Source organism: Nyctereutes procyonoides, unplaced genomic scaffold (assembly GCF_905146905.1).
Source record: "Nyctereutes procyonoides isolate TBG_1078 unplaced genomic scaffold, NYPRO_anot_genome, whole genome shotgun sequence".
NCBI lineage: Eukaryota > Metazoa > Chordata > Mammalia > Carnivora > Canidae > Nyctereutes > Nyctereutes procyonoides.
The window spans coordinates 36,231,342-36,301,997 of record NW_026575024.1 but is presented as its reverse complement, the minus strand read 5'-3'; the positions used below and the strand labels follow the sequence as shown (position 1 = coordinate 36,301,997).

Sequence of the window (70,656 nt, the reverse complement as noted above, 5' to 3'; positions counted from 1 at the left end):
TTAGAGTTTGGAAACGACTAGTGTAGTCAGGTCTAGTCGGGCATGAGATATGACACCAGTGACTGAAGAGAAGAGTAGAGAAGATTGTTAGCTAAGCATAAAGTTTTAATCAGGTAACTGAAAAAGCAAAAAGGGAACCCTAAGGTCTCAGGGAGACCATGAGGAGAAAGCAGCTGGCATTTGGAGGGCTAGGGAAACAAAGAAAAGGGACTAGAATTATGAAAAAGATGCCAGGAGAGGAGGGTTCCATCGAGAGGGACCCTTGGCTTAGCCAGTTCTGTTCTTCAGACTCAGTCACTCCAGGGCTTTCTAAGGAAGGGCCCTGACAGCTGGTACCTTAGTGCCTGTGGAAGCACCACAAAGCTGGTTCTGTGAGTGGTGAATAAACTGCAAGGCAACTAACTGCTGCCACCCCAGAAAACAAAGGATGTTCAGGTGACACCCACCTGCCCAGGAAGCCCCTTCTCCCTCCTGTAGCCTTGCCTTCTCAACCTAGCATCCCCTGTCAGCAGCAGCTGGCCAAGCTGAACTGGGAAGAATGGGGTCTTTGCCCCAGCACCGCAGAGTTCAGAGACAATGGCTTACACTGACAAGGTTATTTGGAGCTATTCTTTCCAAAGAATCTTATGTGGTCTCAGAACAAATATCCCCTTTGGGGCAGGCTGCCCCTTGTCTAGAAGTCTGACAGCCACAGTACCTTGAGTGGCTTCCTGACAGTGGCCCACTGACTTGTGTGTGTCTGTCTGTTTGGGACTCCATCTGATAGCAGGATGTACTTTCCTTGGCCTCTTCTCATGGTGAGAAATAGCCAGGGATTCTTTTGCCCACTGCAGAGGAGGAAAGCTAGAAAATAAAGAACGGAAGAGGACAGCCGAAGGAGCAGGGATTCTAGGTAAAGAGAAAGAACTGAAAGCTCCTGGCGGTGCATGGCCTTTTGTTGCTTTCGAGAATGAAACGTGCATTAGAGCTGTCTGCTTTTGTCTTCCTCGGACATCAACACCCCAGAAAAGGAAAGTTCCTTGGATTTCTGTGGAGCTGGGATGGGCCTGGCACGCATACCCTTTGGCTACTTCAGAGAGTGTTCCCTGAGCTTTAAAAAAGATAAAATCACACACCCTTGAGGTCCCCTCTGACAGCTGGCACCAACACCTCCACTCCAGGCCCTGTCAGCTCCTCACGCTCAGCCTGCCCATTACTTTCAAGGCAGCCCTGCCAATGATGCTGAGATGCATCTCTCTCCCACACTCTAGCTCTTTCGGGTAACAGAATACATGATGCTTAATAGAGAAAAGAACATGCAAAACTTTCAGTGAAATTGAAAAGAAATTTTGAGGGGCAAGACAATAAAGCACTTGGGCAGTGGAGAATAAGTTTTTCATGAAGGTCACAGATCCCAAGAGATAGCTTCTGATGGCTCAGTCAGCTCCAGCCCATCCCTCCACCATGTCTCAGGAAACCCCAAGAAGAATACACTGGGAAATCCCCACAATGAAACACTCTTTAGAAAAGAAGGAAAATCAAGAGGATACATTTTGTGTGGACCTTGGGCCTCCCTTCTTTGGCTATTCTTTGAACTATAGCTTTTCTTAATGTTTGAGATTAATGTGACTCTAAAACTTGCTTTAATGCATTTGACTTCATGTAGAATAAGGATTTTATCTCAATTCACACCCAGCTCTGAACTAAAATGAACTTATAATATTCATCACAAGCCTATTTCTCCTGCCCAACTTGCCTCTTTGTAGAAAAGGAAGAGTCAGACTATCATGGTACAACATATCATCAACTATGGAGGAGAAGCTGAAACCCAAACTCCTGGCATTCAAGGCTGTCCAGAGTCTGGCCACAGTTTTCTCTCTCCCTATCTTCAATCCTCTGTCATCTAAACATGTGTTTATGTTCATAGATTTTCTTTAAACATGCATTTCATCTCTTTATCAAAATGCAACTGGACCTTTTGGCTCCTCTTTTCTGAGGCCCTTCTCCAACTAAACCAGTTCACCTATGGCCTCATCCTCCTTCCTCCTTCTCTACTACATAGCATCAGCTAAATCTGACAATGATTGGCACCTCATCTGTCTTTGCTCTTCAGTAAGAATGTGAGGTAAAGAGGCAAGAACTGTATTCTATACAGCCCTGTGAGCAGCCAATACATTTTAAACTTGCAGCATAAATAAATGTGTATGTCTGAGTTCTTGGTGCAAACTGACAGAAACAAAAAATGAAAGGTACCTAAAGAACCTAACAAAAGATATGCAAGGATTTTATAGATAAATTCTTCATTAAGGGGCATTAATACCTTTAATAAACAAAGCACATTCAGAGGTGGGATGACAAAATTGTAAATACATCAGTCTGCAAATTAAAACATATTTTTTTAATTTTTTTATTGGAGCTCTATTTGCCAACATATAGCATAACACCCAGTACTCTTCCTGCCAAGTGCCCCCCTCAGTGCCCATCACTCAGTCACCCCAACCCCTCGCCCACCTCCCTTTCCACTACCCCTTGTTCATTTCCCAGAGTTAGGTGTCTCTCATGTTTTGTCACCCTCACTGATATTTTCACTCATTTTCTCTCCTTTCCCCTTTATTCCCTTTCACTAATTTTTATATTCCCCAAATGAATGAGACCATATAATGTTTGTCCTTCTCCGATTGACTTATTTCACTCAGCATAATACCCTCCAGTTCTAAATGCAATTCCAATGAAAATGTCCACACAGTTTTTCATGGACCTTCACAATCAAATTATTGGGAAAAGGCCCAAGAACAGCCAAGCCAATTCTGACAAAGAATGAGGATGAATGGAGAAATTCATTTACCAAAATCTAGTATTTTGTAATGTATAGTGATAGTGATGAATGCAGTGTGGTATTGGCACAAAGATAAACGGAAGTCAATAGGACAAAATAGAGATCCTTGAAATGGTCCCATTCATACAGAAAGTGACATGTAACAGAAGAGGCACTATAGATTACTGAGGAAACAATGGACCATGTATTAATGGTGCTGGGAAGATAGCTCATTACACATGTAATTAGATCCCTGCACTACACAACACACAAGAATCCATCCCAGGTGGTCTAAAGGCCTAACGGTGGCAACACGGGAGAACCTGCTTATGATTTTAAGGTAAGGAGGATTTTCCTAACAACATACAAAAACCTGCCACAAGTCACAAAAAATAGAGATTAATAAATTCAACTCCATTAAAATTTAACATTTCTGCCTATCAAATGACTCCATCAAAAAAATGAAAAAGACAGGTCACAGACTGGAAAAGGATATTTCCTATTTCCAGTACTTGTAACAATAAAGAATTACTATCCAGAATACATATCTCACTCCTACAAATCTTCAAGAAAAAGACAAGCAACTCAGAAAGAAAAAGAGTAAGGCAAAGGATTTATACTGAAAAGGAATCTAAACGTCAAAAATCATCTATAAAGGTAATTGATTTCACAAATAAACAGGAAAGTACAAATTGAAAGAAAATACCATTTCCCATCAAAAATTGGTAAAAATGCTTTTTTTAGGTATGACCACATATCGGGAAGAATATGAAACAGGAAACAGAGTTATTGGATGGAGGTAGGAGTGTAAATTGATGCAACCACTGGGAGGAGTAATTTGTCAGGCACCCAGTATATTTGAAGATAAGTAGATGCAGTGACCCAAAAATTCTGAAAAACTCTGAAGAAGGTACCCCCAGGTAAAGCTCCCAGGTGATACCAATACTGCTTTGAGGGGCAAGTTACTAAAAATTACCTAAAAGTGACAGCCAACTCCCCTTTCCAAACAGAGGTAGTATATGAGCTAGAAGCTCAACTAAATGTGCACTTAGCACCTCAAGGTCTTTCAAGAGGACTCTAACACTACTGAGCATTCATTCCAATGGTTCTTAAAAAGTATAAGATACTTAACACTGACAGTAATCTTGGTTTTTAAATAATAATAGCGTCCAATAGCATTTCGTGTCTTCAGTGGCCACTTAGCACCTCATTATCAGAACACAGATATGATTTAATGAGCTTCATTCCCAAGGATAAAGTGTCCTAAGAGTGGTTTTGTGCCTTGCTAACCGTGATCCAACTGAGAGTTTAACACAAATAAACTTTAACACCAGGGAAAAGGACAGCCTCTGAATGAAAAACGTCATCATGTCAACAATTTAAAATCTGTCACCTGAGAACACATTTTAAACAGAACCAGGTTTGCAAAAGTGAAAAAGGCTCAGCTTTTGACATGGAATGCACGGAAACCACGGTAATGCGGGTTCCACCTTTACAGCCAGAGTGGACTAATTATTCTGTCCACTGTATACCAAGAAAGAGAAAGGCAAAGGTGACCGCAAAAGGTAAACTAGGCAAGATTTCCAACAAGAGGCCTATCTTTTGTCCGTTGCTTTTAGTGGCTTCCAATCTGACCTATTAAAGGTATACCCTCGGCTCCAAAAAAGGGGGAAGAAACTATAGCTTTGTATTCCCAACTCATGTATCTTTGCTTGCGATCTTGCATTCAATTTCAGTGTAATATGAAGAGGCCTATTCTTTTACAAAAAGTTCCCTCTTCCCACCAGGCTTGTTTGTTATTTTATGTGTTTCTGCATCATTTGTAGACTCTGCTTTGATCTGCATTCCTCCTGGATGTGGGGTTTCCTTTTCAGCTACCAAAAGGAAAGCTGGTTTGTTTGAAAAATCTGTTTATTTGGATTTTTTGCTAGCCTAAAGTCCCTATCTTTATCAGGATGCGCAGAGCTCCGTGTCTGCCAGTCTCAGACATCACTCGTTTTCCCTAAGGAAAAAGGCAAGTTGGAAATAATACAACTTGCCCATTTGTATTTGGAATATTCTGGGAAAGAGGTTTCAGTTTAAAGCTGAGGAGAAGTGATTCTTTCCCAGATATATTTAATCAGCGGTGGATCTTTCATGTTCAGACTGAGAAAAAAAAAAGAGTTTCCTCTCATTATTTCTCAATTAGGTATTTTCTCAGCAAGTATGAGCTTACTTGTGTACACAACCAATGACATCTGCATTTACTGGTGAGAACCTGTATTCCCCACAGAGCGAAGACATCTAGGACAGTGCAGCATTCCTCTCCCTGTCTAAACCAGCCTGTGGATGTAGGAAGAAAAGAGTCCAAATCACACCAACCTGGCAATATCACTGCGTCACCATATCCAGAAAGTCTTCCTTTTGAAAGAAAAGTCAGTGTTTGACTCAGGGACAGATAGTAGGTTGCCACTACCATCTCAGCTCTGATTAATTAGCACTGGATTCATGAAGAACATGGGGCACATCACGGCTCCTTGGGAAAAGGCACCCATGGTCATGTGACTAGGGATGCTGGCCATGGCTCGGAAGGATGTGGCACACATAGAACATCATCAGCGGATGCATCCACAGGTACCCTGTGAATCTCAGATCATGGTCTCTGATGAGTATGTGAAGCGGATGGGGGAAGGGAACACTTGTTGAGGGCAGGGTCATGGGTTTCTTAAACCAATCCCATAATTTACTAGTTATTACCTGTAAGCGATATTGGCTCCTGAACAGTGTTTTTTCTTAGGAGGCCTGGAATAGTCTATAGACAAAACAGAGAAAGGAAATAAAGGCTCCCTAAATGGGGAAGACAGGAGTCATTCTCCCACATCCTTCAAATGCCTCTTTGACGGAGAAACAGGATGTGTTCCCCAAGGAGCTTATGAGACCATCACCTCACGGGATGGCAGTGGCCAGGACCCTCTCTCTGGAGGGTTAACCAGCAGGATTCAATCTGGAAATCCAAACAAACTTAGGAAAACAATAGGCAGGACCAGGAAGGAATGGGAATTATTTGTCTGTTTTTAATAGAATCCTGCCTTCAAATTGCAGCTTTGCTCTAGGAAAAAAAAAAAATCACAGTTTTCTTTAAAGTCACACATGAACAGTTTCTGGCTTCAAAAGATAGAGATCAAAATAAACTCCAGTTGTCGCCTAAGAACCACCTCTTTTTGCGGGGACACCAGGCCTCACTCCGTTTAGGCTGCCTTGGGACAGGTGGCAAGTCTACAAAATAAAACTAGTTAGGTAAAATGACTCCACGCTGAGTTTCTCAGCTATTCAAGCAGTTACAAACCCCAAATAGGAATTAAGATGGACTTGTTTACACCAAACCGTGGGCTGATCTGATTTCTCCATGTGGCCCTCTGTAGTAAGATTTTGAGTCTCTGAGAACTAACAGAACTTTACACCCCCTTGGATGATCAAACCTCACAAATCTACACGTTTGAAGTAACCAGAGGGCTTTGTTTTGGCAAAGCATTTAGATTAGACTTTGCTCCTAAAAAAAGATGACATCAATTCACTGTAGAACTGCCCAATCCAGAAAGGGAATAATGTGGGGTCAAACTGAATTGAGGATTTCATCCTGGCAGATGAAGGAGAAACAATAGGATCCCTTCTGGAAAGTTTTGGGTTTGGGGCTCAAACTACAATGTAAGTTCAGCAGAGTAGACGAGACTGTCCAAAAGTTCACTAAGAAGGAAAGAGTGTCTTCCTCTTCAACACCCCCTCCCCAGGTGCAAAAATGTATGACAGACAGATTAAATTTACAAAATTGTATAGATACATTCCCTCCCCCCGCCCACTCACACACACACACACACACACACACACTCCCACCACCACCACCACTCACCTTAGACTTCTGAATCTCACATACTTAGATGGGACACAATAAGGAATGGTGACTCTCCTTGGAAAAGCTTGGATATCACACACAAAAGCTACTCTAAAAGGCCTAACATTTGAGTCCTATTAATAAACTTCCACTGAGAAGACCCATTTGAGGCCAGAGTTCCAACTAACATCCCCTAGAGAATTTACTGAAGTCTAATCCCCGCACCCCCCCCCCAGCAGATAAGCAAAGGCATACACTCAAGACTCCTGAGGGCGGCTAGAGTAGGCTTCTTGAAGTATAAACCGACCAGCAGCTGCAGCTGGAAGCTCATTAAAAGCAGGTTCCCAGCACAGCACCCCCTCTACCCTGCACTTCCAGAATCGGGAGGGAGAGGGGAGCAAATCGCTTCATAATTTTTCAAAAACGATTCTTATGTATACCTAATTGTGAGATCTTAGGAAATGGTCCAGCAGCTGGCTAAGAGGTCCACCCCTGAAGGACTTTGTAAATGCAGGAAGGACCCAGAAGACAGACAGGTAGGAGAGAGTGGGTACCCAGAACTCCAGAGTAAAAAGGGAGCTTGATGATTACTACCTGGGCCTTAGCGTGAGGCCATAAAACCAACAAGGATACACTAACTTTGATCCTTGGTGGAACACTGGACATTTCCTGCCACCCTTCTCATTTTTCCTGTGGCAGTGCAAAGGAAGAGCAGGTTCAAGGGCCAGAAAACTAAACAAACCCTCTCTAATATGAGTGGACTCTTCACCAGCCTCCTCTGTTTGGGCTCCATCTTAACTTCACCTTCCAGCTGCTCTTTCCATTCTATTGCTTATGACCTACTAACAACCTCTCAAACCCACACACCAGTATCTTCTCCACACTCATCTTGCTCCTCTTCCCTGGGTACACTCATTCAACCCCAGGACTCATCGCCACTGATTAGGGCCTCGTCGCCAACTCACTCTGCTGTGCTGTCATGTAGGGTCAAGCACCATTCAAAAGTTGGTATCACTGCCACCTTAGCTGCCTCCATTTCAACTCAAATCAACTCAGCAAGTTTTTCATTGGGTGATATAACCTGCCTCACTCCCTGGTTACATGCTACCTCTGTTCCTTCTGAAGATATCAAACACAGACTTCTTCAGAGATATAAGAAGCCTCTCAGAGCTCAAATGTATCAATTATGATGTCTTTTTCAAAGCGCACCTTTAACCTTAGCTTCTGGAATTTTTTTAGTTTCTACTCTATTTGGAAAAAAAATCTACTCATTTCTCCCTCTCCTATATTCTTTGATGGAGGCTGACCTTAGATCTCCACCTCACAGCCCATTTCATGGTGACCATAATGATCACAGTGATGATAATGGTAATGGCCAATAAAACCTATAGAGAGCTACCATCTGCCAGGCGTTGAATCAAGCATTTAACACAATGTTATTTAATTTACCTAGCCAGCCTGTGAGGAAAGTGCTATTATTATTTCCATCCTACAGATGGGAAAACTGAGGCTTAGAGGGGTTAAGGAACTTGCCCAAGATTACAGAAATAATCCCAGAGCTGGGATTCGAACCCCAGTCTATCTCATATTCTTTATGCTTTATTGCCTCTGTAGGCTTAAGAGAAAATACACGCGAAAGTAATTTTACCTTCTGAAGCACTATCTTCAAGAAACACATTCTTCTAAAGGCTCTCCCCTTCTTTTTGGCTCCTTCCTTAGCTGATTCCATTCCCCTCTTGACAACATGGCATTCTCTCAGTTTCTCTTTCATCACAATTCCAGATCCCAGTCCTGTTATGTATCCTAAAGCTTTTCCTGATCCAACTTTCCTGTCCTGTTGTGGCCATGAGACCCCCCTCTGATTGGCCTTCTATGGAAGAGAATGTCATTGGTCTGTCATTGATTTGTCCCCTTCTTAGTACACGGTTTGTGAAGCCAGAGCTAAGTTTCAGCCTTGGCCACATGTTGGAAGATTTCAATTATTCCTAGTGCCTAAGCTGCCAAGTAGACCAATTAAAGCAGACTTTCTGGGGGTGGGGCCCAGCAGCAATCTTTTTTAAGGCTCCCCAGGTGATTCTAATGTGCAGTGAAGATTGTGAACACTGTCTCTCTGCTACTCTTCTAATTTTTTTTTTCAAGTACCTTATGACTACAAAAGCCTCCAGGCAGCCTTACATCTGTGTTTCTCTGGTAAGCCTTCTGGACCATCCTACATTTAGGAGAAGCTTAATAAATGATCCTTCTGGGGTCCTGAAACAAGCCAGAAGGAATTTATTGTTTGATGGATGGGTGAAATTCCCTTTGTCCTTTTGCTTTCCTTGTAACTGTATGAACTATGGGACTCTTATGAGGGGACTTCTCTAAGCCTGGAAAGACCTGAGAAGTTCAGGGAGCATGTTTCTCATAAGTATCAGTGAGTTCTGGAATAAAAAGAGGTTTGATGCTCATTCTGAATATATCAGTATCTTATGACCAAGTTTCTTAAAATTAAAGGACTTGGCTATAAGATCTCATATTCCTTGGTGGCAGGGGAGAGACCCAAGATACATGGCTGTGGGGTGCCTGGCTGCCTCAGTCAGTAAAGCATACAACTCCTCATCATGAGTTTGAGTCTCACGTTGGGTGCAGAGATTACTTAAAAAAAAAAAAAACCTGTGGCTGTGCTTGGCAGTTGAGTAAAATTATCTTAGTTTTCTTCAGTCATGTCTAAAATAGAGTATAAAAAACTTAGTAAAGATCCTTAACAATCCATAGGTGAAAGTCTACTCAAACTCCCCTCAAACATCTCTACTTCACCTGGGTTCTTTTGCTATCTTTTCAGAAGTGAATGCATGGTTAAAAAAAAAAAATCCAAATGTTACTTTTCCTTGAAGACGTTATTTTAACCACTCTCGAACAGGGGTTATGAATAGAAGCTTCTAGGTTAGGGAAGAATCAGCTTCCTGAATAGGATGTCAAATCATGTGACATCTTTCATCTCCTTTCCAGCATAAGAATTAAGCCCAGGTTTACCTCCAGCCAGCCGCACCTCAGTGAGAGAGCGAAGAGGATTTTCAACAGGATTAAATGATATGAATAGCTTGCAGGTTTCCACTGGGGGCAGAGCCAGGGAGGGGTGGTAGTGCTACAGCAGCTGCTCCAAGTAGAGAATAAAGGATTTGCTGGAGCTTTGTGTGACTCGGTATATCTGCTGAGGATTGATCTGAGAGCCTTTCTTAGCCTCCTTTTGACAGGAGGGGGAAGGACTTCTTTTCAAAGTCACATTAGCTGGCAACAAAGCCTGGCCCAGGAGGGTGGTGTTTAGGGGACTGCACACTTGCAGGGGAGAGAGGTGGGCTCAAAGCCTCCCTCAAGGAGGTGGCACGCAGGCCTCAGCAGATGGGTCTGGAAGCTGGGAGGAGCTGGGGGAGGCGAGCCACCTTCCCTCACTGTCCCAAAGCCTCTGACCTCAGCCTTTTCTCAGGCGGCTCAGGCTACTGGCAGCTTCCTCCATAAGATCCTAAAGTGAACACTGCACTGTGTCTGGAGACTAGGGGCAGTTTGTGGTGTGAAGCTCAGAAAGATTACTCACTGGGATGCCTGGGTGGCCCAGTGGTTGAGTATCAGCCTTCGGCTTAGGGCGTGCTGCCCAGCTCCCGGGATCGAGTTCCACATCAGGCTCCCTATGAGGAGCCTGCTTCTCCCTCTGCCTAGGCCTCTGCCTTTCTCTCTGTATCTCTCATGAACAAATAAATGATCTTTAAAAGAGAAAGATTACTCATCTATTGCAAGGGGCCAGTGCAAAATGGTGCAGTCACTCTGGAAAACAATTTCTTATAAACATATCCTTTCCAAATGACCCAGTAAACTCACTCCTAGGTCTTCACCTACGAGAAATGAAAAGTTATGTTCACACAGAAACCTGTATGCAAATGTTTATAGCAGCTCTCTCCATTCATAATCACCAAGAACTGAAAAAACCCAAAGATCTCTCACCTGGGAACAGATAAATACACTGTGGTACATCCCTACAATGGAATATCATGCAGGAAAAAAAAAAAAAAGGATAGAACTGTTGCTACACAAGACAGCATGAATGAATCCCAAGTCCTTTTTAAGTGAAAGAAGCCAGACTCAAAAGGCTGAATACTGTATGGCTCCATCTATAACATTCTAGCAAAGGCAAAGCTCTAGGACATATAGGGAGGAGATGAGTACAAAGGGGCAGCATGAGGGGGTGTGCAGGTGTTGGAATATTTATATCTTGGTAGTGGTGATTACATGACTGTCTGCATTTGCCAAAACTCACAGAAGTGAGCCACCCAGGCATCCCAATAAATAAAATCTAAAAAAAAAAAAAAATTAAAGCCAGAGGTATGCAGCAAAAGGAGTGAATTTTACTATACGTAAGTCAAGAAAATAAATCAGGAACAGTTATTTTTTTTAATTTTTTATTTATTTATGATAGTCACACACAGAGGGGGGGGGGGGCAGAGACACAAGCAGGCTCCACGCACCGGGAACCCGATGTGGGATTCGATCCTGGGTCTCCAGGATCGCGCCCCGGGCCAAAGGCAGGCGCCAAACCGCTGCGCCACCCAGGGATCCCAGGAACAGTTATGTCATGAGAAGTGTGAAAAGAGATGTGAAGAGACCCTCTTAGATTCTTTCACTATAATTCACATTCCCTTTTCCTGTTGATAGTAACCAGGAGGGCAGAATGGATTGTTCTAGATTTCCATCATATGCTTCTGCAGTTGGTGAACAGCTGACCCAATGCCCTTGCTGCTCCCAGAGGAGATCGTGATGGGGCACAAGCAGTGGATATTCTTGTTATGAACCCAATTCCCTCCCCTCAGCGAAATACATTCTCAAGAAGAATGTATGGCCTTGGCATTCCTCCTTGAGCTCATTCTTTTAACACAGATTCCCCTTTTGATCCCAAATTCTTCATTGACAAAATAAGAGGCAAATTGTATTGTGTGTCTGACATGATTAAAGGACCATTCGGGATCTCCAGTTCCTGCTAAGAGACATCTCAGACTCTGCACTGATGCCAATGGGGTTCAGAGCCTCACTTCTCCAAATGTGTTCAGGGAAGACCACAGCCTTGGCATCACCTGGGAGCTTATGAGAAATAAAGGCTCTCAGGCCTGTCCTAGACAGAATAAGGATCTGCCTTTCAACAAGATGCTCAGGGATTCACATACATGTAAGTAGCCCTGCTTTAGATTCAAGTGTTCATCCTAATGACATAATTTAGGTCCCCATTAGCTGTTATGGAAAGAATGGGGCCTTTGGTTTTGACCAATCCTGACTTTTTACTGATTTCTAGCTGTGTCCCCCAGTTGAGTGAGTAATTACAAAAGTATATAACCTTTTTGAACCTCAATTTTCTCATCTGTAAAATGGAGATATTAATGCCAACTTTATAGTGCTGCTGTGGGGATTAAATTATGTAATACACAAAGGCAACGCTACGGTGCATTTAGCACAGGTTATATAACTTGGTTGCCCCACCCCACTTCTCAATTTCTTGGCCAATTTAGTAATTATTGAAGGAATTAAATGGGCTGGGGAGGGTAGATAGATGGGGGAGGGGCAGATTGCCTTGGTAATTGATCACTTTCAGGCTATGCTAGGTCAGTAATTAATAGTTTGGTCCCTGTATAGCATCACCTGGGAGCTCGTTAGAAATATAAATTCTAGGGGTGCCTGGGTGGTACAGTTGGTTAAGCATCTGACTCCTAGTTTTGGCTCAGGTCATGATCTCAGGGTCATGAGATCGAGCCCCGCATTGGCCTCTGCACTCCGCGTAGAATTTCCTTGAGATTCTCTCTCTCTCTCTCTGATGAATAAATAAAATCTTTTAAAAAAGGAACCTGGGCACCGAGGCTCCTTCCACAGTTTGGCTATTGTGGCCATTGCTGCTATAAACATCGGGGTGCAGGTGTTCTGGCGTTTCATTGTATTTGTATCTTTGGGGTAAGTCCCCAACAGTACAATTGCTGGGTCGTAGGGCAGGTCTATTTTTAACTCTTTGAGGAACCTCCACACAGTTTTCCAGAGTGGCTGCACCAGTTCACATTCCCACCAACAGTGTAAGAGGGTTCCCTTTTCTCCTAACTCCGGGAAACCAACTAGGAGTGGTGGAAGGGGAGGAGGGCAGGGGGTGGGGGTGAATGGGTGACGGGCACTGGGGGGGGCACTTGACAGGATGAGCACTGGGTGTTATTCTGTATGTTGTTAAATCGAACACCAGGGATCCCTGGGTGGCGCAGCGGTTTGGCGCCTGCCTTTGGCCCAGGGCGCGATCCCGGAGACCCTGGATCGAATCCCACATCGGGCTTCCGGTGCATGGAGCCTGCTTCTCCCTCTGCCTGTGTCTCTGCCTCTCTCTCTCTCTCTCTGTGACTATCATAAATAAATAAAAAATTAAAAAAAAAGTTTAAAAAAAAATTGAACACCAATAAAAAATTTAAAAAAAAAAAAGGAACCTGGGTCACTCAATTAGTTAAGCATCTACCTTCAGCTCAGGTCATGATCCCAGGGTCCTGGGATTGAACCCCAAATGGGGTTCCCGGCTCAGCAGTGTCTGCTTCTCCCTCTGCCCTTCCCTCCTGCTTGTTCTCTCTCTAACTAAATCTTAAAAAAATAAAAAAATTTTAAAAATAAAGAAATATAAATTCTAGGGTCTTACACCAGATTTACTAATTGGCAACTGTGGTAGACCCTAGCAATCTGTGATTTAACAAGTCCTCCAGGTGATTATGATACATGCTAATGAGACCTCAGGTAACACCAAAACCCCAGTTTTAGCCTTTTTCAATGACCTGGGATAAAAGAATTGATATTTAAAGAGGTTTGCTGGAAAGCTAAGCCATTCCTTCAGCTTCTAGAGTACTGATTTTCACACTCAATATTGAAATACATTGGTGTGTGGAGACATGTCTGGTTTGGTTGTGATGAATATTGTCGGCAATTTGCAACTAATTCATTCAACAAATTCATTCATCAACTAGTTCCCGTGCTCCCGTTATATGTTAGGCATTCCTCCAAGTTCTACTAATAGAATAAACCCTTAAGTGATGCAATCATGACCAATTATTGGTTAATCAAGAATATCACTTAAAGATGGAATCATAAAGCATGACACGCACAGATCATACAAATGGTTATTTCTCAGCTTTTGGTCTAAGACAAAGCTTTTTAAGTGGCTGGCGTTGCATCCTATTTCATCTGTAGCACCTCATTTATAATTTACAGTTTTGGTTTTCTTTAAATTGGAATGAAAGTTAAAAGACACTTGGGAATCAAGTTGTCTTTTTCACATTCATTCAACAAGAATATATTTTTAGCTGCTCACATTTATTCTCATCAAGTTCTACTCAGTTTGCAAAGAAGTGACTTTTTTTTAAGCACTCCTATCACCCGTGTAAGGAATAGTGGATTAAATGATGTAGTCCAATGACAAGTATGATGGGCGTATACAGGTTTGGGAACCATCCAGATGGACTATTACAGAGTATAACATCCCACCCCTCCTTGGGACAGGAATCAGTCTATTACGTGCAAGAGTTCTCTGTGCTGTGGGTAGCAGTCAAGAGGGAAGGAGGACATCCCGTGATTATATTTAAGTACTTTACGGTTACAAGAGTCTTGCCATGATCATCTTACAGGACTGCAAATAACTTATTTTTTAAGATAATTTGAGCAGAGCCAAGATTATTCCTATAATAATGCGACTTGAACTCACATGTCAGCTTCCTTTCTCAAGTGGAGACTGAAGATTTGTCGCCCCAGGCTAGGCTTAGCTAGTGGCAATTATCACTCATTTCAGGCTTGCAAACGATTTTTGTGTTTCTGTTTTCTTTAACTTTTCACCCGCAGAGAGGCCATATCCGTTATCTATTGCCACAATAGTGCTGCATAACAAACCAACCCCACATGTACGGACTTAAAAGGCAAGTTGTTATTTCTCACTAGTCTATGAGCTGGCTGGGAGGCTCTGCTCAAATGGGCCGAGTAGGTGGATCTCACCTGGGCTTCCTGGTGTGTGTGCGCAGTCAACTGATGGGTGCTGACTGGTTAAGGAAGACCTCTGCTGGGATCACTCAGTTTTCCTCTACATTATCTCTAGTTCTCCAGCAGGTTAGCCCAGCTTGTCCGACGGCAATAGCAGTCTTGAAGTAAAGAGAATATAGAAATGCGCAGGACCTCTGGGGGCCTAGGCTCTCAGCCTGCACTTGGGCACCTGTGCTTCCTTCCCTAAAGCGAGTGAGGGCCAGCGCGGATTCCTGGGGTGGGGAAATAGGCCACACCTCCTAGGGGGAGGAGCCATAAAAATCACATCCCAAAGGGGGTGTATGGATATGGGGTTTGGTGGGTGATTTTTGCAATTAATCAAAGATGCATCTGTAATTATGAGAGCAGGAAAGGACAGATGAAGAAAGCTTGAAAAGTAAATTTAAACTGAAGCTAAGCTTATAAGTTTATTACCTGTGGAGTACAGGTGTGGAGTACAGGTGTACCTGTGGCGTACAGAAATCAAGACATTGAAAAACCAAGTGTAGTACTTTTTGATATCAGATTAGCCATATTACCATTCTTGTAAAATTTACATTTTTGAGGAAGCTAAATGGCTTATTTCACTCTTTCGGTGCTCATAAAAGGCTTTTTTTTTTTTTTTGCAAACATAATGCTTATTTTTTTTGTTGTTTTTTTTAATAATAAATTTATTTTTTATTGGTGTTAAATTTGCCAACATACAGAATAACACCCAGTGCTTATCCTGTCAAGTGCCCACCTCAGTGCCCATCACCCAGTCACCCCCACCCCCGCCCACCTCCCCTTCCACCACCCCTAGTTCTTTTCCCAGAGTTAGGAGTCTTCCATGTTCTGTCTTCCTTTCTGATATTTCCCACATAAAAGGCTTTTTATAAGTACCCTACAAAGAAGAAAGAAAAGAAAGGAAGAAGAAAGGAGAAAGGAAGAAAGAAAGAAGAAGAAAGAAGAAGAAAGAAAGAAAGAAAGAAAGAAAGAACAAAAAGAGAGAGAGGGCTTATATCCCAATAGCTTTACTTCCCAGAAAAAACTACTGAGTTTCATTAAATCTACACATCTATATAAGAGGGCAATTTACATAATTGTGGGGGAAAAAACCTTACTGTGTTACCACCCCTCATAATCAGGACCATGTAAACTGGAAGATTAGTTAGCTCAGAAAAGCTGTGCTAAAAAGGCCCATCTTGGGTTGATCTTTGGACAGGGCAATTTGTGAATGTTTTTAGAATATGAACACTTAAATTGTTAGGAATTCATCTGTAATCATTTCTTACACATGAGAATTTACTCAGTGACTCGATAAATAGTTGCTAAGCAGTATTTTAAAAAAAACAATACCAAAGCCACCATACTAGTTAGGAATCATGTTTGGATTAAGCAAACTTTCGGAAAGATGTATTCTTCCCTTACCCCCACCCCCACCCCACCCTGCTTTCCCTGAGCAGTGCTTTGGTGTCATGCCCTCAAATTTCCAGTATACATCGTTCTCAGAAAATAGTTGTATTTCTCAGCATTCCATATATATAAGGCCCAGGCCTCCAAATATCTGTAACAATATACCCACGCATATGTGGATATTTTTCATAACAAAACGCCAAGAAAAGCTTTGCTTCACCTGAGGGACTAGCTTGTGGGCGCACGAGTAAAGTTAATCTTGTAACTGTTTTCTTGGTCAGCTTGGCTGTCAGTGAGCTCAGCATCCAATTCTCAACTCAAATAGTTAATGCTCAACCTGCTTGTCTCCGTTTATTATTTTTCCTCCCTGATCTTGTTCTTCTTCTTTTAGCTCTATTTTCCTTGGTCCTGATATTTATTTACATACATATTTTACCTGAAAGCCTCCTGATTTTCTTTTAAGAATATGCCAGTATAGAGGCGCTCGGGAGGCTTAGTCTGCCTTGGGCCCAGGTCAAGATCCAGAGGTCCTGCAATTGAGCCCCACGTTGGGCTTCCCAGTCAGTAGGGAGCTAGCTTCTCCCTCGGCCCCCTTCCTCCCCCAGCTTGTGCTCACTTTCTCTCTCTTTCAAATACGTAATTAAATCTTTTTTTTAAAAAAGTATATGTATATAAACATATACTTGGATAAATAACTGTGAGGAATTCCCATTATGACACTGAGCCGGTGATGGAACAACACTCCTCCCCAGTGATACAGTATTGCAACCATTTCTGGAAAGAACATTTGATAGCTTCTGCCTAACTACATACAGATTGTTTCTATATTAGACGTAGATTAAACCTTATCGTGTATATGAGTTGTCTGGGGATCCTGTGAAATTGCAGATTCTGATTCACAAGGTCTGGGGCAAGCTGAGAATCCAAATTTCTATCAAGCTCCCCGGTGATGTCAACACTGCTGGTCCTCTGAATTCATCAAAATGGCAAGGGACAGGATAATAAGGAGCCAGGGGCATGATGATCAACTCCGCGACATTTAGGCTTAACTGATTTGCCATAACCATTTGGTAAATATGTGTGTGATTGATACTGGAGAAGTCAGTTCAGAAAGCAGATGCGTCCATGCCGTTCTCACTCTCGCACACCAGGCTCTGCTAATCCTCAGTCAGTGGCATCAACATCACATTGGTCGAAAATTGACTCCTAGATATTTATTTATTTATTTATTTATTTATTTATTTATTTATTCATTCATTCATTCATTCATTCATTCATTCATTCATTCATTCATTTATACTCCTAGATTCTCTCTGCAGTGTAGACCTGAATCGCCATACTACTCATCAGTCCTGGCATGGCCTCATAGAGATGAGGCTCCTAGGAAATCACCTGGTTCAGGCTCCCACGCAGGATGGGGATGTCCCTGTCTGCTGCCCCTGTCCTATGGTCTCAACAGGCTCTGTTTGATTACCTTCACTGGCAGGGACTCACGATCCCCAAGGCAGCCTACGACATTAAGGAATAGCTCTTATGAAAACAAAGCTTGTCTTTCTGCTGAGTCAAAATCAACTTTCTGGTAACCTCCACCCACTGAGCCTTGTCTGCTGCTTGCAGCATTTCAATTCGGCTCCTACCCATGTCAGACTTTCCAGTACTGCAGACAGCTGCTATGCCTCCTGTCCACGCTCCTCCAAATAGACGCTCCCAAGTCCTCCAATTGCTGGGCTGAAAGATCCAAAATGCAAATCTTCTTCTGAGCATGGCCCAGCTGTCAATACGGTTCTTAAAAACAGTGCTCAGCATGTATCCAAAATAATTGAAAGCAGGGTCTTAAAGAGATCTTTGTAGATCCACGTTCACAGCAAAATTGTTCACAATAGTCAAAAGATGGAAACAGCCCAAGTGTCCACCAGCGGATGGAGAAGCAAAATGTGGTGTGCACATACAATGGAATATTATTTAGTCTTACAAAGGAAGGAGATTCTAACACATGCTATGATATGAACATTGAGGACACTATGCTAAATGAAATGACAGTCACAAAAAGATAATTGCTGGGGTTCCTGGGTGGCTCAGTCAGTTAAGCATCTGACTCTTGATTTCAGCTCAGGTCATGATCTCAGGGTCCTGGGATGGAGCCCCGCATCAGGCTCTGTGCTCAGCAGATTCTCTCTCCTTCTGCCCCTCTTCAACCTAGTCTGCCGTCCCCTCCTCCTCCCCCCGCCAAATAAATAAATCTTAAAAAAAGAAAAAAGTCATGCTGTATGATTCTACTTATGTGAGGTAGCTAGAGTAGTCAAATTCATAGAAAGCAGGATGATGAATGATGATTGCCAGGGGTTGGGGGAAGGAAGGAATGGAGAGTTGTTTAATGGGTACAGAGTTTCAGTTTGGGAAGACGAAAAAGTTCTGGAGATCGGTTTCACAACACCATGAATGTACTTTTATTGAACTGTACACTTAAAAAATGGTTAAGATGGCAAATTTTTTGTTATCTCGATTTACCCCAATTTTAAAAACAGTGGTGCCCAGACCTGGTCAAAACACCCCAGTTGTGTTAAGGCTAATGTAGAATATGCTAGAGCTATGATTTTTCCTTGACTGCTAATCTACATTTCTAGTAATGCAGCCTCAGAATGCGGCCTTAGTATTTTTAGTAGGCATGTTGCACCATTAAGGCATATTACACATGTGGTCTATTAAAACCCCCAGTCCTCTTCACATGAATTACTGCCAAACTATCCTAAGATAATGTAAAATTGACTTCTCTAGTTGTTTCCTGCCTTTGAAAAAAAGATTGCCACTTCCATAGATGCAATAGCCATCTTTTGGAAATGAAACTTTCTCCTTTACAGTCATTTTAAGTTTTCTATGCCTTAAGTTTATTTCCAAAAGAGGAAAGAATCTTTGGCATGTTCTGAAATCATTTTTAAATGATGCTTATAAAAATCTGTGTATGTTATGACTAATATCTAAGGATCTAGAAGTTTATAGGTAGTACTTGTGCCATATTTCTGTGCCCAAGTGAATGCTTCTTTAGCCATCCTTGAGCACTCTTGGCATAAAGACAATAATAAAAACAACTATTTACATTCCAAATGAAAAACCTAAGGATTGCAAACACCCACTTTTCATGTTCTTCATAACTTCTAATTTAGAGGAGGGCATCAGGAAAGGCACCATTGGCTTGAGAACAAAAGTGTCAAACACAGACATAGTCTTGTAATTTATTGAGAACCATTAACCCAAACATGAAATACTGTGATTGGAAAGCCCGTGGCTTTCATGCCATTGGCAGGTGTAATCACCTTCCTTTGACTCTCACATTTATGTATGTTTTGAAATTTTCTCAGATAACTAAATATATTTAGCTTTCCTTTTCCCAAGTTCCAACAACTACTTTGATTCTTACAAATCTTTTTTTTTAGATCTGGAGGTAGATTTGGGTTTGTTCGTATTTGCAAAAGCTGAATGCAAACAAGATGAAAAGGTGCTCACAGAGTGAATTGTATTTTGGTAGTTTCCACATGCTACCTGCTTCTGAGAGTATAATTTCCAGAGCCTTTTAGGAGATAAAAAGGTTTGTAAGAGCTCAGTCACACTTTGCAATTACAGAAAATTGTTAGTTGCATTTAGATCAGTCAACTGTACAAATGGACCAATTTGGTTTTCTGCCTTTTGTTTTTTTAAATGCTATCCCAGAATATCTATGGGTCAAGTTGTTCAGGTGTCATTCACAGAATAGAAAAACTCACTACATCATCATCACAAAAAGGAGGGCGAGTGAATCATTTATAATTGTTTTGAGAAGGCCAATCTAACAGCAATTTACACCCAAGATTTTTTCATTTTCAAAAAGGCTCTTAGCTGTAGAAGAGGGTACATTTTACAAGTAGAACTTTTTTTCCCCAGTAAACTATGAAATTATAAAACTGTATAAAACTATGACAGGTCATACCGAATCATTGGTTTTAATTCAAGGAGTAAAATGAGGAAATCAGTTCCACGGTTCCTGGATTTTGCATCTTGGATTTTTTGTGACTTTCAATGATTGGCTTGTTAAAGGGGCCGTGGACACATAACTAACTCTGTCCTGATAGCTTTCCACCTAATGTCTGTGAGACAGCATTGGGGCGGGACAGGCAATATTGTAATACCTGAGCTCATGGGCAAACCAAAACAATGTTTTAAATGAAAGCTCATACATAATTACTGTTAATAAGGCCAGAAATTCATAGTTCTTGTTTCCAAAGAAAATTAATTCATCTCTCTTGTGTATGTAAGATGAAGCTTTGAAAAAAAAAGATGCCTGGATCTACTCACTCTATGCTTAAATGTATAAACCTGTGGCCTGGTTATGGTTGCTGTGGGAGCAATAACTTTATCCTGAATTTTTAACGTCTTATTTGCTGCCCATAGGTTTGTTTTGCTCAGAATTTCTTGTGATGTGGAAGCATGAGAATAACCCATGAAGGTGATTGTATTTTCAGATGCTATGCTTCCTTGGAGAGCCTGCTGGGCAGAATTTACAGGGGCTTACATTTTCTGAGGCGGTAAGGTGGTAGAAGGAAAGAAGAGCTCATAGGACACTGAAGCATCCCTTGGTTCTGCTGCAAAGGAACAGAAAGATATCCCATCTGCTTTTCTATGGAGGAGGGCTCCTGAATTTGCCTTAACTTCTCTGCAATGTGCAAACAAACAAAAAGGGAATATATTAAAAGATTGTTTACGTGGCCCTTCATATTTGGACCTTCCTCTCTTATTTATTGGAAAGAAGAAAGGTATTAAGGAGACAAGGGGGGAAAATAAGTATCTTCCTTTTGCTACTACAGTCTCCACTATCATCATCCCTTACAGGAATGCCCTTGACTCTCTAATGTTTAAGTCCAATGCTTTTGTGTTGCCTACTATACTCTTGGCACCCTACAGAGTACCTGGCATATCGATGACTATTTTCCCGAACATCCTGCAGTGAAAAATTTCAGGCGGAGAAATTTGAAAGAATTTTATGTGAACACCAGCATGTCTCCATCTAGATCCCATCATTAATTTTTTTTAAAGATTTCATTTATTTATTCATGAGACACACAGAGAAAGGCAGAGACATAGGCAGAGGGAGAAGCAGGCTCCCTATGGGGAGCCTGGTGTGGAATTTGATCCCAGGACCCCAGGTTCACAACCTGAGCTGAAGGCAGATGCTCAACCACTGAGCCACCCAGGTGCCACATAGATCCTATCATTAATTAACCCTTCACTATTTTGCTTCAGCATATATCCAGCCAGCCATCCTCTCCCCATCTATAATCTCATTTTAAAAACGCATTTCCAAGCTGCAAATATCATTTCACTTCCCTCTATATACTTCAGCACCCATATAATTAGGTTGAGTATCACAATTTTGTTTCTTTTGAACACACGAGATGCACCAGTCTTAAGTGCACTGATGTATTTTGACAAATGCACACACCTGTGTAACACAAACGCTTATCACAAAACAGAACATTATCCCTCTTCTGGAAGAAGACTCAAGACCATCCCACTTCATCTCCATCCTTCCGTGGACATTTTACCACAAATTAGTTTTGCCTGCCCTAGAACTCTCTATATAAACAGTTTCATACAGTATGTAGTCTTCTGTGTCAGGCTTCTTTTCATTAGTAGGACATATTTTGAGATCATCCATGTTGCCAGGTGTAGTTCTCAATAAATATTGATTTGCTGATTTTTATCACAGTGCTGAGGCATTTAAGTTGACCAAATGTATTTACATACAGTTGCTATAGCTTAAATGTCTCTTATTAAGCCTTTGGTGAGGAGGTGTTCAGGACTGCTGTTTGTTGATGAGTCAGTACAATAGGGCAAGTTCTGTGGAATAAGTGAAACAAGGCATCTTTTTAAAACTAAGGAAAGTGGGGTGCCTTGGTGGCTCAGTTGGTTGATCATCTGATTCTTGATTTTGGCTCAGGTCATGCGTGATCTCAGAGTTGTGAGATGGGGCCCCACATGGGGCTCTGTGCTCAGTGGTAGGTCTGCTTGAGATTCTCTTTCTCATTCTGCCCCTCCCCCTGCTCTCTCTCTCTCACTAATAAATACATGTTTAACATTAAAAATACCTAAGGATGGTTATGGTTTGAACACATTAGGCAGTCCAGACGGTAACTGACCACAAACTTCTCCCCTTGGCACAGGTGTAGGTGTGATGGCTAAACATGGCCCTTTCCATAGAAACGTTATCTCTGGAATGTTCATTTGCTATATCCAAAGGCAGGATGTGACTTGGCCAAGGGGGAATCTGTGTGCTTGAGTTCTTTCCGCAGTAGTTCCCCATTCTCTAGAGAAAGAGACTAAGAGCTGCCTGCAAGGAAGTGGAGACCAGAGCTTCCATTTAACGTCTGTTGCGGTAAACGTGACCGGCTTTTTGGGGGAGTACCAATTAGTTGGAAGAGTCCCAAGTGAAAATTCTCGAAAGAATCCCCTCTAGCCCACAACTGTCTTCTCTAAAAGTGGGTTCCCAAGTTCAGGAAGGGTGAGGGACGCTGTGCTCTCTGGCAAGAGAATTTTGTGTTTAACCCTAACAGGAATAGTGAAGTCACTAATAATCAGATAGTTTCAAACCCCCCCCCCCAAAAAAAAAATCTTTGTTCTCTTTCTTAAGAAAAAAGAGCCATGCGGGCTAAACTCAACTGTGGCCTGGAACTGACCCCAGCTTACATGCCCACCGGATTACTACCTGCAGGCACCTGAAATCTCAGGTGGCCCTTTCAGGTTTAGCCCAGGTGGCTGGATCTAAACTCTTCAACTAAAGGGCTCAGCCTCCTTCCTGAGCAGTGTGGTGGGGGACCAGCCACGGGGCACAGAATTAAAACAGGTTCAGACATGGGGAACTCCAAGGAGTGTGTAATTTAAGACCTCACCAGCCTCCATGAATTGTCTGTCTTCCCCTGCACCACAAGCATTTTGCTTTTAGACCATTACTTAGCACCCCGATGGACATTTGGGAGTACAAGGGAGAAGGAGATAGACAGGAGGTAGAGGACGTATGGTTTGAAAACTTTGGTGAGAAAGTCTGTCTAGATGCAGTTACGGTTGACAACTGGATGCCTTGCATTTAGGATAATTGGATGGACCGGGGCACATGAAAATGCTCAGGTTGCTACTGCCTATGCTAGCTGCAGATGTGCTCTGCTCTTGGATAGGTCCCTTCCAAAATATGGATCATCTCACCAATGATCAAGATGGGGCACATTACACACTGAGAAGTTACCTTTCTTAAGGAGTATTTCCTGGGCTGTTAAAACGCCAAGATTTCTAAACCACCCTGGGTGACTTGGAACCAATGTAAGGAGGTCAGCTGGCTGCCTCATTCCCTGGCGTGATGAGACCTAGCGCTGAAAATGTTGTCCATCTGAGCCACCCATTAAATGCGGGAAATAACCACGATTTACCCAACCTTTTATGCACTCATAACTCAGTATATTGGAAATTATTTTCCCTTGACCCATTGCTGCCCATCATGCCCGATAGTCCCAGGGGGCTCACTGTTCCCGCAGGACACCAAAGCTCTGTCTCCTTTATTTCAGTGGAAATGAAGAAGTCTGCTGCGAGAGGGGTTGGCAGAGGGTCTGGCCAGCCCGCAGGTTTCCTTTGACCTTGGTTATGCCCAGGAGTGTCGCCGTTAGCTGCGAGGCCCGCCTCAAGGTGGAAGATAGCAGCGGGCTCCACTGCCACCCTGGAAAGCCAAGATCTGCGGCAGGGCGACGGCGGCGAGACGGTCCCTTCCAGGCTGGTCTCTTGCCACCCAGAAAGCTGCTCGGAGGCCGCCTACAGGTGCAGCCCCGGCACTGCGGCCTGGGCAGCGGGACCAGGACCGCGCGGGCTCCGGGCCGTCAGCATCTCGCTCGGCCCCTCCCCAAACCTGAGCGGACCCCGGTGCGCCCGCCCGCCCTCCCCCAGCCTCCGCCCGGGCACGGTTTGGGAAAGGAGCTGGGAACCCTCGTCCGAGACTCGGCCGACTCGGATCCGGGAGGGGGTGGGGCGCGGCCGAGGCTTCCCCTCGAATCGGCCGCAAGACTGGCTCCGGGAAAGTCTTTCAAAGTTCCCAGCAGCGCCTGCCCAGGTCGCCTCGGCCGGGCGAGCCGACGGCTGCAAGCCCGCCAGCCTCGCCGCCGCCGCCTGCCGCCTCTGCCGCCTCTGCAGCCGCGCGCCTCTGCTCGCTCGCTCGCTCGCGGGAAGCGGCCCGGGCCCCCGGCGGGCAGGCCTCCTCCCGGGGCGAGAGCCGCAGCTGACGCAGGCGGCTCGCAAGGCGGAAGCGGCCCCGCTCCGACCGCTCCGGCAGCGCCGCGGCGCCTACACCTGGGGCCGCGACCCGCCGGCGCAGGCGCCCGGCCCGAGGAGCCCGAGGGGCCCGAGGGGCCCGAGGGGACTCCTGGCATCTACAGGGCGCCGCGCGTCCCTGAGCAGCGGGCCCTGGCGAGGTCCTCGCCGCACCCTGCCCGCCTTCCCGCCCGGCCCGGAGCTCCCGAACGCGGGGGTCCGCGCTGGGCCCCGGGACGCCCACGCCCACGCCCACGCCCACGCCGTCCCGCGGGTCCCCGAGCCCCCGGCCCCTTCCAAGTTCCTCCCAGAACCCCCCTCCCCAGCAACCAGAGGGGAGGGGCGTGTCTTCGCCTGGCACGCCCCCTCATGAATATTAATAGGCGCGCATGCGCCCGTCCGGCGCGCTGGGTAGAGGTGGCCAGCCCGGGCCGCGGCTCCCAGACGGGCTCTCCGAGTCCCTCTCCGAGAGCCGAGCGGGCACGCGTCATTGTGTTACCTGCGGCCGGCCCGCGAACTGGGCTCGGGCTTTTTTTTTTTTTTTTTTCCTCCCTCCCCTCCCTCTCTTCTTTCTAAGCAGCTGATCTGAAAGGGAATAAAAGGCTGCACATAATCATAATAATAAAAGAAGGGGAGCGCGAGAGAAGGAAAGAAAGCCGGGAGGTGGAAGAGGAGGGGGAGCGCCTCAAAGAAGCGATCAGAATAATAAAAGGAGGCCGGGCCCTTTGCCTTCTGGAACGCGCCGCTCTTGAAAGGGCTTTTGAAAAGTGGTGTTGTTTTCCAGTCGTGCATGCTCCAATCGGCGGAGTATATTAGAGCCGGGACGCGGCGGCCGCAGGGGCAGCGGCGGCGGCAGCGCAGCACCGGCGGCAGCACCGGCCGGAGCACCAGCGAGAGCAGCAGCAGCAGCAGCAGCCGCGGCAGCGGCGTCCCGAGTGCCCGCGGCGCGCGGCGCAGCGATGCGGTCCCCACGGACGCGCGACCGGCCCGGGCGCCCCCTGAGCCTCCTGCTCGCCCTGCTCTGCGCCCTGCGAGCCAAGGTAGGAGCCTGCCGGGCCTCGCTCCCGGCCCGCCCTCTGCTTTCCCTCGCAGCTCCCTGGACGCCTGCGGTTGAGCGCCTCGAGCGGGCGCGGGAGCCCTCGGGCGCCCCGCTCCCCGGCCGGGTCCCCCGCGCCCGAGAGGCTGCACCCGGGCTGGGAAGTCCCAGACCTCCTACGTGTCCCCCCCCCCACCCTCCGGGCGGGGCAGGGGGCTGCGTTCTCTCCGCTCTTGTCCCCCGGGAGCTCTCGTCGGATTTCTCCGGCACTCGTGCATTTTATGCTCGGGAATCTCGTTGAGTCCTTGCACTCGGTTTTGCAGAATTATTTTCACTTGGCGCCGGGGGCCCGCCGGGGCGGGCGGGGAGGGAGTCGCCACTTCCACCCTCGGAGAAAGCCACTTTCCCCCGCGCTGACCTCCCTCCCCCCCTCCCCCCCTCCCCCCTCGCCGGCAGGTGTGCGGCGCCTCGGGCCAGTTCGAGCTGGAGATCCTGTCCATGCAGAACGTGAACGGGGAGCTGCAGAACGGGCACTGCTGCGGCGGCGTCCGGAGCCCGGGGGACCGCAAGTGCTCTCACGACGAGTGTGACACGTACTTCAAAGTGTGCCTCAAGGAGTACCAGTTCCGCGTCACGGCCGGGGGGCCCTGCAGCTTCGGGTCGGGTTCCACTCCAGTCCTCGGGGGCAACACCTTCAACCTCAAGGCCAGTCGTGGCAGCGAACGCAACCGCATCGTGCTGCCTTTCAGTTTCGCCTGGCCGGTGAGTGCGCGCCGCGGGGAGGGCGGCCCGCCGGGGTCCGAGCCCGCGCCGGCGGAGCCCCCCGGCCTTGGCGGGGGCACCCGAAGGGTCTGGGCTGGAGCCTCCGCGCTAGCTGGGAAAGCCTTGCCGGGTGCGGCGTGAGGCAGCTGCGACTCCGGTTACGGTCTCCGCGGGCCCCGTCTCGGCGGCCTCTTGCCGAGCGCACGGCAGTGGGGAGCCCACGGGGGCTCGTGGGGCGAAGCTCCCAGGGAGGCGGGCTTAGGAAACCTGCATCTAGAAGGCCCCAGAGCGACCCTCCCGCCCCACCCCCGCCCCACCCCCACCCCACCCGAGCTGGGCGTCTTTATGGACGGTCTCTTTGCTTAACGAATTAAACCTGATGCGCCGTGGAAGGCGACGCGCAGTTCTGGCCTTCGAAGCCGTCCAAATGGTCACTCCCCCCTTTCTCGTGAGCTGCCGCGAGGGCGGGGGTGCCCTTCCTGGAGGGCGTGGGGCAGCCGGTTTCCCGCTGCTCCCCGGGAGACTTTGGGGCGTGCGGGGACGCGCTCCGGGCTGGACGTGAGGGTGCGGGGGCGGCCGCCGCCGGGAGGTGGGGTGGGGGTTGTCTCCGGGCCGTGGCTGGAGCCCGGAGCCCGAGAGCCCCCGCCCCCTGCCGGCCCCTTCCTGCCCTCGCCCCCGCGCGGCGTGGCCCTTGTGGCCTCACTTCCAGCGGTTCCCGGGCTCTGGAACCAGCTGTGTTTGCAAACTTCCCCGGGAAGGGCGGGGGTGCGCCCTCGTCCGGCGGGCTCCGGCCCCCGCTAGCCTCCGGGGGCGTGTCAAGGCCTGGAAGGGGCGGCCCGCGGGAGGCGGCTGCGGAGAGCGCAAGCGCTCGGACCCCTGCCCCGGGCGCCGCTCGAGGCCCCGGGCCCGGCCGGCCCGCCCTGCCACCAGGCCCTTGCAACATCCCAAACTGGGTAGAAGGAAGATGGGTGTGATTGCAGAAGCGGAGGAAAGGGGAAAATGCTGGTGCCCTCTGCTCCGCTCCTGCCGTCCAGGAGGCGTGGCTCATCGCCAGGACTGGGGCTTGGCCGGGCCTGTGCGGCGACGGTGGGCGGTGAGGGGGGAGGGGGGCTCCGTGCCCGGGGGAATACTCTCCGCCACGTGCTCTGATGGGGCGCGCTCTGCTGCCTCCTATCCGCGGGCTGGGGCTGTGATTCGCAGGGCCGGGAGGAGGGGGGGGGGGAGAGTGCCTCGGTGTGGGCGGGGGAGGGGGGGGCACGTGTGAGTGTGTGTGTGTGTCTTGGGGTAGCTCTCGAGCCTCGCATTGACTGGAGCTGGCGTTATAAAGTGCCCTCTGCCATGGGTGAGATAAGACAGTTATCGGAAACATGCCATTAAAAGGGACTTATAAAAACCCATGGTATGTAGAGTTCTGAGAATGGAGGGCTGCGTCTGTTGTGAGATTTCCATTTTACAAAGACTGTTTATCTTGTTTGTTAATCCCCTACTAGGGAGAACTTTAAAGAGGCTGGCCACTTTGTAATCTGCCTGTGCCCAAGTTAACTGTGAACACTGCCCGCCCTTGAACTTGTGTTTAGAGTTTAGGGGGGAAGGGGCCTGCAGGTGGTTCCACCCTCCTGAGGATCAGTCCGGAGCCCCTTGCTTTTCACAAGACCATAAAAGGAATCTTATTAGTGATGTGGAAAAGCTGCAGGCCTGGCTGAGGCTCACTTTGGAGAGTAGGGTCAGAGGATGGCTTGGATGAGAACAGGGAGCCTTGCTCACCAGACTGGCCCCGGAAAAGTGACCCAGAAGGTGTGTCCGTCCCTATCTAGGACTCTGCCAAATGTCAAATGGGGAATGGGCAGAAGCGGTGTGTGGGGCAGGGAGACGATTGATTGCTGGTGCTCTTCTGTGGTTTCAGGGCCCACGGGTCACCAACCATGAAATAGACTCTCGGCTTTTCTAGAATAGGGAGGACTGCTGGGGCTACACAGAGTGTAGTTCTTTTGAAGTTGGGCCAAATGCATGTATCACTCATAAATGAGTCTCCACCCTGCCCCCCTAAAAGACCTGCTGTGAAACATAAGCTTTGCTTCCCAAGAGAAAGTGAAGTTTAGGTGTATTATTGTTTTAGTTTATTTTCCCGAGTGTGGTTAGAGAAACACCACAGTCTGTAACTTTAAAGAATGATTCCAGGGTGAATGTTAACCTGAAGTGAAAGCACTTACTTAGGTAGGTATTGAAGAACATAGAACAGTCTCATTCAGTTTGGCAATAAAATATTAATAAGCATGTCTATTTAAAACTGACTTTCTTAAATAGGTAATGACTGAACTTGGTAACAGAATTCAAGATGGGAAGGTGATACATTTTTTTTTTTTTTAAATCAAACCACTTGGGACTTCCATTGGAGGCCCTGGCCCTTAAGCAGTCACAATTACCCTTAGCATGGGTCTTCCCAAATGTGCTGACAGTGGAAGAGCTGTGGTTCAGAGGGCACGGTAGAAGGTCAGTTTAGAAGGTGGTGTAATTCATGTCTTTTGTTTGGAATTATGACTGTAGTCAAACAACTGTTCGTGTTATAGAGAGGAAGAAGAGGAAATGAGTGGTCACATTTGAAATCTAGTCCACATTCCAGTGTCCATGTGGGGAGCTCTGTAGAGGTGGGTCTGCCTGTTGGATTGTATCTGATCAATGTGCCACTGGTTGTCTGCTGCCCCTGTTCCGGGCTTGTGGTTCTCATTGGTGGCTTCTAATCCCCAAACCAGGGCTGTTCACAGGGTCTTAACTGGAAGTAACTGGCCTGATTGATGACCCTCCAATCAGACGCACCCAGTGATAAGAACATATGTTATGCGAGGTAATTGAGCTCAACGGGAAGTGATTTGAGAATAACCATTTATAAATCATTGAAATGGTTAAGTTGTACCTCTCAAAATTAGTGCTAACTCCCCATAGTACGTGCTTATTGAAAATCCATTCATGCAGTTACCACTACCCAGCCCCCAAAGCTTTTTAGGAACTCCAGGACCCCAGTTCCTGAACTGATGCTTTGCGGACGCTGCAGTGAAATGAATCTAGAGAAACTTGGGGTGGGGTGGAGGTAGTTGACTATCAGGTCTTTTGGCATCCTATTTAAAGGCCATTGACAGTGATAAAAGGCTTGCTGGGAGCAGCTGATTTTTTTTTTTCCCAGGAAAATCCAATGAAGTGTCTTTCTTACAGAGGGATGCCAACTTTGGCCCCTTTCACACTTAGGGCCTGATTGAGCAACTGCGCGGGGGGGGGGGGGGGGGGGGGAATTTGAGGAAATCCGATGCCACTAGGTTCATCACAGAATATAATTGACATGTCCTTGCCTTTATGCCCTCTGCTGTGTTTCTGGGTCCCTGTGCTTCTGTTAGGTGCGGTGTGGACACATGGATGGGGTTCCCCTCTGAACTGGCTCCTTTCTGCAGCCAGTATGTACAACCCATGTGGTCATCATGCATGCAGACAACCGCACACAGGAGTTTAAGTGCTTAGAGCACAGGCCTTTTCTCATGTGGAGAAAACCTCTTCTGCTCTCAGACCCCTGTGTCAAATGAAAGTGATGAAATGACACATCTGCGTTGCAAAAACCAGGCTTGGGGGGAAAGGGGACCTGTGCTTACTTGGTGCTAAGTGTCTGTAGGATGGCTGCTCCCCACATGAAATCCCTGTTCAGATTACTTGGTTTCTAATTTTTTCTTCTCCTCAAGGTGTAAACCTGTGCTTTCTTCCTCCTTGTCTTGTTTCTTAGCAACTTAACCCTCCAGTACTTACATGAGTTTGTAACCCACCAACTCCACACCCATAATTCTTCAGGAACTTCAGACATTTGTAGACAACGGTGAAGCTTTTGGCATCGAGGCAGTAGGGGTAAGAAGGAGTGGCAGCCACTTAAACAGGCATGTCACTTCCCTGAAAACCAATGATCTGAATACTGCCTACAACCTTTACATCAAGGAGCAGGAAGGGGTCCCTTGGTAGAAGGCATGTGGAAAGTTTCGCATGGATGAAAAGTGTTGTTCCTGAAAAACATGCAGCCAAGGCAACAAAGGAGTCTTCGTGTTCCTGATCTGAAAGCAGGAAAGCAAGCAGAGGTCTTGGCTGGATTCATAGCAACCACCAGTCCATTCTAAAGGCCCAGAACTTGGTTCCAGTGTCAGGCTTGCCATGTAGGAATGCGTCCTCTCTGGAGGTGCACACAGTTAGCATGGTGGTCCTTAAGGCAAATATTCCCAAGAGTTCCCCCTTGGTTAACTTCTATAAGTGTGTTCCTTCTGAGAGAAGTGGCACATGGCTCGAGCTTTTAAATACACTTAAAAAAAAAATAGAACAAAATAAACGTAACCTACTTTTCAACTTCAGGAAGATGTATTAGGATGCATGAGAAGTGATGACTCTTGGGTTTCCTAGAACGGTGGCAGAGGTAGAACCGGGTTCTGCATTCAGAAGTGTTCCACCTTTATCTTGGCTCGCGGTGCTGGGTGGCCGTGTGGTGATTTCCTTGCTGGTTTCTGGTCACTGCGTGGACTGCCCTGCCCTGTGGTGACGTTTGTCACTGGTGCAGCGCATGTTCAGGGAAGAAATTCTGCGATGTGGCTCCCAGTGGCTAAAGTGGTACATAAATAGTCAAACATTCAGAGTCCTCCACCAGCTCAGCCCAGTTTTTCTACACTTTTGGTAAATAAGTAGAAAGGCTTCTTGTTCAGGCTTGCTCTGTGTGAACCGGACGGTTGTGCTTGGCTGGCTTCTCGGTATTCTATCTATTAACCTCGCCACCCTTTTGTAACTGGTGCATTTAATTATCAGTGGGATGCTTTTCAAACAGGTAAGGGTAATGATGGGAAAGGCGGTGGGGGCATCTCATTGAGAGTCTCCAATCTGGATGTGAGCTTTGGGGCCCACTTGGTGAGTCTTTGAGGTGGGCTTTCATGAGAAAATCACCCTTTGTAACCAGATCGGACTCTATTGATGTCAGCCTGAGACTAAATTGCAGTCCACGGCCGAAGTCCTGTCAGCTCGGATGCCGTGGGGCAGTTGTCCTTTCTTCAGGCCTCCCCTGGCCACGACCTGGTGACACGTGAATTGTTCGTGCGAGCGTGCGTGTGCCCACACATGCGATCGCTGAAGCCTTTCATATGTTTGTGACTGGAATATTTTATACCGTGGCCACCCAGACGCAGGCAGGACAATAGTGTGGCCGAATTGACTGAAATGAGGATTACAGCGAATAATGCCGCCTCTCCAAAAATACTGCCAATACAGGGCCCGCGACAGGAAGCGACAGTTGAGTCAGCAGAGCACAGGGCCCCGGACAAACCCCGGGCCGACCGCCTCGCACAGTGGCCCCCTGGGCACGTCGGGCATCCCCGGGGTCTGTGCTCCTCGGCCGCCCCGTCGCGGCGGCCTGGGGTTTCGGACGCCGCACGTGTGCCGCTTGGATGGCGGTTTGTTTGGGTCCGTCAGCTTGGCAGGCGTGGAAGCGGCCTCTTCTCCGGGCTTGGTTTGGCTGCCACTGTTGCCAGGAAAAGGAAGCTCCCAGCTGCCAACACAATTACCTTTGTTTCTTACATCCCCCTTCTTAATGTGGCAATTAAGTGCTTACCACTGCGCGCGGTGCCAAGGTAACCACGGTGGAGTCGCCTGGGCGCAGGACGCGGCCGCCCGCAGCCTCCGCGCCCGGGGTGCTGGGAGGCCCCGGGCGCCCCGGGGGCCTTGGGGTTTGGAGGCCGGACCCTCCTCCCCGGAGCTCCTTCCGAGAGCTGCCCGTTCCTCTTTCCTGCTGCGCGGGAATGGGAACCAGCTGCTGTGGCCAGATCTCCCTGGGCCTGGAGGTGGGAAGGGAGGCCCAAACCCACACTGAAGTAGCTTCCCATCTACCCATCCCTCCTGCTCTGCCCCCAGGCTATCATTCTGGGAGAGATTTAAGAAAAGAAAAAAAAAATAGGTGACTCTTCTTCTAGTCTTACTTTTGTAGTCTGAGACCAAGAAAGATCCAGGTATTTGCTGGTTCTGTTGCACGTGGGTGGTATTTTTGTATGAACTTGTTAAGTTGGACACTTGCCCATCATCTGGCCGGGCACCCCCTTTCCAAGCCCTTAAGAGGGTGCCCAGGGACTTGGCCTCCGCTGGGGGACAGATTGGCAGTGACAAATTGGGGGTGACGTGATCAGAGCAGATTGCGTCCAATTTTTGGCCTGATACTGGCCTAACATGATGACACAAAGTGTGCGGTCTGGACCTCCGAGTATGGATATATATTCTGGGATGTACAGAGGTCAAGCGTGGGCCTGGGAAAAATTAAAGTTCCTAGCAACTAATAATCATTACCAAATTATCTTGATTGTTGATCTATAGTGTGGGGATGGAGTGGGAGGGAAGAGGGCCTCCTAATAGGGGCCTTGGAGGGAATCCTTTCTTCTGAAGGCTGGGTGGGAGGAATCCTCCTGCCCCAGGAGGTGAGGCCCAGAACCATCAGCACTTCTCAGAAACCAGGGCCAGAGACGATCCAGGGCTTTTTATTTCTTTTGTTTATTTTTTTTGACAAGGCCTTGTTGTCAGCACTGTAGCCCCAGCCCTCACCCCGTGTCCGTCTCTGAGAAGGCAGTTCACGGAAGATTAGGACACTTGGCGTCCCGAGCTCTGTGCTGCTGTGTCCCTCTCTTCCCTCGAGGTTGGGCAGTGTTGGCCAGCACCTCCTGAGGTCTTCCCGGCAATGGTGGAGATGAACCTGGTACACAGCTTGCTCTTCCTGGTTCTTTTGCAAGAACTGAGGGATGCCACCTTCTCTGAGCATCAAGCAGAGTTAATACTGTCATGCCAGCTCAGTCCAGGCACGCCTTCTCCTCCTGTGGGGTTTGTGGGTATTACGTGTTTAGTGCTTGTGCAAGTCTGTCAGAACCGCGGGTATCGATGCATTTAATCAGAGGATTAATTACAATACGTGAATGTATAGAACGTGGGTCTCGACGTGGCCAGCCAGCGATGGGCTTCATTATACAGAATCAGCCCCGCATCTGGCCTCATTTGGACTTGGTTCTCACCTCCAATCCGTAGAGAAATGTAATTTCTTGCTGCTCTCAGGGAAGAGTCCTATAATTTGTTGTTAAGTCCCGGGAAATTTAGTGGCTGTAAACAAGGTGTAACTTTTACTAATAAAATATTAACGATGACAACAATGACTTGGGACCCATGGCCACCAAACAGGAGAGGGCTGGGTATGTGCCCTGGCTTGCCTGGTTTTGCTTGCTCTTCTGAGCATTTTCCCACAGTTATCAGTGAACGAAATGGAATCCTACTCTGCTTTGAGTATGAAACATATTTCGGCTGAATTCCAAGGCAGGGCCTATCACAAGATATTTTTATATTCAGAGACAACATGCTGTGTCTCTGTGTGAGCCATAAGCTTGCCTGGAGTTATGAATGAAGCTCCTTTTTCTTTCTTTTGCTCCATGTTTGCCTTCACCTTGTAGGTCTGCCTCTTCTTGGTGACTGTGCTTCTGGCCACACGGTGTTCTTTGAGCTCCGTGCGCCACTGTGTCCAGTGCGTTGGTATCTGACAGCGACCATGCAGGGATACAGAGGAGGAAGGCCTCATGGGCCTTTTCTCCCCACCCCCCTCAGATATATTTCTCCAGCACCAAGATAGCAGGTTTATTTAAACTGTGTTTTGTGAGACTGACCTCATTCTAAATTACAAGTGAAGATTTGAGTAAAAGCGGGAATTTGCTAATGGCTTGGATCTGGGGGGGGGGGTGTGGAATTCTGAGATAAGCCTGGAAGATAAAAGGTGCCTTCAGTATAATAGCTGGCATCCTGCCAGTGTCCAGGGAATTTGTTTAGTTGGTGGACTCTGATTATTCCTGGAATGTTAGATCTTATTGACAGATAAGTCCATCAATAGCTATAACCCGTGGGGGTGTGGTGGTTTCTCCCTTTTTGTGCTTTCACCCCCAGAGTCTGGCCCCCAAGCACCCCAAGTTAGGTCGCAGCCTTTGTCCTGGTCTCTTTGCACCTACCCCCCCTCCTGCTTCCTAGAGTCACCTGATACTTGTGGGAGCCGAGATGGTCTCACAGACAGGGCTTTCAAAGGGGTTCTGGAAAGGAAAGGGGGCCTCCCCAGGGGCTGCCCCACCAGGGCCCAAAGTGGAACCTTAGCAATACTCAGCCCTCCTCACTGGATGCCCTCCCCCCGTCCCCATGCAAATACCTGGTTAGGTTAGCTTAGAAGAAATTCTTTGTGTGTATTTCTCATGCACTAGAGTTAAGGTCTGGAAAGTTTTGGAAAACTGTACTGTGTTCACATATAGGGAGGTGGTACTTCCTGATGATGACTTTGGGCAGTTTGCACAGCTGACAGTGACCAATCGTGGTGGGCCCCTGCCAGGGGGAAGGAGTCAACCTGGGGATGGGCACCAAGGAGGGGCGTTGGGGGATCTCTGCTCCACAGCAAACAAGAGTTTTCATTTTGGCTTTATGGTTCTGTTCGGTGGAGTATGTGAGGGAGCGCGAGCAAGTGTGACATGTGGGAGCTGACTCTTATTTCTGAATACTAAGTGGTGGTTTTTCTCTGTTGCAGAGGTCCTACACTTTGCTGGTGGAAGCGTGGGATTCCAGTAATGACACTCTCCGTAAGTATCACAGCAACGGGCTTTCCTCCAGGTGTGCCTTTCTGGGTGCTTGGGGCACAGTAGTGTTGGGCTGGATCTGTCCCCCGAGTGCTGCAGAGGGCTTGTCCTACACTCCCTGCTGTCTGCCCCCATCCTGTGCCCACCCCACCATCCCCAGGGTGAACTCCCTGGAGTCTCTTCCATAACTTCCCCTAGAATGTGTCCACTTGGAACATTAAGTGGCCAGGACAGATTCCCAGTTACCTCAGTCCCTGAATATGAGACCTAGATTACTTGGTGAGATCTTAATGGTTTTACAACTTTATTTTTTTTTAAGATTTTATTTATTTATGAGAGAGAGAGAGCGAGAGAGAGGCAGAGACATAGGCAGAGGGAGAAGCAGGCTGCATGCAGGAGCCCGACATGGGACTCGATCCCAGATCCCAGGATCGTGCCCTGAGCTGAAGGCAGAACCGCTGAGCCACCAGGCGTCCCAGTTTTACAACTTTAAAACTGTGCAGACGGCTAAAGGATCAAAGTAGTGACTTTTTAAAAGTCCATTTAAACTTTAAGTTGAGCGTTTAATCTCTCATCAGAAAGATAAAGCCTGCAAAGGTGGCGCTGAGCTCTAAGTCTGAAGACCTTGACTTTCACTTGGTGGGCAGGTGAGCCTCTAGCGGCTCAGGGTTTCTTTCCCACACTGTGCGTGACAGACCTTTCACTGAAGCGGAATCCCAGAGCCTCACCGGCACCGCAGCTGCCTGTCCCCTTCTGAAAGATGACGGCTTCAAGGGCAGGTTGCTTTTCAGAGCTGCGAGGTGGGGAGGTCACAGGGGTTGTGTCTGGAAGTGGCAGCAGCCTGGCTTCTATGGTGTAGTCTTGCTCTTTAACTTAAAAATGTTTTCCCTCCCTCGCTGAAACTCTGCACTTCCTTTTTTGCTAGCAAGATCTGGAGGGTTGTCCTGGGAAAACTTGATTCATGCTGAAATCCCTTGGTCTGCATAGGGGGAGGGTGATCCAACTCTGTCTTTGCCCTCCACCCTCTGAATGTCTCCTCCCTTTTTCCGTACCTCACTGACCCTTTCTGGTTTTGGCTACTGATAACATCTCCCCTCATTTCCTCACCACGCCATTTTCTTTTAGGCACATCTGAGGACGCTGAATGCCCAGAGTGGACGTGGTGAGGGCTTGGCACTGGTGAGGAAGGCTAATTTGGGCTGTGTCTGGCTCATCGGCTCTGCCCCCCAGCCCCCCACCTCCCTACCCTCCGCCCGGGGCCGCATAATTACTGCTAAGCCCTGTAGTGTTGAAGGTTCCAGGCAATTTGGGTCACTCCTCTTGCTCTGATATCCGATGCCCAGATCTGTGGACTCTCTGAGGGCCACCCCGTCCTGCTGTGGTGTGGTGGCAGAGGAGGGTGGTAACCAGCCTCAGTTGTGGCCCATGCCTGTCAGGGTCATTAGACACCTTTTCCTTCTCCTCCCTCATGGGCCACAAACATTGGGGATTGTGTGAGAGTTGTGTCACTGTGAACTGGTTACCATGGTAACTAAGCTTTGGGAAGATGGGGAGGGGGCAGTTAGACACTTCAGATATTCTGGTGCAGATGTGATCTTCTCCTTCCCTTCCCTGTTAGATGTTAAAACAATCTGGTAGAGTGAAGATCCTCCAGATTGATTCTGACTCATGGCAGGAGCTGGTTCAGGACACCTATTAGGGTGTGCAGCACAGTTAGTGTCTGTAGGGCCCTTCTTGGGCCTTCCGTCACCCCACAGGTCAGCTAGCTGCGCCCCTGGGAAGCTGGTGACCATCCAGAGCTGCCCGCGGTTGTTTCCATTTCAGAGTAACCCTGTTTTGGGGTTCTGAGGCCCCTCCTCGCTGAGGAGGGGGTAAAGAAATCCCCGGAAGGGCACAAGGAAGACTTGAGGTAGGGAGAAAGAGCTTTCAGACCTCTACTCTTGAAGACAGGAGTTGCCACAAAGCCCTGAAATGCCTACTGCAGGTCGCTGAAACTCACCGTGTGAGCCCCAAAGAGGAGGAAGTGGTTTATACACTTGTTTATTCAGCCTCTCTCTTTACAGCACTTCCAAGGGATCTTGAATTCACGTTCAGAACCATATTTGGCATCTTCTCTCTCCAAATTAGATCCTGCCTAGGGCCCTTCATGGATGACTGGCACCAGCATTTCAACACCTAGTACCATGAGCCAGAAATCTGGAAGACACCCTGTAGTACTTCCCTTTCTCTTTGCATCCATATCTAATCCACCTCCAGGTTCTGAAAATCTTATCTCTAATGCTTCACTGGAATCCTGCCGCCTCCCGCATGTCCCCTGCTGGTTGGTCCAAGTCACCATCTGCTAACACCTGAACCCCTATGGTAGTGGCTGAATTGGCCCATCCATATGTACTCTGGTCCACCACCAGTGCTTTGTCCATCCTCTTGCCATCCTGGTCTTTCCAGAGCATTTCCCTTTTTTCATTTAAAATGATTGACCTACAATATCCTCTGTTTCTGGTTTACATCTTGATTCGATTTGATTGTCCTCTTCACTAAGAGCCACTTGGTGGCTTCCTGTTGCTCTTGGGATAGCTCTCTGGCCCTAAAGGCCTTGTACAGCTGTTTTGTTTCCTTGCTAGCTCCTAACTCCATCCTACATGCTGCATTGTCCTCTACCACATCCAAATCCTCATCCTGTTCCACCAGTCCCCATTCTGTCCTCAAATGCATCATCACCTTCTGTCCTGCTGCAGGGCCCTTGCACATGCTATTTGCACTGCCTGGAATGTTTTGCTTATTACTCTTTACCCTCTGCCCCTCCCATGGGGCAGTACTCCATGAGGACAAAACCTAAGGATGTGTAGCAACCCAGATGGAGTTGGCTGCTCTTTGGGGGCCAAACAAGTTGCCAAAATTCTGGCTTCATATGAGAGGCAGAACCCTGAGTTTTAGGACAGAGGGTTCCGTCTCACCTAGGCTCTGTAGAGAGATTGGACCCGACGAAGCCCAGGTACTGTTTGAGTGTTAGACTGTTGCTTAAAGCCTGGCCCTCCTGGCATTAGTCCTCTTGAGACCATTTCTCTTCTCTTTCAGAACTATATAAGACCCACATTTTTCTTTTCTCCCCCAGTGCAAACGGTTTCAGTTTATGGCACTGCTCAGTAGATCAAATAAGCGTTAGTCCAGGTTTTCCTTCTAGCTTAGGCACCTTGACTAAGCTCCTGTCCTAGGTTTGTGGGTGGGCGTGGCCTCAAGGTTATGCTCAGACTCTGCCTTATTACCTCTGCCTTGGCCTGCGAGGCTGTTGTGGGGGCTACGTGCTCCATCTTCACACAGCTGAAGATCACAGGAGGGTCTGCTAACATCCTCTTCCGGTCATAGAGCTGGACCCCCAGGTGAAATACCCCCTGGATACACCTCTATGCCCCAAGCTGAGAGGAAGTGCAATTCAGGTGGCGGCAGCTTGGAAGAAGCTGGTAGCAGAGTTGATGTCTACAACCAGATACCAGAAAGTCTGTCCTGCACCCATGACGACTCCCCCCCACCCCACCCCACCCCCCCACCCCCAGCTGCTAGGAGGAACCTGCCACACAGGTGTGAGGCTGGTTCTATGGATCTGTTAGCCATGGTGAGGATTCCAGAATAATAGTTTTCACATTTTCTAGACCTAGGTGGAAAGCCAACTGAACTGTTGAAAATGACCTGTCAGCCTGTGCCTTTAGGATTACCCTAGACTCTTGTCTGAACTGTTTGTTGTTACCTGCCCAAGAGATGCTGGAGGCCTTTTGAGCCGTGTGTTTAAATAAATCCCGTATTAAGATCTCATAATCACATGGTAATAGCTCGCTACACTTTTTAATTGAACCAGCAGAGCAAACACACAGTTAATGGAGGGACGTTTTTGTCATTCCTTGACCTGTGTTATTTGTAAGACTTCATGTTAGTAAAGCGTTATCTGCAGGTGGTTCTGTGTGTGCTGGGGTGTAAGTCTACAGCTATGTGGGCTTGTTCGACGCTTGTCCTGCCCACACGACAGTTAAACCCAGAGGGTGAATGCTGGGGCGAAGCTGGAACTCGTGTGGATGGAGCCCCTCAGGAGCTCCTCCTCCCCTGGTCACTTGTTGGCTTTGCATAATCTTGTAGATGAGCACAGGCCCTGGTCCTAGAAAAACAGGGGTGTGGGTGGGTAAGGATCACAGACATTGTGAGTAGGTCCTAACACAGTCTCCCGAAGGTGGCCTTGCCCTTGACAAGGCAGCGAAGGCTTGGTGCTGGCAGGTTTGAGAAAACAAACACCACATCAGGCTGTGGTGCTGACTTACTGCCTTGTTTCCCTTTCCCGTCCCTCCCCTGGACTCCTGGCACCTGGCGGTTGGATTTATTTTTGAACCTGTCTCTTCTCTCAGACTAGATTATAAGTGACCTCAGGGCAGGGACCACTTCTTACTCCTCTTGAGTGAGAGCTGGCTGCTTGAGCTCTGGGCGTGTTCATTTTCAATAGGCACCTTTTAAAGAGCATGACTTGGCTCTGAAAACCCCTAGTCTACCTGTCCCTAAACTGGGGTGTGTTACTTTCCCCTCTGCCTTCTGGGCAAAGGTGAAAGGTGAGTCACATCAAGTTCGTGGTACAAGTGCCAGCTGAAAAGGTGGCAAAGTTTATAAATTTTTAAAAAACTAAAACTCCACCCTTGGCTTCCAGGGAGGAGTTTAGAAGTAGACCAAGTCTTTCTAGAGCAAGACCCAAAACTCTAAAACCAGAAGAGGAGGATTGCTAACCTTTACCTGGAATGAGGTGCTTTCTCTAATATGTAAAGAGCTTTTGCAAATTGGTGTGGCCAGCAACGCACTAGAGCACTTGGCAAAGGAGAGAAACAGGTTACAGTTCACAGGAACAGATGCAGATGGCTTTGTAACCACGTGGAAGGCTGCTCACCATCACTTAATTAAATGCTAATTAAAGTAAGAGATACGTCTTTACCTATCAGGCAAAGATCAGAAAGTTTGGTAACCTATACTGTGCTGGCATCGCCGTCGGGAAAGCCAGTTTCCTGGGCGGGTGGCAGGACAGGCTGACAGGCCTTTGTTCGCGGTCGTCTGTGGATGGATGTGGGTTGGGTGCACTGTCCCAGCGCTTCCCTTTCTAGGAGGTCTCTTTTTTTTTTTTAATTTTTTAAATTTATTTATGATAGAGAGAGAGAGAGAGATGAGAGAGAGAGAGAGAGAGAGAGAGGCAGAGAGACATAGGCAGATGGAGAAGCAGGCTCCATGCACCGGGAACCCGACGTGGGATTCGATCCCGGGTCTCCAGGATCGCGCCCTGGGCCAAAGGCAGGCGCTAAACCGCTGCGCCACCCAGGGATCCCTCTAGGAGGTCTCTTACACTAGAACCACGCACATGGGCAGTCGGTTCAAGGATGTTCATTATGGCTTTGCTCACTTGTAAAAGGTCAAAATAGCCTAAGTGCACATATGTCAGGAACTAGGTGAACGCGTTTCACTGTATTCCCAGACAGGGAAATACTACACAGCCATTTAAAAGGGTAACTAGGGCAGCCCCCGGTGGCTCAGCGGTTTAGCGCCACCTGCAGCCCAGGGCCTGATCCTGGAGACCCGGGATCGAGTCCCACGTCGGGTTCCCCGCATGGAGCCTGCTTCTCCTTCTGCCTGTGTCTCTGCCTCCCTCTCCCTCTCTGTGCCTCTCATGAATGAATAAATAAAACATTTAAAAAAATAAAAGGGTAAGTAAACGTAAAGGTGGCTGCCTCTGGGGAGGGGGACAGACTTTTCACTTTTCTGCCTGTTTGTAGTGTTTGAATTTTGTACTATGTGCGTTTGTTTTCATTGTTAAAAATAGGCAAAATGGTCAGGGGGAGAAGCTTCTGGTGCAAATGTTAATGCAAATCAATACTTTTTTTTTTTCTTTTTTTGTTTTGTCTCTAGAGCCTGACAGCATTATTGAAAAGGCCTCTCACTCAGGCATGATCAACCCCAGCAGGCAGTGGCAGACACTGAAGCAGAACACAGGGGTTGCCCACTTTGAGTATCAGATCCGTGTCACCTGTGATGACTATTACTATGGCTTTGGCTGCAACAAGTTCTGCCGACCCAGAGATGACTTCTTTGGACACTATGCCTGTGACCAGAATGGCAACAAAACTTGCATGGAGGGCTGGATGGGCCCAGAATGTAACAAAGGTGTGTGGGCAGGCGTGTCCTGGGTGGGTTAACCAGCTCTGAGTGGCTGACACTGTTGGTGTCAGGTTCTCTCCCCACCCCCACCCAGTCAAGTGGCTATCTCACATGGGGGGATATTTGGGCTGTTTTCTAGGCCTGAAGCACAAAGATGCTGAAGATGCTGTTGGTACTCCCCTTTCCCCCAGCTGCTGAGTGTTGGCTGCTAACGGCTCACAGCTGTTCCTTCTCTAGAGCCTTGTCCTTGGCCAAACAGCCACTCCATGCCTCTTCCCTCCAGCTCACAGTCTGAAAATGACTAGATGGGGGTACAAAGGCCAGCCACCACCCCCACCACTCCCCACCCCCCACCCCCCGTTGGCCTTGCACTCTGTGCTACAGTTCACACGCCAGGGCTTCCCCTGGGATCACGTTAAAGCCAGATTCCAGCTGAGACCTCTGCTTGGCTCCTTCCCCACCCCATCTGCTGCCTTCAACTCCTTTCTCCTGTACCCAAACCCCTGTCTCAGGCTCTGCTTCTAAGGAACCTGACCTAAAGCAGATGCCAAATGGGACAGGGTTAGCTCAGTGCCTGAATATGTGATCCTGCAGCAAATGACAGCCCCTAGTTCACGGCCATCTGCTGGCAAGCTTTTACGAGGTGTTTTCGGGGGCTGTGGTGTTGAGGGGGATGGGGTGAGTGGTGAACCAGAGCTTTAACACTTGCATAGAGTCGAACCCATCACCGCAGCATAAGCTCTCAGATGTGCTGTCTGTTGTCCCAGCCTTCTCCTGGGATTCAGGGAGTTAACTGCATAGTCACAGATGTTCACAGAATTATCTGTGCTTTGTACCTTTACAAAGCTTCTAATTCATAGCAAGTGGGTAATTCTAGTTGACCAGTGTAGGCCCTCACGAACATTAGTGTACTCTGCTTATTTCACCTAATTTGGTAAATTCTTTCAAGATACACTCAAATTTAGAAAGGGAGGTTTTGAATTGACTGAAGGGCAAGACACAGAGGAATTTGCAGGTCTCCTGAGCTTTTCTTAAATCACTAGAGTTTTAAAGGGATGGCATTTCCGGGATCCAAATGAAAGAATTGGCAAACGTACTTAAAGTAGTTGGTGTTCTGAAAATAAGTAATGATTACTGGGATACCATGTTGAGTATTTTTTTTTTTATTATCTGTTAGTTTTTTTTTTTTTTTTTTTTTTTTTTTTTTATGAAAGGAAAAAGAATTCCTTTGCAAGGATACTTTGCAAAAGTACCACCAGATCTGGCCTCTGGATTAGCCTGCCAAATGAGGCCTGCCTCATTGGCTTTGTTAGTCCCATGGGATTTTTGAGACATTGGGCTTTATAGGGGGTGGGGATGAGGGGGTTAAGGATGCTGGGGCTCATCTTGAATGTGCCCTCATGGGACAGGGTGGTGAGATGAGGAAGGATCACAGCTTCTGTTCTTTTGGAGAGGGTGGGAATTGACAGGGAGCTTGCTAGCTATTGTGGAGAGCCTCAGGATGAAGATCCCCCTCCCCCATTTAGTCCCTGAGTAATATCATGTTTTGAAGAGCTGCTAGCATGGCCTTGAAGTTTAAAGCTGGATTTGCTATTTGGGCACCTCCCATCTTCCTTCCCTTACAGTGGACTTGACATGAGATCTCTTAAAGTCATGGCTTTTGTAGGCTTAATGTACTGGGCCATTCTCGTGGTGGTGGTGGTGGTGGTGGTGGTGCAAGAAACCGTGTGCTTGACTCATCTTTGTGTGTGTTTTGTTGTTGTTGTTTTTATAGCTATTTGCCGACAGGGCTGTAGTCCCAAGCATGGATCTTGCAAACTCCCAGGTGACTGCAGGTAAATGACTAAACTTTTTTTTTTTTTAATCCTTTAATGCAAGAGGGGGGCTGAATTTATTGTGAACATGCCTCTTTTCCTTTGGAGGACAAGAAAGCTAAAAAAAAAAATCCAAATAGGCACATCCGAAGCTTATTAAATTATACCAGCTGTCTGGTGGAATGTGCACACTTCTCTCTTGGAAGGAAAAAAAAAAAACTCTTATGGGCATAGTCGGTGACTTCATGTATTAACTGTTCTGTAAATTGATAACACGTTTTTATAATCTTCCCCTTAGAGTGCTAATGGATGAGATGGAGGGATGTGGGTTTCTTTGAGTCTGTCTCCTCCCCCAACCTGGTTTTCGGTCTCCCAACCCTCCCCCACTTTTCCCATCACTAGGGGACAGCCGAGCATTCTTTAGAATGGGATTAGTACAATCTCCTGGCCCCTTTGCAGGCGGGAGCCGGGCCCGGTGCTGAGAGGTTAATGGCTGCGCTGGAATCTTGTCAGTTGAGCCTGATGAATGTAGACTTTTGCTGCTGGCCTTTGAAGTCTGTTCTTTTATGGTCCCGGACAATGCAGAAGCCAAACAGAGACCCACCCCAACTGCTTCATGATTACAGTTTTTGGAACCTTCTTGAAATGTACATTATGCCAATTTGGGAAGGACTTGTTTCAGGAAATGGTGTTGGTGCCTGTGACATTCTGACACAGTCTCACTTGCCTCCCCCTCCTCTCAGATCTGAAGGATTAGCAGATTTAGTGACACTGAGCGGATCCTTGGGGCCCAGCAGTTTTCCCCCAGGAGCTACCCTGGGTTGAGCCCAGGGAGGCAAACGAAACACACTAAACCAGCACATCTCAAGTGGACTCTCTCTCTTCCACCGCTCTCGTTACCATGCGGGGTCTGATCCCATAGGTCTGGGGGGACCTGAATGTGCATTTCCAATAAGTGGCCCGTCCCCCCGCCTGGTGATGCCCATGTCGCTGGCAGGACCATACTTTGAGAATCACTGCCCCAAACCTCAGTGTTCACGTCAGCAGTTCCCCGAATGAACTGGGGACTTGGACATGCAGATTCCCGGGTGCTGCACCGCACCCACTGAATCCCAGGCCAGGGTTCGGCCCAGGAATCTGCATCTTGACGAAGCCCACCGAGCGATCTTGCTGTTCTCTGTGTTTGGGGGACTGCCACTTTGCAGGGAATTCTCTGGTCTTTACTTTGCGGCCCGGCCGGCGCACGTCTCTTCCCCTCCTCTGCAGCGGGGAGCACTGCTCTGAGGCTTGATGCCAAAGTGAGAACTGAGGCAGCTGGAAGCAAACTCAGACCAGGTTGACCCGGCATTGTCTCTTCCTCCATGTCAGAGAGGTTTATTTTTCTGGAAGGCCATGGGTGTTGGCATGCTAAGCCCCGTTGGTGGCAGCTGAGCATTGGAGTTGACAGCATTGCTGTCAAAGTGTGAGCAGGGATCCACCTACCTTCGCCCCTCTTAAGGGTGTTCTAGAGAAAGTCAGATGAGCAGCGCTGCTCGCGACTCTGGGCCTGCTCTGCTCAGATGAGTGTCGGGAGGCCTGCCGCTGCGATTTCGGATTTTTGCTACTGTCATCAGAACGCTGCGCAGGGGAGGGCCCTCCCAGCCAGAACAACAGGCTTTGTTTCCAGAACGGAGCCCTTTCTCTTTCGAAGTCTCCCCTCCCACTCCCTGCCCAGACATGCACCGGTGCCTTTATTTACTTAAGGTGTGACTTTCCCACACGTCATTTGCATAGTCTCCCAGCCTGTCCTGTTCTGCCTACCTTGAAAGAAAATCAAAACAGAACCTTCTAGCGAGGAAGCTCAGGTTGTGTCCTGCTCCAGAAATAGTTGAATGGCCAGTTACCTGTAAGTTGTCCTATGGATTATGTATTACAGAGGTGGTGTTTTTTTGTTGTTTGGTTTGTTTTTGCTGCTTTTTTTTTTTTTTGTTTTTAATCCCCACATGAGAAAACTTCACTGGTTTTGTTGTTCCCAAGTAGACTCAGATTCCTTTTCCTGGGTGCACATGCTTGCTTTATTGCAAGCCTGCCAATAATATCAAACTTAATGATGAATCATTGTAGGAGGAAAGTCACTTCAAATTCTCATGAGAACCTTAATCATGTATTATTAAACTGGGATAACTTTGTAGATGCCTCTTTTAGGGTCAGTATTTTTATTTGTTTTCTTTTGAAGTCATCCATGGCCTCTTGTGGTTTCTTCTTTATGCTTGGGGATCCAGCTCTCGTTAATTAAGAGGTGAGGTCGGGTCCTCAGCTGCCTCTTCTTGCTTTTATTAGGCAAAGTGAAGAGGTGTCGCCATCCATATTTTGGAAGGAAGAGAAGACAGTAAGAATACTGCTATTTCCGAATCAGTTTCCTCTTAATAGCTTTCAAGCTAAGATGATCTTTTACTGAATGAAACGCCCTCCCCCAACTCCCACTAACTTGAGTGTCCCACTTTAAAAAAAAAAAATTCTACCAGATTTATTTATTTTTTTTCTTACTGCTCTGAATGGTCACGGTCATTTAGACTGCTGTTCTGTTATACACAAAGCCAAACCCTCTGATTAATTTTAAACCACGCATTCTGGTGGTTCTTTGAATTGGGGTGTGGATGGCTTGTTTGTGGAAGTTAGGAAGTGGTTAGTCAGTGTTCTCAGGGGTTAAGTTGACTCTTGGCCGTGGGTGATTAGCTATTAGCTGGATCCCTATAATTTTCCCATGATAAGGATTTGCTAGCCTGCCTCCGGCTCTCTGGAAACGGAAAGCCTTTCCTTCTTGGGGGTGCTTGTTTTCCAGAGTTACAGCTGAGTGGCTGGGGGTGGGGGAGGGCGCTGGTCCTTCTTACTGTGGCTTTTCCCAGGTCCAGTTCCATGCTCGCCCCACCTTCTCTGGGCTTTCTCCTGTTTACTAAAGCTTGAGTTTTAAGAGGGCAGTTAAAGTTTCTGAGGGCTTAAAACTTGAGGGGAGAGTGACTGAGACCCTGCCCTCTCTCCCACCCCAGGTGAAGGTTTATGTTGGTGTTTCTGTTTGGGGATCAAAGGCACCGTTTGGCCTCTAAAGAGTCCGATTAATGAGACGCTTATGAAGGAAACTTGACTCTGTTTCCCAATACTAGATAAACTGAGTTGACCTCTTCCTCCCTCCCCCCCCAAGTGAGAAATCACTATAAAATGAATTAGCTTAAGCAGCCCCGGTAGTGGGCCATAAATTATCTATGGGATTGGTTCCAAGTGCTGCGGCTCCGCTAGCTCCCCTGCAGAAGTGGGTTCCGAGCTCTTTGCCTCCTCTTGGCCAGAGGAGGGTGCCCCCCCCCCCTTTGATTTCCTAAAGCCTCACAGGGAGGTGGCTTCCTGCCTCACTGGGTGTCTTGTTGCGTTTTTGTGCACTGGTGACTTGCTGTTTAGACAAAGAACCAGGCCTCCGTGGCAAAGTGGCCGGCAGTGCCATGCTTGCGACGACTTTCCCATGGCTATTGTCACCCGAGAGTCCTTCCTGTGCCTCTGTAGCCGCTCGCTGGGGCCCTGAGCTGACTTATTCCACGCCCCCACCCTCGCGCAGCCCTGTGAGCCTGAGAAGAGAGTGGCTTTGTGAGGCCAGCCCCCGCCGGCCTCTCCCCAGACAGCCCTGCCTTTGTCGGCAGCCGCCTGGGAGGGGACTGGGAGGGGACCTCGGCCCAAGTACCGAAAATGTTTGTTTAGACGGAGCCCCCGCACAAGCCTTCCGTGCAAGTCCACTGTCCTGTCACCAAAAATGAAGCAAGACAGGAAAGGCCTGGACTTCTTAGCCTTGCACTTAAATGGTGCAGATCGCCCCGAATGTTCTGAGGACTAAAGGGGGGGTGTGTGTGCTGTCCGTCCCCAGGTGCCAGTATGGCTGGCAAGGCCTGTACTGCGACAAGTGCATCCCGCACCCCGGGTGTGTCCATGGCACCTGTAACGAGCCCTGGCAGTGCCTCTGCGAGACCAACTGGGGCGGCCAGCTCTGCGACAAAGGTAGGCTCCTCGGGGATGGGCCCCTGGGGCGGGGCGGGGGCCTCGGGGTTCACGGGAGGAGTTAAGGAGTGTGCGGCCGCTGTCGCAGGGTCTTTACTTTTATTTATTTTATTTTTATTTCTAGGGACTTAATTCTGAATGTGTTCGAATTTGCCTTTAAGGCCGTGGCTTGGGGTCTTTTTTTCTGGTTTTAGTTTTTAAAGAGGAGCGGTGGGGGTTGGGGCCGCCGCTAGAAACGTGGCGGCTGAGCAGCGCGGACGCCGCCTGCGGGCCGCTGACCCGTGCGGTCTCTCTGGCAGATCTCAACTACTGCGGGACTCACCAGCCCTGCCTCAACGGGGGGACCTGCAGCAACACGGGCCCCGACAAGTACCAGTGCTCCTGCCCCGAGGGCTACTCGGGACCCAACTGTGAGATCGGTAAGCGGTCCGGGTGGAACGAGAGCCCTCGGCTTAAATTTTTTTTTTTTTTTTTTGTACTCTGAGTTTACCAGAAAAATAACAATACCCTTAAGGCCTCCTAAAAAGACGAAAATATCCTCCAAAGTGAAGACCTGTTACCCCAGCGGTTCTGTGGGTCCCCCCTAAACTTCCTTCAGGCGGCGCGAGCGTCCCCGGTGATGCTGCCCCCACGGGGGGCGTGACCCCGGCTCTGAGCCGCCCTGGAGTGTGGCCGGGGACGCTTAGGGCGAAAGCCGGCTTCCTGCCTTCCCTGGACACAGCGGGCCTATAGCCCGGGCTTGCTTTCGCTTGTCCGAGGCGAGCTTGAGCTGCGGCCCAGGCGTGGGACTGGCTGCGGGGGGAGAGGACGTAGGTCGAAACAAGCGGGTGCCCCTTGCTCACTGCCCTCCGGGTTTCGCAGCGGAGCACGCCTGCCTGTCCGACCCCTGCCACAACAGAGGCAGCTGCAGGGAGACCTCGCTGGGCTTCGAGTGTGAGTGCTCTCCGGGCTGGACGGGCCCCACGTGTTCCACAAGTAAGTCTGGGGTTGGGCCCGTGTCTCTTCCAGAGGATCACTGCATTGAGGTGGGGCTTGGGGGCAGGTACCTGGGCCTGGTTTGGGGGTCAGGTCTCAGTGAGGAGTCTTGTCTCGGTGGGAGGGGGGAGGTGCCATCAGCAGTCTGATGAGGAGTCTGGCTTGGGCTTCCAGCCCTTGCACCCGAAGTCTCTGGGCACCCTCCTCCTACCAAGCCAAGTTTGCATGGTGTGGCTGCTACCAGAAGGGACTTCTCCGCGGGATACCCCCGTCCTTTGTGAGTGCTCCCTGGAGCTCTGCTGCCTCCAAATCAAGTCCTAGCTCTTCTCCTTGGAGCCATGGAGAGGCTGCCGGCAAGGGAGGTAGCCACTCCTCAATTTGGTCATGGGTGGAGGGTGGCCCCAAAAGAGAGACCCAGGCTACAGAGTGGTCATGGCTCTGAGGCCTGGCTGCACATCAGAACCCCCAAAGTGCTGGACAGTGCAGATGAGGGGGTCCTCACAATTCCCCTCAGGACTGGGGAGTCCACATTCTTTCACGAGCACCTGGGTCTCTCAGGTGCAACCTGGCCTAAGAACCACTGTCGTCAGCACCCTGAAAGTAGAGCATGCCTGGTTAAGAATGTGGGTTCTGGGGTTGGGTCACAGGGGCTGGCACCCTGGTCCCACCTGCCTCTTGTAGGACCACTCGTTACCTCTCTGTGCCCTGTTGAACCGGGACAGTGGCAATGCCCGTCTCTTAGGGTTGTGTAGAATCAATGAGCAGATCACAAGAGAGCCTGGTACTTCCTAAGTGGGCAGCAGAGGAAGAGGCCACTAGAGACAAGTGCAGAAGTGGGATGTGGGGCCCCCAGCTATGTGGTTTTGGGAAAACTGAGAAAATTAGAAGAATGGAGTTTTCTACCAGAAAAGAGTTAGTTTTCCTTACCTCTTCTTAGCTACCTCTGAGCCATGCTGAAACTTCTCTTTAAAAATAAAGAGTAGGTAGGGTGCCCAGGTGGCTCAGTCAGCTTTTGGCTCGGGTCTTGATCCTGGAGTTCCAGGATCAGCTGCATCGGGCTCCCCGCTCTGCGGGGAGTCTGCTTCTCCCTCTACTCCTAAACACCCTCCTCCCATGCACTTTCTCTCTCAAATAAATAAAATCTTTAAAAATAGAGAGTAGACAGAGCCAGAGGTCCCATGTTACCAGTGTGGTGATGCTCTTGGGGATCCAGCTGGCTTTTCCTGCTGCTTAGATGGGGGATTAAATGAACTGGGGCAGTGGAGGATTTAAAGCTAAAATCAGGCCTTATCGTCATAGCAGTCACTTAGAGCAGGTGTCTGGCTCTTAAGTGAAGGCCCCTCATGTGAGGGTTGGCATTAAATTATCTAATTGTCAAACGGACTGAGATTAAATTGCCAACCCGCTTCCCTTTTGTCCAACAGACATTGATGACTGTTCTCCAAATAACTGTTCCCACGGGGGCACCTGCCAGGACTTGGTTAATGGATTCAAGTGCGTGTGCCCACCCCAGTGGACTGGCAAAACGTGCCAGTTAGGTAAGGAAGTTTGGGCACCCAGGTTGGCCCTTATGGATCCGAGTTGTTACTGGAGATGAGCCTGTGGCTAGTGGTGTGAGTTTGCACACCATCATACTAAAAAGTAATTTATTGTCAGGAGTCCAGCGGGCCTGGGAGAGGGTACTTGAATGCTAATGGCCTAGCTCTTTAGGCCCTGTGGGAAAGTCGTGGGATTCCTTGAACCATGTCAATCGCCTGTCCGAGGAGTGTTCAGCTGGGTTCCACGGGGATGGTCTCATGAGGAATGAGCTGTCTGCATTCTTCCTGCCACATTTAAATCCCAGCAACTAGGCTGCGCCGCGCTCGCACAGCAATGCCTGGTGGCGTTTTGCTCTCCTGTTGGGGGCCAGTTGTTAACCACCAGCCAGAAAGTTATCAATTAGCATTCCTTATTGGGTAATGGCTAGGGAGAGGGATCAGCTGTTCCAAATAGTGGGAACCTAGTCTCTGATTTAGTGAGGTTATTAAAACGTCTCCTAGTTCAGACTAACTATTGATAGGGTGTGTTTGGGCGGGGGTGGGGGAGTGGGGGTAAATCTCCCATTTCTCAATGCCCCTCCACATTTTCTTTCAGATGCAAATGAATGTGAGGCCAAACCTTGTGTAAATGCCAAATCCTGTAAGAACCTGATTGCGAGCTACTACTGTGATTGCCTCCCTGGCTGGACGGGTCAGAATTGTGACATAAGTGAGTCCCTTTGTTTCGATTTTGATTTTTGTTGAGACTTGGGTATTAAAGGCTTTCCTCAGCCTCTATGTCAGCTCCAGCTCTAAGACTTGAGCGGTTAAAGGAAAACCTCAGAGAGGGAATGGTTTTGGGGAGGGAGTGGTCAGTGCAGAAATGAAAACATGCACTTTATCAGCTCATTAGCCGGTAAAACAGCCGCATGCTGATAAGGTGGCTAAAACCATGATGTGAGGTTTCACTCGCTCAGTCTGGAGGAATGAGGGAGGGTTCCCACCCAGTGTAATAACCGCATGTCAGGAGAAGCACACAGGACATCTGATTTGAGGCTTTTATCTGTCCTGAGCGGAGAACGCTTTTCAATTAAGCCCAATTTCAATGTAAATTGCCTCTTTAATATGACAACTTGTTTATTTTTCAGATATTAATGACTGCCTTGGCCAGTGTCAGAATGATGCCTCCTGTCGGGTATGTGAATCTTTGCTTAAGTGAAAACCTTACTGATTGGCACAAATCTGTTAAGATCTATGTGACCCTGGGAGAGCTTGATCCCTCTGAGATTCTAAAAATGCAGGTGAAAAGTGATTCTCTGCAAGTTTCATTTGGGCTCCTGTTACCTTCCCAGCCCCCCTGGGAGCCATCTCGAAGGCAAGCCTATAGAAATTCCTCCCACACGTTGCGAGAGGCTGGGCATTTAGCGATGTCAGGGATTCAGTGGAAGGGCAGCGGGTGTGCTAGACTGCCAAAGCCCCATGTTTGTGGAATACAGAGGAAAAAGCATGTGTTTCTCCCCCCCCCTCCTTCTCCTCTTCCAGGATTTGGTTAATGGTTATCGCTGTATCTGTCCACCTGGCTATGCAGGCGATCACTGTGAGAGAGACATCGATGAATGCGCCAGCAACCCCTGTTTGAATGGGGGTCACTGTCAGAATGAAATCAACAGATTCCAGTGTCTGTGTCCCACTGGTTTCTCTGGAAACCTCTGTCAGGTGAGTGGGGCTAGAACCTCCAAAGGCCAAGTTTCTACAGCAGAGCAGCTCCCCACCCCTGCCCAGTTCCTGTCCTGATCTCTGGACTTGCCATGAAATCTGTTACCATCCAGTGACCAGGGACTTCTGCTCGGTGAATACAGGTGGAAGGACACCAAGGAGTGGGTTTTGTTCACAGTGTCAGCAGCCCGTCCGTTTGTGCCCCCAACTCCGTGCTCTCCCACTCTGCCCTGTTTTGCCATGCATCCCTGGACAGTCTCTAGGACATAACTGTCTATTATGTAGGGTGTTCTCCAACTGGAAGGAGGTGAAGGGGTCAGATTCCAGCATCTGCTGCCCCAGAGCAGTTCTAATCACACCTCTGTTTCCTCTCCCCCTTCCCTGCTCCTGGCAGCTGGACATAGATTATTGTGAGCCCAATCCCTGCCAGAACGGTGCCCAGTGCTACAACCGTGCCAGCGACTATTTCTGCAAGTGTCCCGAGGACTACGAAGGCAAGAACTGCTCCCACCTCAAAGACCATTGCCGCACGACTCCCTGCGAAGGTACCCGCCCCACCTGTGGTCCTGGCTGGCCTCCGAGGCTCACTCCTCTACCCCTATTTGTCAGTACCCCCCAATATTCTCAGAAGCTGGCTGGGTGAGACGGTAACGCCCTAACCTGCCTCGCTAGGGGAGCCAGAACACGTGGGAAACCCTCTGTCCGGGCCTGCCAGTGGGAGAACCTTGTCCACACGTAGCATTCCTGTTCTGGGGTGGGCTGATTTGCAACCCCGAGACCTTCCCCAAAGCAGTGCTGCCGGAAGAACTGTCTGCAGCACTGGAGATGTGTGCTGTCTGCACTGTCAGGTGTGCTAGCCACAGGAGCATTTAGTGTGACCGCTACGACTGGAAACTTCCTTGACTCCAGTTCATTCAAATCTAAATAGCCCCACGTGTCTCATGGTCGTTGTATTAGGTGGCCTAGCTCTGCGGGTTCTCTGTCCTTCCTGCTTGCTTAGGTAGGAAGTAAAGCTCCTCCTCCCCGTAGCAAGCTTCTGCCCGACTGAGGAGATGTCAGAGGTAGGAGGAGAGGGGCCCACAGACACAGAGGCTTCTTAGCCACGTAGGGCGAAAATGCCTTAAAAAAAAAAAAATAGAGCTTCTGTCTGTCTGGAGTCTCGGCTTTGCCTGTCACAGTGTGATGTGGCACATCGCCAGAGTCTTGGCCCCGGGGTGCCTCTTGATTCCTTACCCTCATTAGCCAAAGGGTGCCTGTTTCCAGGAAAGCGAGCTTGGGCGGAGGTCCTCAGCTTAGGAATGCCATGCCTTATGGGTCTGTGGCCCTGATCTGACCCCGAGTCTGCCTTCTAGTGATTGACAGCTGCACAGTGGCCATGGCTTCCAACGACACACCTGAGGGGGTGCGGTACATCTCCTCGAACGTCTGTGGTCCCCATGGGAAGTGCAAGAGTCAGTCGGGAGGCAAATTCACCTGTGACTGTAACAAAGGCTTCACTGGAACGTACTGCCATGAAAGTAAGACCCCTGTTCGGGGAATGGGGTGTGGTGCCCCCCACCCCTCCTCTGCCCACTTCAAGGGAGCATTTGAGCTTGATTCATTTCAGTCGAGACCAGTGACGGTTTACCATTACATCTAAGATCTAAGACCGAGTTGTGTTTAATTTATTGAGATCACAGACACCTCTGACCCTTCAGCACGTTTACGTTCTGGAATCTTACTAGTTTGGGTGGTCCTGCTTTCTGTAGGCTTTTCTTCCCCACTCCATCCAAGTAGCTTAGCCTCCAAGGCATTAAATAAAACAGACAACGTATCCTCTGGAGGCTTCTGCCTGGTAGGCTGCTTGCTGAAGTCGGAAAAACCTTCCTGATGGAGTTGAGGATGTTGAGGTGCCTGGCTGCCCATTTTCTCAGGAGGTGGCCTTTGGGCCAGTGCCTGGCTATGGCATTCGTGGTCCTTTACTTACCAGCTTTTTTTGTCTTCGTTTCACAGATATTAATGACTGCGAGAGCAATCCCTGTAAAAACGGCGGCACTTGCATCGATGGGGTCAACTCCTACAAGTGCATCTGCAGTGACGGCTGGGAGGGGGCCTACTGTGAAACCAGTGAGTGTGGTCTCCCTGGGCCAGACAGCTCTGGGATGCTGGGGTAGGAGGTAGCATCAGGGAAGCTTGCCTTTTCAATGGGAATTAGATAGTAAGACCCCAACCGTTCCTGTCCTGGGACAGCATTGCCGGTGTCCCGTCTGTATTTGTGAATGCTGAGGACGGCCAAAGGGGAGGAACTTCTGCTGAGGAGCTGTAGAAACAGACTGTCATTAGGCTAAATATCCCTGCTTGCAGAGAAAGTAGTCTTCTTTCTGTTTTAATAGTAATTTGTGCCTGTCCTGATTTTTAACTTCCATGGGAGTGACAGAGGCCTGCCCTTGTCTTGCCACCTTGTGGGGTTAACAGTAACCCAGCTGAGGAGAAGAGTGAAGGTGTTGAAGTCCCAGGATGGATGGCTCAGCTGGTCTTGGACCTTAGAGTGGAAAGCTGTGGGTGGAAGTGGCCATAGGAAGGGTGTGGCTCTGACATGCCGTAGATGGCCCTAGAAGCTTCTGGAGCTGGGTGTCTCCTCTTTGATTCTAGACATTAACGACTGCAGCCAGAATCCCTGCCACAATGGTGGCTCATGTCGTGACCTCGTCAACGACTTCTACTGTGACTGTAAAAACGGGTGGAAAGGAAAGACCTGCCATTCGCGTAAGTGGTAGCTGGCTGGGGCCCCCTCTCCACGACCCCTTCCCACCACCCTGTCTTCTGTGAGGGGGGCTGACCAGGGCCTCACATGGAGATCCCCCTCCTCCAGGTGACAGCCAGTGTGATGAGGCCACGTGCAACAACGGTGGCACCTGCTATGACGAAGGGGATGCTTTCAAGTGCATGTGTCCTGGAGGCTGGGAAGGGACGACCTGCAACATAGGTAGCTTTCTGCCCCACATGGGGTGGGCAGTGGGTATGGCCATCTCAACACCTAGGACCGCTTTCCTGGCGGTCTGCTTCTCAGCTCTCCTACTCTCTTTGGATCCTCAGGGAGGGTGGTCCTGTCTTGTCTTGTCTTACAGCCCGAAATAGTAGCTGCCTACCCAACCCTTGCCACAACGGGGGCACCTGTGTGGTCAACGGGGACTCCTTCACGTGTGTCTGCAAAGAAGGCTGGGAGGGGCCGATCTGCGCTCAGAGTGAGTGTCCCCTGCCCCACCCGCCTTGAACTCCACAGAGGGCTGCAGGAGTTCATCCTGACACCCTCAGGGACTCGCGATGGAAACCAGAAGCAGGGCTGTTTGATGTCTGCTTCTGCATCACCTGGGTCTGTTCTAATGCACTTGATGGACCGCAGCCCTGACCTGGGCATGAGAAAGTCGCCGATGAGATAAGTGGAGACAGATGGTGTCTCTGTTCCCAGCGTGGGTCTGACCAGCAGCCTGTCTCCTTCCATTCTCACAGCCCCCTTCCCGCCCTGAGCGGGGCCTCTTCCTGTGTAATGTCCCACGGCACACAGAACAAAGTGTGGTGCAGGCCTGGTTCCAATTGAGCAGAGGTCTTAAGCGCATTTTGCCGGTGTAAACTACAGTGTGATCATACGGGTATTAATGGAAATAAGTGGTGCTTCTACTTAGGGTTAAAACTGCTTTGCCCGGTGAAGGCCTCGCTATTAAGTCGTCTTTTTACTTTGCAGATACCAATGACTGCAGTCCTCATCCTTGGTAAGCATGAGCGCCTTGGAAGCCAGCCCTTGCTGGCTACGATGTGCATGGGCATCACCTGGGGGTCCTGTCTAAGATGCAGGTTCTGAGGCAGGAGGTCTGGGTGGGGCTGCAGACCCTTCCTGTCTAACAAGCTCCCAGGTCCTGCTGGTCCGTGGACCACACTCTAATTAGCCAGGTCATGTCTTGGTTGGGGGCTGTGATTATTCTCAACGATTCTCAACCTTGGCTGTGCATAAGAATCACCTGGGGAGCTTTTAGGAGTCCCAATGCCTGGATTGCAGCACAGCCCCATGAAATGAGACTCTCTGGGGTTGGGACCCAGGCACCATTATTTTGAAATCTCCCCAGGCTACAGGGGTGTGTGGCCAGGGGTGAGAGCTGCTGAATGGAACTGGTGTGGCCGCCTGTGGTTAACTGGCTGGTGGAGTCGTGGATCAGGAGGTCGGTAACGGAGGCCGTCTTTGCTTTCTTCTTAGTTACAACAGTGGCACGTGCGTGGATGGAGACAACTGGTACCGGTGTGAGTGTGCCCCTGGTTTTGCTGGACCCGACTGCAGAATAAGTAAGGACCAGCCCTGGTTGGTTTCCCCAGTGGCCTTCTTCCCCCTGATTCAGCCCTCAGCCTGAGACTTTTCATCTTGAAAAGTTAAGGTTACTGCTCTCTGTAGCTCTGAGAGGCCCAGAACCTCCCACCTCCAGCTGCGATTAGGATAGCCTGGCTGGAATGTCCCAGGTCCTTGCTGTTCCTTCCCCAGGGGACACAGCCCTCTTCCAAGGGAGAGAGGAGCAGCCACAGGGTCTGATGATTAATCTGTTCTGAGGCCCCAAGAAAGGGTGCTTTTCCTCATGACTACCTGAAATTAGGGGCAAGTGGACATTTGCCACAGAGGACCGAGCTGAGGACAGTGGCCAGGACTACGGTTGTGGTTCCCAAAGGATTGATCCGGCCTTAGTGAAATTAAAATGGGAGACAGGCACTGCAGTTTTTCAGGCTGCCTAAAGCCTATTTTGAGCCTTTTCCTACTTTCTTATATGCCTTTTAGTTTGAGAGGAGAGAGTGATACTTGTATTTTTTGTTATTCTCATCGCCAAATTATTTGGAATTTTACTAGTGTTTGAGATCCTCAAGTCTGGGGCTGACTGGTGTTCACCAAAATGGGGTACATTTGGTCTATCCCATGTTTCTAAATTGTGTGGGCAAACTGTAGCCTTGGCCCACTGCCTGTTTTTGTAAATAAAGTTTTATCGGCACACAGCTACTCTTTTATATACTATCTAAAGCTGCTTTCTTGCTATAACAAGGGTAGTCATGACAAAGCCTACAAGGCCTGCAAGGGTTAAAATATTTGACCTTTCTCAAGAACTTTACCCTTGCTCTTAAGTTGTAGTATCTGATGAAAAGGAACTTACTTAATTAAAAAGTGCCTCCTCCTGAAATGATTCCCAGCAGCTTGAAGTCAGGCTAATGATGATCTTTGGGAGGAAGTGACTAGTGGAAATTTGGGGGCTACTGATCGGTTTATTCGGGTGTTGGTTACATAATTCATCAAGCTTATACCTAGGGTTTATACGCTTTTCTATCTGTATGTTAGATTAGTAAAAACTTAGAAGAATGTCATTGCTTCCCATTGGAGCCTAAAGTTGGTCTCCATTTCTCCTAGACATCAATGAATGCCAGTCCTCACCGTGTGCCTTTGGGGCAACCTGTGTGGATGAGATTAATGGCTACCGGTGCGTCTGCCCCCCAGGGCACAGCGGTGCCAAGTGCCAGGAAGGTATGTGGGTCAGGCTGCAGCTGCCCATGTGTCTTGTGGGGGCGGTGGGCACTACAGTCACCACGGTTACCCTTTGACTGTCCCTGAGTAGGCACTGTGCTAAAGGAGAACATGGCGGGGATACGCACAGGGGGCCACAGGGACGGGGAAACTTAGGGGGTCCCCTACAAACAGGATAGCTGTTATTAGTCAACTCCCGAAGTTTTGCCGTGTGACAAACCACCCCCAAACCTGCGGCTTACAGCAGGCTTTTATTTGCATTGCTCATGGGCATGCAGGCTGGGCTCAGTTCTGTTCTGTGTGCTTCGTCACCCTCCTTGGGCCAGCGGCCATATCTCAACTGCGAGAGGCTGCCCGCATCACATCCCCTAGTGCTGCACAGGCCCCACACGTCCTGAGGCCACGTGCAAAGGCAGCAGGTGAGGGAAGAACACCTGTTGCCCCGTGGCACAGGGCAAAGGTACAGCCCCTCCCTGACAGGGAGGGAGTGAAGAATAGAGAGAACGGTCAATAGAAAAGGAACTCTGTTCCACTCATGCGCTCTACCTTTCAGTTTCAGGGAAACCTTGCATCACTATGGGAAGTGTGATCCCAGATGGGGCCAAGTGGGACGATGACTGCAATACCTGCCAGTGCCTGAACGGAAGGATCGCCTGCTCCAAGGTACAGCATGAGGGCCCTCTGCCTCTCACCTGGGTTCTAGATTGCTGCTGGGTGTTTCTCCTGAGCTGCCCACTCCATCTCCTCTCCCCTTGCCTCCAGGTCTGGTGCGGCCCTCGACCTTGCCTGCTTCACAAAGGGCACAGCGAGTGCCCCAGCGGGCAGAGCTGCATCCCTATCCTGGAGGACCAGTGTTTCGTCCGCCCCTGCACGGGCGTGGGCGAGTGTCGGTCTTCCAGTCTCCAGCCGGTGAAGACCAAGTGTACCTCTGACCCCTACTACCAGGATAACTGTGCCAACATCACATTCACCTTCAACAAAGAGATGATGTCACCGGTACGAATAACTTCTCATTCAGTTTGGGCTGGCGGTGTGTGTCTGCTGGTTCCAAAGCAGGAGCATTGCAAGCTAGGATCTTCCCCTTAGCTTAAATTCCTAACTTGCAAGGAAACGTCAGCCTTTTTTATTTTTTTCCTGTTCCTTCCAGTATCTTACATGTGTGGTTTTTACATGTGTTTCTAGGGTCTAACCACAGAGCATATCTGCAGCGAATTGAGGAATCTGAATATTTTAAAGAACGTTTCTGCTGAATATTCAATCTACATAGCTTGTGAGCCTTCCCCTTCTGCGAACAATGAAATACATGTGGCCATTGTAAGTATGAGACCCAGTCACGCCTCATGACTCGACTGCAGGGTAGTTCTCAAAGTCCAGTTAGCCGGTGTCCAGACAGAGCAAGGACACTGAAACAGCTTGGCACACGGGCTAAGTCACTTTCAGTGATGGCTGCTGTGTAGTGTTGCCCTGATCCCACATCTGGCCCTTCTTTTTCCAGTCTGCTGAAGACATACGGGACGATGGAAACCCTATCAAGGAAATCACTGACAAAATCATAGACCTCGTTAGTAAACGTGACGGGAATAGCTCACTGATCGCTGCTGTGGCGGAAGTGCGAGTACAGAGGCGGCCTCTGAAGAACAGAACAGGTAGGTGGCAGGTGGGGACAGTCCTTTCGCATGAGGACTGCCCGACGGATCTCGGCTCACCGTTCAGGGAGGGCATTAGCTGACAGCTTCTCTCAAGGAACCCCCCCCCACCCCCATTTAACTGGTGGAAAAACTGGGACCAGCTGCCTTGACCAAGGTCCCGTGGTGATGGGCAGAAGTACCGTTTTTCCATGCTGCCAGTGCTCTCGGAAGCAGGCACCCCTGTGGAGCATGCATTGTTTGCAGACCCCCTGCAAAGCCCTAGGGCAGAGCATTGCTGCGCCTCGAGCTGGTGGCATCCTGGTGTCGTGGGATCACCCGGCCTAAGCATTGAGAGACGCGGGTTTGATAGGCAGCTGTATGGCCCTGCAGGGGAGCCACACCTTTAGACCACCATTATTCTAGCTAGGTGAGAACCGGGGTGCCTGAGAGCACGGCCCATCGGAGCTATGCACGCTCTGATCAGGTTTCTGGTAATGCTGAAAACCAGCTCTTCTAATGAGCTGCCGCCTGAGTAGCCAGACTTCCCTTGCATGAACCAGATGCTCCTCTCCACACGGGAGTCAGGAGCCTGCAGGAGCTGCTGCTGTGCCCGGTCTCTGGAGACCAGCACGTCACGGTCCCCACGGGCCCTGGTCCTGGCTTATCAAGCTGTGAAGTGACAATATGTGGTTGTGAAAAGGGACTTGTCCCCATGGCACCCCTTTCAGGAATTAAGGACAGGAGCACCACTGTTGGTATTCTTTTGTTCGTGTGATGGCTTTTTTTTTTTTCCCCTTCTTCTTTGAGAGTTAATTGGTTTTGTGCCCGCCTTACAGATTTCCTGGTCCCTCTGCTGAGCTCTGTCTTAACGGTGGCTTGGATCTGTTGCCTGGTGACGGCCTTCTACTGGTGCGTGCGGAAGCGGCGGAAGCCCAGCAGCCACGCGCGCTCGGCCTCCGAGGACAACACCACCAACAACGTGCGGGAGCAGCTGAACCAGATCAAGAACCCCATCGAGAAGCATGGGGCCAACACAGTCCCCGTCAAGGACTACGAGAACAAAAACTCCAAAATGTCAAAAATAAGGACACACAACTCAGAGGTGGAGGAGGACGACATGGATAAGCACCAGCAGAAAGCCCGGTTTGCCAAGCAGCCCGCATACACGCTGGTAGACCGAGAGGAGAAGCCTCCCAACGGCACGCCAGCCAAACACCCAAACTGGACAAACAAACAGGACAACAGGGACCTGGAAAGTGCCCAGAGCCTAAACCGGATGGAGTACATCGTATAGCAGACAGCAGGCGCTGCTGCCGCTAGGTAGAGTCGGAGGGTGCTGGGGGCTTGTAGTTCAGTTCTTCAGCTGTCCTGTCCTCTTCCAGTCTGAGGCTGTCGTTGACTTAGAATCCTGTGTTAATTTAAGTTTTGACAAGCTGGCTTACACTGGCAATGGTAGTTTCTGTGGTTGGCTGGGAAATCCAATGCTGCAGCTCACAGCTATGCAAAAACCAGTCCAAAGTGCCCCCCCCCCCCACCGCCGCCGCCCCTGCCCCACAGCTGACACCTCTCGGACCAGGCTCCCAGGAGAATGCCCGGCCCCGGGGCCTTGAGCTTCCACCTCTGCCAGATGTCCCGATGGTGATGCAGTCTTAGGATCATAGTTTTTATTTATATTTATTGACTCTTGAGTTGTTTTTGTATATTGGTTTTATGATGACGTACAAGTAGTTCTGTATTTGAAAGTGCCTTTTGCAGCTCAGAACCACAGCAACTATCACAAATGAGTTTATTATTTATTTTTTTTATTGTATTTTGTTGTTGGGGGAGGGGGGACCTTGATGTCAGCGGTTGCTGGTAAAATGAAGAATTTAAAGAGGAAAAATGTGTCAAAAGTAGAATTTTGTATAGTTATGTAAATAATTCTTTTTTATTAATCACTGTGTATATTTGATTTATTAACTTAATAATCAAGAGCCTTAAAACATCATTCCTTTTTATTTATATGTACGTGTTTAGAATTGAAGGTTTTTGATAGCATTGTTAAGTGTATGGCTTTATTTTTTTGAACTTATTTTCTTATTACGTGTTGCCTATAAGCCAAAACTAAGGTGTTTGAAAATAGTTTAAAACAATAGGATGGGCTTCAGTGCCTGGAATACTGGTGGAATTTTTTTTTTTTTTTGTACGACGTCAGATGTTTAAAACACCTTCTATAGCATCACTTTAAAACACGTTTTAAGGACTGAGGCAGTTTGAAAATTAGTCTAGAAAAGCAGGTGGTTTTTTTTTTTGTTTTTTTGTTTTTTTATGCTTTAGACTTGAAAAGAGACAGGCAGGTGATCGGCTACACAGCAGTTTAAGAGAACATGTTGAGCTTCAACTTAACGTAGCCAAAATGTGAGTGGTTGAATATCATTAAAAATATCAAATTGTGTGAAGTTGGAAGCACACCAATCTTATTTTGTAAATTCTGATTTCTTTTCACCATTCGTATGTAATACTGAACCACTTGTAGATTTTTTTTGTTTGTTTGTTATCTACTGCATTTAGGGAGTATTCTTATAAGCTAGTTGAATACTTGAACCTTAAAATGTCCAGTAAGATCACTGTTTAGATTTGCCATAGAATACACTGCCTGCCTTAAGTGAGGAAATAAAAATGCTATTTACAAAGTTGAAGATCAAAACGGCTTCTAAAACAGTTCACGTCGTCGGCTCACTACGGAGACCGTGAAGATACTCTGTATTGTCCTATTAGTGTTATGAACATAAAAATGCATCTTCGATGTGTTGTTCCTGGCAATAAATTTTGAAAAGTACTATTTATTAAATTTTTTGTATGAAACCTGGAACAGTGTGGCCTCTTCTGAGCTTCTGTAGTTTTGCTTGGCTCTACCTTGTGCCTTTGCCACCCCACCGAGGCCGTTCTGGTAATCAGGGTGTGATAAACAGGCTGTGCTTGACAGGGGTGCTGAGGAAGACTGAAAGCCTTTTCAGCCACAAAATTTCAGCTGAAGTTCTCAAAAAACCATGGGCTGCTGTGAAGCCAGAGCTGTGAGAGCCCCAGCTCGGGGGTCCTGGATTCCCTTGTTATTCAACAGCAAGTGTGAATACTGCTTGAATAAACACCACTGGATTAATGGCCTGTAGTGTGGAGGTGAATTGTTTGTGAGCACTCACGGGAAATGCCCACCGCACTAAAAGGGGTTTTAAAAAGCTTGGAATTAGTGTTGGGGGAGGAAGAGGGAGATTCGGTGCTTTCGATCTTTTTTTTTTTTTTCCCCTGGCTGTTTGGATTAATATTAATGTCCTGCCATCATTTTAGACCACACCCTCGTGGCTTCTGTGCACGCTTACGCCTCCAGGGCGGTTTCCTCGCTGCACAGGAGGTGGTAGTTACAAGCTTCTGGGGTTAGAGCCATGTACTCATCACCTTGTTCCAAGGGAATCAGTGCAGCTGTGGGGTGCCAGGTATCTGGCCTTCCTGGAGGTTCCAGAGGCCAACCATCCCCACCTGTTCAGGACAGGTGAACTGTGGTTCTCCTTGTGGCTGCTGGTGCCAGAGGCCAGAATGGCCCTGCCCGCACATCACGGGTGGGGCTGGGAAAGCTTTGCCTCTGGCACCTCAGTAGTCAGAGATGAGCCAGAGTGACGGGCACATGGATGGCTTCCAGCAGCTTCGTGGAGTTGCCAGGAGTTCCCTGCTTCTGATGAGTGAGCCAAAGCCTAACCTCCCTGGAGCTGTCCCCTAGCGCTGCACATTCAGGCCATACGTCCACCTCTGAGTTTCATAGTATGCTTTTATACTCTTTCTTGGGAAAATTCTCTTCTACTGGACTAGGAACTGTGTTCTCTGATGGGCATCTGCTTAAGAATGGGCAATGGGCTTTAAAATATCCCAAGTTTCCTGTGCATGAGCAGAGTACTGAGGAGTCAGAATCCGTAACTATGCATTAGGGCTTGCTGGGAAAGCAGACCGAAGGACCTGGAATCCCGTGACGACTCCCTGCCCTGCTGTAGCAATACTTTCTGTCCCTAATCTCTGCTGTGGGACAGCTGGTTTCTGCAAGGTGGGGTCACAGGGAGAAGTGCTCTGGTACAGACCTAGGGAGCCAAGACACAGTCCGATTTAGCAGCACTCAAACACCATCCCGAGGCAATATCTTGCTCCGGTGGTTTGTGAACTTGGATTCTTCAGGACCCCAGAATTCCTTGGGTAGTTGCCAAGTGCTTGCTTTTGTGCCAAGAGGAAAAAAAAAAAAGTTTAACGAGCCTCTGCAATTCTTGATTCCAGGGGGGATGTGATCTTGAGATTCACATTTGTTGTTTTAAGAAGCCATCTCAGTAGTGAGAAGGCAGAGATCAGGCTCCTCTGGGCATGGCTCAAAGCCAGGACCTTAATCATAATGGGCAGTTTCCCTCTTTTCCAGGTAGAGGGAATCCGGCAAGGGAGCCCTGGTTATCGTGGGAACAAGCTGGAAAAGAAGGGACTCCATACCTTTCCCATTCCCCAGCAATGTTCTGAGCCCTCGTTTAAGCAGACCCTGGAAGAGAAAGAATTTTTAGGCCAGAAACCTGACCAATTCAAACCCCAGCATTAGGCAGTACCGTGAAACTCCAGTAAGGAATTAACTCGAAGCTGACTGTGCTGAGATTCTAGACTTCTACAATATAAAATCAGAAAAGGGGTGGTGGTGGGGGGGCTCTACCTTAACTGACTCCAAGGCAACATTCAAGCATAACTTGCCAGCAGGTTTCTCTTAATGCAGATTCCCAGGCCCAGTGCAAGAGTGGGGCCAGAGCATCTGTATTTTCAGCAAGTTCTCCCCTCCTCCCCTTCCTCTCCAGCTTATGTATAGTAAAATTTAAGAACAACTCTCAAGTACTAAAGGATAAGCTCTTCATTAATTACAATGTTTTTCCTCCTTGTTAAACTGAATTAAGTAGCCTGCAAGCCAGTTTGTTGCTAAATTGCCACCTGACATCATTTTTAAGTAAAATAATTATACTGCCCCTTAAGCAAGTTGTGGTCTAAGTGCTTCATGTTTATTGACTGATCTGAGGGGTCAGGGAGTCAAAGTTAACTTATTTGGTAATATTTCTTAGGTACCCAAGAGCCAAAGGAACAAGTATGGGTTTCCCACCTTCCTAAACAGTGTATACCTATCTATCCAAAAGTGAGCGAGTGTGTAGCTAAAAACCAGTTGCCTTTAAAGAATAAAAAAGTCCTACGGACCTACAGAAACTTGCAACTTGGCCTGGGCAATGTTCTTTCATTTCCGCTTCGGCTGCGGCTCCTTCTTGCCTCTACTGGGAATGAGAAGCAGGAGTTCAGAGGTTCCTGGTCTGGGAAGACACACAAGCACTGGGTTATGGGAAGCCTCCTCCTGCTAATGTGTATTTATACTTTGTGAGCTCTGATTCATCCTAGCATTGGAACAGAAATCTGCTTCCTGAGGTTCTGTTTTTAAATAGATAGTTTGCAAAAACAACAATTATTTTTCTTAACATTTTTTTTTCCACCCCACAAGCAGCTAAACATTCCGGCCTGGGCTTTGTCAGTCTCCCAACAGTGCCAGCAGACAGCTTGCTTACTAGAGACAGAAGGGTGCCCCCAGGCAGTTCTGTGGGGTGCTGGCCCCAGAAGTGTTAAAAACAAAGGTCAGAAACCATTAGGGCAATCTCGTTGTTGCATCACTTTCAAATCCATAAGATATTTTTGGTCCTATTAAAAATAACGAATCTCCCTTTGTGAACAGTTGCCTTCCGATGGTTGTTAAAAGTAGGGGCAAGTGGGGGGTGATGCTTGCAGGGCCCCGAGTCCCACTGCCTGGCAGCAGAGGAGCCTGCACACCTGCATGGCACCCTTTGAGATCGTGTCAAAAGGGCGCGGCTCCCTTGCTTTGGACATAAATTCTACCTGTATTACTTGCTCTTGCATGCCGGGCACAACCTTCCTGGCTTAAGAGTGTGTTTCTTTCAAGTCCCAGGCAGCTTTTACAAGTCTTAAATTATGTATCATTATGCATGGGTCTGGAATTAACCTGTGATACGCACAAGTCAAGTCGGGAAAATTAACCTGGAGAAGAGCAAAGGCTCTTAAACCAGTAAGGACCTGGAACCGAGGCCTACCGGCTGCTTCCCCGACCCGGCCCCATCCCCTTCCCTGGCAGTATCCACACCAGGGCACCCAAGGGTTGAATTACCCGGAGAGCAAAGGCAGATGCCAGCAACATGAAAGTAACAGCTTTGTTTTAAAGAGAAGCTCTCCGGGCAGGGCCAGTGGGGCTCCACCTCGGCCCCAGAGGGGAATACAAGTTTGCAGCTGGCTTCCTAATGACTACTCAGGCAAGCAAACGGCTTGGCTCCCACTCTGCACCTGAAGAGTGCAAAGCTGCTCTATTTCATCAGTGCTGAGAAATGCGCAGTTGAAAAGCCTTGGTCTCAGACCCGCTGGATATGAATGCAACTGGAGACCTTACCTGTCAAAGGATCCAAGTCACATTCTTTCCCAGGAGGGGAAACTGAGGCCTACGGAGCTTGGAGGGCTTGTCTCAGGCCATACAGGTTAGCAACAGCCAGGACGAGAACCCCGGGCTCCTGCTGCTCTGGCTGCTGCAGGTTCTGGGAATTTGCCAGAATTAGGTCTGGACCCTGCCTTTGGTGTGAATTTCAAAGGTAAAGAATTGGGAGATGAGTGATTAACAAAAAAAATGGGCTGCAGAGCCTCAAGGGAGGCTGCAGAGAGCTGCCACAGAGACACTGTCACCAATCTGAGCGGGGCCTAGAAAGTGACATCTTTATAAGCTGATAGCAACAGGTATTTTCTGAACCAAAGGCTGACTAAGCCCTGTCCCTTGGTAGGTGGTTCCTTTGTTCTTGGGCAGCTTCAGATTTCCTCTTGAGTTTCTGCTTCACAGAACCAGAGCGTAAGACTGCGGGGAGAGAGATCCAGAAAGGCATTGGACAGTCCTGCTCACTACGGCCCGCTCCTCTGTGCATGCACACAGCCCGCAGGCGCACACCTTGCACCTTTCTGGACGTTTGTGCTGCTCCCGGTGTGGGAAAGGCAGCTGGGAGGGTCCTGCCAGTGTCAGGCGAGGGCAATTGTAATTAGGTCTCATCCCACATTCCCTATCGCTCCTGCTTCCCCTAGCAGGCTACGTGATGGGGAAATTACCTGAGCCTTTAAAAATATTAAAATCCAAAGAGCCTGAATGCGATTAGGTTGGCCGTGTCCCATGGGCAGCTGGGCGGGCACGGTAGATCGGGGAGTTCCTGGACCAGCCTGCGGGCAGCAATCCTTCCTCCACCCAACACCCCAGAAAGCCTACACCCACCCCCGTGCCCTCCCCACTCACCACCGCGGGATTAGGAGCACATCCCACAAGTCACTTCCAACCTGTTTGTCATGTCAGGGTAGCCAGAACCCTGTAGGATTACTTTCCTGTGGCTTGAGGCACCCACGCTGAGCCACTTGGAAAAACCCCGTCCCAGAGACAGAAAGGTAAACCCTCCCAGTCCACGTCATTAACAACCAGATATCCTCACGGGGCTCTGTCTGACTTTGCCAGGATGGTCTGTGGAAGTGCATTTTAAAAGGAATCAAGCAGGGGAGCCTGGGGGGAGGGGGGGTCAGTAGGTTGAGCGTCTGCCTTCTGCTCAGGCCATGATCCTGGGATCCTGGGGTCCTGGGACCAAGCCTGCATCGGGCTCCCTGCTGAATGAGGAGGCTGCTTCTCCCTCCGCCTCCCTCTACTTGAGCTCGCTCACTTTCAAATAAATAAAAGGACACAGGCACAAAAAACAAAGGGAGAGCACAAATGTGAAACAGCTACAAGGTTGCACAAAACTAAGGAAAAAGCGTGAGGAAAAAGAACGAGTGGGATGGGGCCTAACGGGGGTGGGTAAGGCCTCCCCACACATCCACGACCCCAATATTTCTGTTTCCTGTGAGCTCTTGGTACAACACTCAGCAAAAGAGGTCCCGAACATTTCCTCCAGGGCGTCGTGCCCCGACATGGGCCTGACTAGTGTGCAGAGCCAGGATGTCTGCTGAGTGGCAAAGGCATATGCTCTGGAGCCAGACTTCCTTGATTCCAATCGCAGCTCTTCCTTCCCGGCTCTGGCATGCTGTTTTTCGCCTGTGCGGTGTGAGGCTCACACAACTGCAGCCCGACAGCAGAATCTCTGGCCTCTGAGGTTGGATGGACCTGGATTCTAGGCTCTGCTACTTAGTAACTTTGGGAAGTTTCTGAAATTCTTTGCATCTTAGTTTCCTCATCTGTGAAATGGTGATAATAAATGTGTGCCACTGTTCGTATTCATAGAAAGGGCTGCAGAAAGAAGAATGCACGCGGCTCTTTTTGTCTAAGCATCCTGGGATAGGAGGTAGAGTCCACTAAACGATTAAGGAATCCAGCTAGATTCCAATGATAGTCTCTGTTCTTGCCACTTAACTGGACCCCTGAGAAGAGATACGGAAGGGCTCTTGGTCTGGTGGTAGACAGAAACCCAAGATAGCCCCTCAAGATTCCCGGGCCCTGGTTATTTGATCAAACACTAATCCAAGCACTGCTGTGAAGGGATTTTGCAGACATAATTAAAGTCCCCAATTAGTTGGTCTTAAATTATGGAGATTTTCCAAGTGGGGATGACTTAATCACAGGAGCTCTTTAAAAGCAGTTTTTCTTCTGGCTGGTTACAAGAGAAGTCAGAGATTGAGCACAAGGTAGGTTTCTCCATTCTCGAGACAGAGGCAGCCATGTGACAAGGACCTGAGGATGGTCTCCAGTTGCTGAGTGAACGCCCCATCCCCCAATCACCAACAGGACAATGGAGCCTGCAGTTGCACAACAGGAGGGAACTGAATTCTGCCAAAAACCCAAGGGAGCTTGGGGGTAGGTCTTTTCCTAGTTGAGCCTCCAGATGAAGAGCCTGACTGCTACTCTGGTCCCAACCTCAGGAGACCCAGAGCAGAGGATCCGGCTAAAAAGTGCCAGGACCTGAGGGATCATCAGTTTGCATTGTTGCAGGCTGCTAAGTTTATGATTGTTAGGCAGCAAGAGCAAAGTTCTCTAAAGGGAGCCATACGAGGCTAACATGATGAGAAGATGCTGGTCTTGGCTACACGCATCATTGGCTTTCCTCCCATCAGTTCAGTGCCTGCTATCAGTGTAAAAGAAAGAAAAGTTTAAGGTAAGGGTCAACTACAGGAGCACAAGAAAACTTGGTTGGTCCCAATTAAATTCTACAACAGTGTGTGCTCTGCCAGTGTAGACCGCCCTCCACAGCCTCTACTATAACAGTAATAGAATATGGTTCTGTCTTCCATATCCATCCTCCTTACCATTTTATACAGTTAGAGCCAAATGAAGTAAAAGCTCAGGTGCTTGGCCTCAGAGGACTCTAGGACACATAGTCTTGGGTCAGTTTTCTCTCCTTATGGAATGTGATAATGTTGGACTTGTTTTCTTGATGAGGTTTATCAGAGGATTGGACGTCCCAGAAATGCTTGGTAATGTCCCCCTCCCAACAAGCAGCCTTTCCCTAGAAGGAAGTTCCCTCCTCAGCTGTTCTCACTGTGAGTGGCCATTTGCTCTGGATAGAGCCAGAGCTAAATATCAAGCCCAACTTTCTCTCGTACCATCTCCTCTATCCTGAGTCAGCCCTCTATCTGGGGCAGCTGGCCTAGATGAACATGCATAGCCAGTGGCAGGAGGTTTAGGTTTCTCTCAAGTTCAGCAAGCTTTTCTAAAGCGTTACCAGGATCTAGAATTAGACCTTATAAACTTGTAGAGCAACAGACAAAATTGTTTCTACAGCCAGGATCGAGAACATGCAATTTGATAAACCAATGTTGAGGAATACTGTCTTCAAGAGAAAGCAAAGCCAATTTGATGTGGAGAATTCACAGATGGGCAGTAGCCTTGTCTTTGAGCATATATAGAGATTTTAGACGAGATCCAGAAGGTTCTTCCAACTAGAGATAATTAACATCAAAACAAGAACACCAACAGCAGATCCCCTGAATCTTTGACCCGGAAGGTTCTTGCTCCCAGAAGTGCTTTTGTACTGATGGGCACTTTCCACTGGGAAGACACCGGAGGACACCTCTCTAGATGTTGCAGGGTCTGCCCGTGCAGTCACCACTCTGCTCTAGATGGTCACCGAGCCGAGCAGAAGGCAGTGGAAAAAGGCTCATCCAGGATGCATATTAAGGGGAATACAAATCAAAGCGGTGTTGTTGCTTCACAAGCCTCGACTCATTCTGGCATCATTACAGAAGGGCCTTCTAGGCTCCTCCTACAGGGACACATCCCAAACACCCCGTCTGCCACATCAAGGCTGGAGGTCGCCCTAATTCACCATTCCACCTTCTCCCTCTGACAACAGGAATGGATAGGCTGGTATTAATCCTCCCCGGTACCCACAGTGCCTTTGGGAAAGAGCTTTCTGCATGCTTCTCACCAGCTGAGCATGTTAAGGAGGAAGAGAAAAGGCCTTATGAGCCACTGGGCTTAGTAACATTCCCAGTCAATCCATCACCTGCCTCCTCCGGAGAAGGGTCTGCCAGCCCAATCTGCAGTTCCTGGGGCAGGTGGAGAGAGAGAGGTGAGGCAGAGGGTGGAGGTAAGAGCTGAGGGCATGTGTGTGTGCACGTGCATGTGTGTGTGTGTCTATCTAAGGGCAGAGACAGGACTAGTAACAGAAGAGCGGTGAGAGGGCGTGGGAGACTGGGAACTTATTTATAAAATCTCTTCTGCCCTAAAGCAAGTCAAACTCCCTGCTGAGGAGTTGCTTTTTCTTCCTCCCTTTTGAGTCTTGTGTGCTGAACTGACCTCTCCCCGGCAGAGGTCAGCGCTCTGCTCACCCTGTGCACACTCGGCCTTCTGGGGCTTGATCGCCTTAGAAGCCTGAAGAGGACAGAATCTTCAGCTCTAATTTCTGAGAGAAAAGCTGTTACTAAATCTCATGAGGAGCCTGGTCTGCATGTGTTTTAAGGATATATATATATATATATATATATATATATATATATATATATGTTACGATCTTTTGGAAACTGTGGAGAAAACAAAAGGCAAACATGAGAACTGTACATCACCAGAGTCCCCTCCCACAGCCTGCTTCACCCACTAAAATAAATCAGGCTGGGTAATGAATGAGGTTTTAAGAAATGTAGCTGAACTTAAAATACAAGGTCAGCATCTCATCGTAGGTAATCCTTTGGAGGATGAGAAATTCTCCTGACTTTCCCACAGGGTTATTTCAGATGTGCTTTCTGAGCCAAACTATTTTAAAAGCGTTCATTCTTCCACTGCCTTGCCAAATGTGAACTTGAGATTCACACGCACTTTTTGAGAGCTTATTAGGGATATTAATGATCATGGATCAAAGGCAAACCCTAGACAATTATTTAGGTGCTTTAAAAACTCATCTTCTGTATGAGGGCAACAATTTCTCAGTGTTGGCAAAGATGAAACTGTTCTGTGTTGGGTCTAGAGCAGCATTACTAACATAGAGGGCCTGAAGGAGAAAACAAAACACATTTCTGTGATTAAATAGTACGCCTATTGACACCTTGTCACCAAAGCATTTCTCATTCATTTAAAAGTAGGCACATTCCTGATGTGCAAGCCCCTTTTATAAAGGTTACTTAGCTGTGAGGACACCCTGCATCTTTAAACACCCACTATTGAAACACCCCCCCCATATTTTATATTTTTTAAGATTTTATTTGGCAAAGACAGAGCGCACACACGTGCACATGTGTGTGCGCACAGCGCACACACACACACACACACACACGAGTAGCGGGAGGGGCAGAGGAAGACAGAAATGCAGGACTCCATCCCAGGATCCTGAGGTCATGATCTGAGCTGAAGGCAGCCACTTAACCAACTGACCCACCCAGGTGCCCCACACCCTACATTTTAAAACAATTTTTAACTATGGCTCCTCATTAGAATCAGTATTTGAAGAACTTTTAAAACTGCTGATATCCAGACCAAATTTCAAGGATTCCTATTTAACTAGAAGCTATTCAGGGTAATTCCAAAATTCGGCCAGTGCAAAGAACATGTTTTTTAAATGAATACAGAAATTTAACACGTGGGAGTGGTATGTCTACCTTCAATGTGGCACTTATAATGTTAGAGAAATTTTATTTGACAAAGGAAGAAACTGAGGCCTGGGAGGTTAAGTGACTTGTCCCAAAACACCTGAACCCAGGGTTTGCAGCTTGGAGCACCAGGCCATCTCCAGTCTCTGGATCCCCAGCCCAGACCCCAGGTCCAGGGCAGGTCTGGCTTTCCCATGGGCAAGGTCAGTCAGTGCACCAGCAAGAGCAAAACACTAAGAAAAGTGCTTTGCTTCATTGATTGCAGTGGTTCTCACCATTTCATCCACAGCTTCTCAAATGTATTATCCCAACCTTGTA

General features: G+C 48.5%; 1 protein-coding gene across 1 annotated transcript; it reads left to right on the top strand.

Moving 5' to 3' along the window:
* Window positions 1-24,978: 24,978 nt before the first annotated feature.
* On the top strand, window positions 24,979-61,359 carry JAG1 (jagged canonical Notch ligand 1). The gene is made up of 26 exons (XM_055346029.1): window positions 24,979-25,456; window positions 25,909-26,214; window positions 34,802-34,853; window positions 40,773-41,027; window positions 42,796-42,856; window positions 46,722-46,852; window positions 47,152-47,271; window positions 47,714-47,827; window positions 49,252-49,365; window positions 49,961-50,074; window positions 50,493-50,539; window positions 50,887-51,060; window positions 51,455-51,605; window positions 52,413-52,577; window positions 53,053-53,166; window positions 53,692-53,805; window positions 53,912-54,025; window positions 54,168-54,284; window positions 54,782-54,809; window positions 55,289-55,374; window positions 56,474-56,587; window positions 57,141-57,250; window positions 57,350-57,583; window positions 57,770-57,901; window positions 58,083-58,233; window positions 59,052-61,359. The coding sequence occupies exons 1-26, from the start codon at window positions 25,376-25,378 to the stop codon at window positions 59,507-59,509; spliced, it is 3,657 nt and encodes a 1,218-aa protein (XP_055202004.1). The 5' UTR covers window positions 24,979-25,375; the 3' UTR covers window positions 59,510-61,359.
* The last annotated feature ends 9,297 nt before the right edge of the window (window positions 61,360-70,656 follow it).

What these genes read in the sequence shown, in the direction of transcription:
- JAG1 (XM_055346029.1), top strand. Translation starts at nt 25,376, where the DNA reads ATGCGGTCCCCACGGACGCGCGACCGGCCCGGGCGCCCCCTGAGCCTC. An exon ending in GGGCCCAGAATGTAACAAAG is followed by an intron (nt 41,028 to 42,795) that starts GTGTGTGGGCAG and finishes TTGTTTTTATAG; the next exon opens with CTATTTGCCGACAGGGCTGT. An exon ending in AGGGACGACCTGCAACATAG is followed by an intron (nt 54,026 to 54,167) that starts GTAGCTTTCTGC and finishes CTTGTCTTACAG; the next exon opens with CCCGAAATAGTAGCTGCCTA.